Here is a 59,309-nt window from a genome sequence, read left to right as displayed (position 1 = left end):
CACACAACCGGCTACTCTCCCATAACACAGTTCACCAAGAACTATCAGAGGCTCATGGCCGAAGTGATCAGACCAGGCGACAGGCCAACTGATCCAAATGTTAAACTAATTCGACCTGTCCCAACATTATAGCAGGCGTCCGGCGGCATCCATCTGGATGAAATTCATCGCAGAGAGCAGCTCCCTTTTGGGTGGAACATTGTTCTATAAAATCATTACACGGCACCTATACGACTGTCTAACTAAGACAACCACGTAGCCGTTTCTTAGACAAGGATACCTCTCACTTAACCGACTAATCAGGTCAAACAAGTGTTTACAGTAACCATCCGTGTCAATTAACCGACTAAACTACTTGGGATAAGAACAGTCGGTACCTTATGAGTTAATTGCTAACTAACATTGGCGAATAAAGGGGAACAACCGGTACCCACCGTTTGAAACCTCTACTACTCAGTCACTCGGCGACTAAGTAACAACCATGTTTACTTGGTCACTCCTTAAAACTTGGTATGAAACTACAAAGGTGTTCAAATAACGGCTGTTCACGCTAAGTTAAATATAGCAGGGACTAGCCGACCTTGACCGCCTAGGGTCTCTAGCATAAAAACATGGCAGGTAGGAAATTACCTTCCTACTTGGTTAACTTTACAAATGACAGGACCGCCTGCCTAAAGGGGATCCAATCTTCAAAATGAGTCAGATGCCGATTGGATAAATGGCCGACTGATCGCCTAGCCTGGAAACAGACAACCAGTCGTCCAGGGGCGTAGGCAGCGTGACTACCTCTTACCTGTCTGCAACTATCGGCCATGCAAAACAGTCGGTATAGTATGCAATTGGATATCAGAGTTTCGATACTTAGCAAAATAAAAGCACAAATTTGAAACATTTTGGCAAAAAAGGCGACCTAAAATAATGGTCGCCTAAGTTATATTAACAACCGGCCATAAAGACCGGCATAAATATTCATAACCCCGGCCCCTTGGCCGGGTTAAAGATACAAAAGAAGCCGGCCATTAAGACCGGCAAAATATTCAGAGCCCCGGCCCCCTGGCCGGGTAAAGGAAAGCAAACGGCACGCAGGCCGAAGAAAAAAGAAGACAAAAAGCTTAAGAAGGGGGCAAATCTTCAATAATAGCAGCTGACGCCTGGTCAGCATTCTTTTTGCTAGACTCGGCCTCAGCTGCATCCTTTTTCGATGCATCCACCCCAATCGGCACTATGGACACTACCGGCTCCTCCTCCTCCAACGCCTCGTCCTCAGCAGCCGCCAGGATCTCTTGATTATATCTATCAAAACACTAGCGGTACGTTTTTTCCCATGAGGCAAAGTCGGCATTGGGGAAGAGGCGGCCCCAGGTTAGGCGCTGGATCTAAGCAGAGTCTTCCATCATCTCTCGGACCAGCTCCTTCTTTTCCTGCTCGGCCTTTGCCGAGAGCTCCTAAGTGAGGCTCTTCTCTTGATTCGCCAGGCGCTCCTTAACGCTCGCCAAGGATTTCTCCAAGGTGTCGTATGGGCTAATTTTTTGGCGAAGAGGTCTCAGTTCGGCCTTGAGGCTGTTAATGGTCGCCTCCAGATCATTGTTCTTCTTCTAGGCCGCCTCCAACAGAGTCCGAATAGCAGCAGTAGCATGCGCCTGATAATAAAGAATATCAGTTGTCAAAATCTCATTTTGGGCAATTTGAAACATTGCCTTATCACAGTCAGAGGCGGCCATAGCTTTAGCGACCTTTACCTCTTTGTTTTTTCTATCAAGAGGCTTGCGAAGGCCGTTCACTCGGAGCAGGGCCTGAGGAAAAGGAAACAGGCGTCAGTTTTCAAACAAAAAACAGGCGTCCAGGAGTCTAAAACGACAGCAGTATGCTAAGTATACCTCAGCAAGGACCCCTGCGATCCCGTCTAGGTCAAGGGTGCCGACACCCCTGACCGCCTCCCTCTCAGCCGGAGGGACGGCTTTGATCATAGACTTAGCCACCTCGACCAAGTCCGGTTCCTGAGGGCCGGCTGCATCAAGCATAAACAAGCGCGTTAGACCTAGTAAAAAAGGAAGCAAGTCTAAATGCACAAGGACAGTTCCATACTTCTAGGCGGCCTTATTGGAGTTTGAGAGGGGGTGGACGGCTGTTTCTCAGCCGCCGCATTTTTCCTGGCCGTGCCAGGAGAACTCGCAACAGTCTTCCTCCTGGTTTTGGAGTCCAGCTGTTGGGAAGAAGAGGTTCTTGGAGTGCCCGTCTAAAAAAAAAAAAAAAAAAAAAAAAAAAAAAAAAAAAACACACACAACAAAACACACGGTCAGTATCTGCATAAACTCAACTTCAAAAAGGAGTGTGAGAGGCTTGGAACTTACCAAGGGCGCCTCCTTGTTAGGGGAGTCGGCAGAGGACTGTTGCATGATGGAAGCACGCAACATAGCAGCCGCAGTTTTTGAGGCGGTAATTTTGCTCATGGCGTCCTCTGCAAGAACAAATACCAAGGTTAATAACAGTAATAACAGTAATGCATGGCAAAAGAGAGTATTCGACAGGCCGGCTACCTCTTGAACACCGACTGCTGAGGCCACAGGCGGCCAAAAAGTACTCGTCATAGAGCCATTTAAAGCTCGGGACGCAGTGTAGGGGTACTTGCTCTCGCACCCCCGTAGTAGAGTCGACCCTCGACTCTACTTTGAAGAGTCCTTTGTCCAGGATCTCTTTCTTAGCCTTTGGAGGAACAGGCGGCATGCTGCGGCCGCCTGCAAGAAGAGGCGGATCCCTGTTCCACCTGTTGAAGCGCTTGTTCAGCTCTGTGTCTGAACTTTCAATGATAAGGAAGGTGCTTCGCCAATCCTTCCACTTATTTTCTTTACCTCTTGTCATGAGGTAGCCTCTGTGGCTCGTCAATTGATACCAGCCGGTACCGCCTGCCTTAGGGGTCCGGCTGAGGTAGTTCATATGGGCGAAAGCCTCGAAGTTTGGCTCCACCCCATGCAGTTCGCACCCGGCCACATAGCCGAGAACGTTGAACCAGGAGTTTGGGGCTAACTGCCATAACCCCAACTCATACCCATCCAAGATCCGCTGAACAGCCGGATGTAGTGGGAAGCGCAGCCCAGCCCTGATGGCCGCCTCGTAGCAGCCAAAGCAGGCGCTATCATAACTAGTACCAGCCGGCCAGCGACCGTGTCTTCTGGATCCGGCACAAAAACTAAAAAGCCGGGGCCCATTGTGTGGTTCGCAATAAAGCTCCCCACTTTCTCTTGCATGGCCTTGATCCGGCCCTTTGGGACAGTGCAGTAGTAAGGGGTATTTTTCTCTCGGTAAGAGGCGGATGGCTCCGCCCAATTGTCCCCCTTCTCAACTGCGTGAGAAAGCCTCGCCTCTTGTAGGCGGTTGTTTTTCTCTTCTGTGTCTAGAGAAGCATGACCAGAAGAACTAGACTCGGACTCGTCCACTGACGAGTCCGAAGAGGACGACTCCTCCCCTCTCCCAGAGGGGCCCGCCTCCTCTCCTTCAATAGGAGTAGGAGAGAATGTAGACATGTCAACTGTAAAATGGGAAGGGACCACCTTGACCCCTCCCTCAGAGCTGTCGGCGGTCAAGCCGCCTTGGTTCACTTCAGCATCTGGCGCCTGGTCAGATGTTTCACTAATCGGCACCCGGTGGGAGCAGCCGTCTGAGTTCGAGATCCTAGCAGTTCTTTTTGTTCAGGCCATTATGTTCTGCATAGACACAGAGACAGTCAGACTTTGTATAAAGGGCAAAGTTTGGTTCGGAAAAGGGCAGGCGGCACTCCTAGTCCTAGATTCAGCCGTCCCCGGTGACCGGCTGATCACTAATCTAGGTCGTGTCGTGTGCTTCCGTGGTGCCATTTCAAAAAGAAAAAAATAAAGAAAAATTAAGAGTGAGAGAACCGACGGTTACCTGAACTAGTGAAGTTGACGAAGTTCTGAAAATTCTGAGTAGCCGGCTTGTCAGAGCAGGCGGTAGGCAGAAAGAGTCCGGAATGTCAGAGCAAGTTCAGGGGTCCGAATGTTCTCTTCAAAAGTTCTCAAGTGTGAAAATGACTGAAGTCAACACACCCTTATATAGGCAAAAATGAGAAGGCGAAGGGTCACCCTCAAATTCAAAATTTGGGCGGGAAAATCTCTCGGCCTTTCACCGGGTGACATTTGTAGCAGGCCGTCGCCTGTTACGGTGCGACACCTGTCACAGGTAACACGTGACCAGTCGCGTGCCACCTGTGAGGGGCAAATGATTAGGGGATTTTTTATCCACCAATCAGCATCTGACACGTGGACCAGCCAGGTTCTGCCACGTGCCCTTCGCGTAGGCCAATAGGAGTATGCCACGTGTCAACCAGAGATACGTCCTCCATGGACCAATTGCGACGCGACACGTGTCCATTCATGCCAAATGGGTAAATCAGCCAACAAGGCCCAATCTTTGTGGGAGGCCCAGTCAGTCTTAGGTTTAACCTAAACCTAGTATTGACACGCATCCCAAGGCATATAAATATGCCCATTAATCCTCATTAAGGGGGATTACGCACATTTAACACTCTCACCTAGAGAGACTAAATTACATTTATTTCCGCATTAATTACTCCTTAATCAAGTACTAACTTGACCGTTGGAGGCGGATCTCCAATCATCCGGAGCATCCGTTTGTTTTGCAGGTACAGGCGTCCGGTTCCAGTCTCGGAATTGTAACTCTCCCGCAGGACATCAAAAAACCCCGAAACACTAGGCAGGATCAACAACATGGCACCAGAACAATTTGATACTAAAAGCTGAAAAACAAGATGAAAGACCATCGATCCATCCAGACATTGTGATACTCCAGACGTGGAAGTACTAATGTGGCATTCAAAAATCCAGCAACAGCCACTGCATTGCATATCTGAATCAGAAACACAGAAGAATTATTTGATGAAGAAAATTTCAGAAACAAGTTAATTGAGATTTCAAATGAATAAGGATCAGAAATTCTATAAATATGAAATCAAGGGAAGAAAAAATGCCCAATTCATACTGTATATTAATGGAAGATAACCCTGACAGGATCAACATGGCACCAGAACAATGCAAGGAAGACAAGTTTATCCATTTAATTATATCAGGATTTGCAAACTAAAAGCTACTGAGTTATATCAGGATTTGCTACTCAATCATTTAAATTTGGCATTTGTTTCACTTGCAATAAAGGTCAATGCATCATAAAGTTTTAGTTTCTGTTTAGCTACTAAAGAATAACCATTGAGATGCATCTATGAGCAAATATGCTTACCATCATGGTGAACTGGACATAAACAAAAAATTATATAACTTAAGAGCCAATAAGAAAGCTAAGAAGAATTACCGTTAGGGAAATTCCTCATCCCAAAGAAGAAACTAGTATCTGCCTTTCTACACAGTTTATTAGCAAGTCACAATTGTGTTAGTAAACAACTTTAAACAAAGCAGGCAGATAATGTGTTCTTCCAGCCCATTGCTTTCATATACATTCAGTACAGTTAGGTGTACGAGTGTGTTAAACTCGAGTAGGCAGTTCCCAAGGTAGATGACGACCCAAGACCATGAAAATAGATTCCTCTAATTCATGCTTGAATCTGCTTATAATTCTAGCATGGGATGCCACAGAATTCTACTCCGTGACAATAAATAGGACGCCCAATAACCTGGTAACAACAAAATGATGTAAGCAGCCAGAATGTGCATCATATCATGCTATAAATTAAATTTCTGTTAACAAACCGCCACTACTATTGCTTAAAGGTTATCTAAGCTATTAAACTATAAGAGGAGATCAGCAGAAGGCAAAAACAAATCAAATAAAAACCAAAGCAATAATTTTGATCACCTTCTCCACTTCCTAGGCTAGGCAAGGTGTGTTTTCGATGAACCATTTTAAATATTATGATTTCTCACAAAGCTTGACATGTGAAAGCATATATAATTACACATCAATATTGGAGCGCACACAAGAGTCTCATACGTATTTTCAAGGAGGGAAAATAAAAACGTAATTATCATCCATGGCCCAAGCTACCCCGGTTTATGTTAAATGACCAATTTGTATATAATGATCCCTTTTAATACTGTATATGTGAAGCCCAAATTATTTTTAAATAGCATTAATAAACATGATGATTTAGTTGTTCCTACACATGCACCCACCTAGAAAATAGGCATGCACACATCACAGACCAGAAAATAGCCCGCATTCTACTCCTTTTCTTCACCCTCTTAAAAGGTGTGCTTGTGTTTCTGATGGGGGCATTTCAAGTACACAACGTTATTTCATCCACAATGCCATAAGAAAATTGCTAATTGTCTAGTTAAAGCTTAAATATGGTGTGACATTTATAATTGCAACTTAAGATAATAGCTTTAGGCAATGGTGTACAGATGTGCACACAAATATACTACAGTAAATGCCCTTAAAAATGATAATCAGTTACCAGCCACCGCCACCATGTCGGGAGAAAAAATCATTATCCCAGAGACTCGATCCCAGCTTCAAGTCTTCTATTATCTGAAAAATGAGGAGCATAAGCTTTGAAAGGAAGCTACTGGACAATAAAACATGACAATTTATACTAATAATCATCAACCCAGAGACTCGATCCTCAGTCTAATGATAAGCACAACAAAAGAGAAACAAGTTTATGACCTCACTGCTACAATGCTCATTACGGCTCTATATATGAGATACAAAAAAATAAAAATTGATAACAAAAGTGATTTCATAGCTTGAAATTCACACGATCCTTACCTGTAAGTTCGTTGAGGGAGGGTTTAAAAGATCAAGGATTTGTTCATTGTAGATCTCCAAGAATGAGCATTTACAAGTAAAACGGTACTTTTCTTCTCTCCGAGCCTCTTTTTCCTGTGATATACAATATTATTGTTAACGAGTTCATCACATTCCACCAAAAGTAAAGAAACAAGATCACAAATGAATTTGAAGTACTATATACTATAATCAGATTTCATGTTCTTGCTTATCTAGCAACTACATGGACTAATAGAGTAATGTCACTAATCTATATAAACTATAAAGAGTGAAGCAAGCATATATAGGCATATAGTTGTACACTTACCCTATGTCTGAGAAAGAATTAAACAACAATTTTTTAAAAATGCTGTAAGTAATCTATAATTTATAACAGATACATATAACTTTTGACTTGATCTAATTCAAAATCAGTGCTAAATAGTCATAGCCATTGCAACTCAAACAGACGAATCTATAATGGAAGAGATTTAAGTAATAAATATTCAAACCACAATTTTCTCACAATATCTTTTTCAGAAGAAAATACCTTTTGGATCCTGGAAACACTAGGCGAAAAAACGAATCCCCCACCGGTTCAAACCCCCCCTTTCCCACCGGTTTTGAACCGGGTTGTATTGTTACATCTGCCCCCTCCCAGCACTTTCCCCCACCCTGCACTTTTTCCCTGACCCTATAATTACCTCTTCATTCTCACCATTTTATTAAGGAAAAAAAAGCGTAGAAATATACAGAGTGAATTAAATTGCAAACATAAGAATCATGAATGTACTTACTTCTTCAATCTCACCAAACATAAGAATCATGTTGTTGAGAGTGTCCAGCCACTAGAAGGCCTTGGATTTTATGCTGAATTTGAAGATTTATTTGCAATAAATTATTATTAAAACATATCCCCAAATTTTTTGTCTTCCCCAATACTAATCTTCTATCTATTACAAACTACTTAACACTTTTATAAGGTTGACTATTTGGTAACGGAAAATCTACTTAATCACATGCAGAACTACTGTCTTATGGTAAAGACTGTTGGTTCATTAAAATCTACTTATTCTCGTGAAGGGGCTGGTCTCAGTTAATGTACCAAAAATTTCAGAAAATGTAAATAATCACAATACTAATCCAAAACAGAAAGTACAGAAGCATTCATGAAGTAAAACAACTCATAAACAACAGCTCCTCATTCTTCAATCAAGTGAGAGGCATAACTGTCAATATTATTGCCTAATTATATATTTGTCCTTAACCAATAACAAGGAAATTACATTGAGCGAAGTCGAGTCAAGTTTCCAATACTAGAAGATAGGGTCCCTGTCTCTGTCCGGATAAGTTTCCCTGTAATTGTCAGTAACAAAATTCAGAAATAATACTACCATGCAGAGAGAGAGGGCTCATCTCCTCAAAGACGGTAAGACACTGATTGAAATTCACACAAACATAATATTAAGAAATTGAACAAAGAAACCTTTGAGGTTCATATGTACAAATATTTACCCTTAACTAACCAGTGCCTAGTGAATATTTACCCTTAACTAACCAGCACTATCAAGCTTATGCCTTACTGGCCTAAAATTCTAAAAGAGTATTTCAAGCACAAATGTCCAAGAAAAAACTTGACCACAAGGCATAAGCCACTACAAATTCTTCTGTTTCCCTAAAGCAATACTAAACATGTTTTCATGGTCTCTAATCAGCACCCAACACATTTTGGCAATAATCAACAGGGCTGTTTATGTTGAAGCATGTCAAAAAGGATCATTTAAAAAACATTGAGCTAAAAAAGAAAAAAAAAAAAGAAATTAAAAACAGTAAAGCAAATTTGCGCTTCAACTTTTAAAAGTGCTTCTGGCTTTCATCTAGCAATATATATGGCTAAAAGGTAAAATTTTGAGAACCTCATTTCTCCATTGACACTGTTGAATATGTTCAAACACCCCAGATATGTAATAATATGAAGACTTACAATAAATGAGAAGCCACTAAGAGATACACACACACACACAAAACACAAAAAAAAAAAAAAAAAAAAAGAATCTGGAAGGGAAATAAACTAGCAGCACAAACAACAGCAGCAGGTAGCGACAACAACATTAACTAGCAGCACAAACAACAGCAGCACGCGCAGAAGTAGCAGGAACTAAATAGTTATATATCATGTCCATAAAACAACGGCTCCTTAAGAAACACATTTCAAGTCAAGAAACCATTGCAATAACATGGGGATTAGTAGTTATGGTAATGGTTTATTCAGTTGGACATATTTCTGGTGCCCATTTTAACCCTGCTGTTACCATTGCTTTTGCAACTTCTCGCAGATTTCCATGGAAACAGGTTTCATTTTCTCAACTGTTACTACCTACTTTTATTACTTGATTATGTTTATGTCATATCTTTTTCTGGGTTGATGTTGTGTGTAAATTTGTTTTTCGTTTTGTTGTTAGTTGGTAGGACATTTAAGCCTTCAATTTTTAAAGAACATAAAACCCTAAAACAATGAACTATATTGTTGAATATGCACAACTCGAAATTAAAGAACAAAAATTAAAGCAAACCACAAAGAACAGAAAACCCTAAATCAACGACTAACCCTAGATTGCGAAATTATTCAATAGATTATCCAGACCACGAAATAAATAATACCTCGAAGCTGCTACAATGCAGTTGGAAAGCTCAGAATGCGCTTCAATGGAGGTAAGAAAGCTCGACAGAATGCGCTTCAATGGAGGAGAGTTATGGAGAGAAAGAGAAGAGTTGCGCGGCAATGGAGGTGAGAAACCCAGAATGCGCTTCAATGGAGAACAACGAAGGAGAGCAATGGTGAGGGTAGTATGTAGGCGAGAACGAGAGAGGAAGAATAATTGATGAAGTTGCAGTTAGGGTCGTATAGGAGGCGAGAAGAACAACAATTGGGAAAGCAGGGGATTAGGGGAATGCGAAATAATTAAACGAACTGAAGGAAGAAGAAGATATAAAAGGCGGTTTTTTTTTTTAATTGGGCACCGGTTCGAACCGGTTCTAAAAAGGCTTTTCCCGCCGGTTTGTGTTGAACCGGTTTGAAAACTAAGCTTTTGGCACCGGTTTATAAGAAACCGGTGCAAAAAGTAATTATCCAAAATCAGGCCCATTATTTTTCCCACCGGTTTTAAAGAACCGGTGCGAAAAGGGGTGCCTTTTTCATTTTTTCTACTAGTGAATTAGAATCTAACAAATGATTTGAGAATTTAATGTTCTAGGATTGCAAAACTAAGAGAAATCTCTAAAAACCTTCCTAGCCCGTACAAATGAGCTCAAGGGGGGTATTTATCAGACCCCCAAATAAAAAGGACGGAGAAAACGAGGAAGGAGTTCGACTGCAGGTCTGCACGAGCGTGCCAGATTTGGCACAGACATGCAAGGCTCAGCACGGTCGTGCCAAGTTTGGCACGGACGTGCAGAAGGGCCAAAAAGGGTCTGCACGGGCGTGCAGATTTTGGCACGGACGTGCAGCTTTGCACGGTCGTGCCATCATCTTGCACGTCCGTGTAGAATGCCCTGCCTAGACAGATTAACTTTGGGAGGCTGTAACTTCTTCGTTTCTTGCCGGAAATGGACTTGTGACCAGTCGTTGAAAAGCTATTGAGATGAAATTTAATATCTAATTTGAATAGCTTCAAAAGGTTGAGTAGATCAAAAGTTATGGTCGGTTGAAGTTGACGCTTACGCAAACGACCTTTCAAGGTTCTCCAAAAGCTTTTCATTTCCCTTTAAGGCATTCCTCCTTCTTCCTCCATGGCTCTATCAACCAAGCTTGCCCTTATCCTTGCTCACTCATGCTTGATCACATCCATAGTGCTAAAAATAGCTACATTACATCAAAAATACAAACAACCCGTGAAGCATGGATGGTACAAAATTTGCATAAAAATAGGTTAAAAAATGAACTTTGATGTCGATTAATAACGAAAACAAGGTTCAAAAGTACCCTAAAATCATGCCAAATAACAAGTTATCAAATCCCCCCAAGCTAAGCTTTTTCTCGTCCTCGAGAAAAACAATAATGTCAAACCAAAGAAGGAGAATAACTTGTTAGAATCAAAACAAGGAGGGGCAACAAGGAAAATGCACATACACACTAATCCGCATGGTAGCAACCACAATCACTTTTAGCGCAAGTGAGAAGCAATTTAAACCTCTAAGTCGCCCTAGAGGACGAGTTTTTATCTCGAGAGGGTTTCCAATGAGCTTACCCACAACTCACACAAACCACAACAAAACTATCAAACCACACAAATTCCGATGTTATTATCACCCAAGTCAACTCATCGGGATATAAATCGCAAGCAAGACAAGTGAGCGACTTTCAAGAATTACCAATCATACAAATGTGGACATGAGTTGGGGGTAAAGAGGAGAACTAAGCAAGATTGCACTAGGATACTTCTTTAGACCTTTTACTAGTTTATTAGAGCACACCTAGATATTCTAAAGTTTCAACAAGCCCTTTTTCGGTTATAAAATCTCAAAATGCTAGTCCACCTCCCAAAATGCACACCCAAGGCCTCTTAACTACACTCTAACTTGGGAATTTCATAAGAAACAATGATGTAAACAAGGTGTGGGAGGCATCCACGAGTTGACCTCTAAAGAAGAAAATTTTGAGAATTTTCGGGAGAGTTTTTGTTCTCCCTTTTTATTCATTGTTCTATGCTCTTCTTTTCTTCTTTTTTGTTTTTTTTTCAACTTTCAATGCTCTCGCCTCTTTTAACTGTGAGCGGCTCTTTCTTTTATTAAGAACATGTGACTTATTATGCCACTTATTACACATGATACAAATAGAACCAATTCCCTAATAGAGTTTCATTTCGGGGAGGAAAGGGGGCACATCAAGGGCACAAGGGACCGCAAATTAATTCAAACATATCCTACTTAAGCAAATTAGACAATATCCTATACTAGGCGTGCAATTGAGCATTCATTGGCTTTCATTTCATATACTCTAATGCAATCAAGATTAATAGACCTGTAAATGACCCCAACTCTTGCATACACCCTTCTAAAAGAACTAGTACTCATCGCTCAAGAGTCAAGCAAGCAAAACATATAAGCATTGTCATTTGAGTCTCATCCTTAGGCAATTTTTTTTTTTCAATTTTTTCATCATTTTTTTTTATGAAGAGAAAACGAAAATATTCACATTACTAACTAGAAAGGGAACACTAATATTCACATGACAAGAGGTTTGGATTTTAAGGAAGCTAAATTGGATTAAGGGCCTTGGATATTAGGGAAATGAAACAACCAAAACAAACCAACATGTCAAGAAGGCATGCAAATGACTCCCCCCAAGCTATCATAAACATTGTCCTCAATGTTAAGCAATAAAAGCACACAGAAAAAGGGAAGAAAGAAGACTAACTAAAGGATCGGGTCTTCTTTGACGCTTGAACCTTCTTGGTACCTTTGTTCTTGTTGGTTGTTGTTGGAAGACATGCACTTCGTGTTGTTGTTGTTGTTGTTTTTTATTTATTTATTTATTTATTTATTTATTTTTTTTTTTTTAATTCACTACAAAAATACTCGGGTTGCCTCCCGGAAGCGCTTCTTTAACGTCACTAGCTTGACGACATTGCGCTATCCATAATTAGGGAGGGTCAAGGCACACCTTTTTCACCCATCTCATTGTTCCCACACAATTGTCATTTTCCTTAGGCAAAATAATCACATTGCTATCATCACTAGAAATGCAACCAAACAACTTGTCCATCAACTTGATCTTGTTTCTCTTTTTCTTCTTGGGCCTCTCTTGCTTTTTCACCTCCGAAGCATGAGTCAATTCATCTTGTGACTCCTCCATGTCTTCTTTCAAAATATTTACCAAAACATCAACCCGATGAACTTGTTTAACCATAGGGTCATTCAACGTTTCCGGAAACGAGAAAGAGATTCTTTCATCCCCAACATGTAAGGTAGGCCGCCCTTGTTTCATGTCAATATTAACACTCGCGGTTTTCAAAAAGGGCCTACCCTATATGTGAGGAATATTGGAATCCTCATCCATTTCCATGATTACAAAATCACATGGCACAAGAACTTTCCCCACTTGAATTGGGATGTCCCTTAAGACTCCCAATGGGACTCTAACCGAGCGGTCGGCTAGTTGGATTGACATTTTGGCGGGGCTTATCTCCCCGAGATTCAATCTTTTTGCCATAGAGAGAGGAATAAGGCTAAAACTAGCCCCAAGATCACTCAAAGCATTTGTTTATTCAATTAACCTTAACCGGTATAGCAAAACTACCGGGGTCACCAAACTTCTCGGGAAGCCCATTTTGAGGAATAGAACTTATCTCCGTTGGAAGGGAGATAGAATCAATCTCCTCAAGCCTACTCTTGTTAGGAAGAATATGTTTGAAAAGCTTTGCATATGTAGGCATTTGTGACAAAGCATGAAGAAGTGGAATGTTTGATTGAAGTCCTTTCATTTCATCAAGGAACTTGGAAAGTTTCTCATTTAGCTTCTTCACTATCATTTTATGAGGGAATGGAATACGAGGCTCATATGCTTTCAATGGAGCTTGGTTCTTCACTTCTCCCTCGTCTCTCTTTGAGGCACCCTCATCACTCAATTTTGACCTTCCTCTCGCCTCCTCACTCACTTCATTTTCAAACTCACTTTCATCTACCCAACTATATCCCTCATCTCCCTTTTTGGCAACATTTTCTCTCATAATTGGAGTTTCATACCCCCCTTCCATAATCAAGGTGATTGATTTCGCATGCTCTTTTGGATTCATTACCGTTGTGCTTGGAAATTGACCACCGGAGTTAGAGGTGCACCCAACTTGTTGCGCAATTTGAGATAATTGACTTTCAATCATCTTGTTGTGTGCTTGGAGTTGTTGAATTGAGCTACTAACTTCCCCATTGATCTTGATTTGTTGGGTCATGAAGGTTTCCAAAACGGATTCAATGTTGGATTTTTGAGGAGGAGGGGCTTGATTGTATTGGGGTCTTTGTTGGACATTGTCTCTTTGGTTGGGGTGGCGATAGGGAGCTTGTTGTTGTGGAGGGGGTTGATTGTAAGGAGGAGCTTGGTTGTAATTGTTTTGAGGAGGGGGAGCTTGATTGGGTTGTTTCCACCCAAGATTTGGATATTGTTTCCAACCTTGGTTATAAGTTTGAGAGTAAGAATCATTCCTCCCAAGTGAAGCCACATGCTCCATTGTAGTGTTGCAATAGGATGCCAAATGATCGTTTCCTCCACAAGTCTCACAAGACATGACTTGTGAAAAGGAGCTACCGGGCACATTGTTCACTTGATCTAGCTTTCGAGCTAACATATCAACCTTTGAAGCAATAAGATCTATTGCTTCAAGATCATGCTTACCGCCCTTCTTGGGTTGACTTTGCCTTTTATCACCCCCATAAGCATAATGCTTGGCAACTTCCTCAATCATTTTGTAGGCCTCGTCAACCGATAACTTTTTAAGGCTACCTCTGGCTCCCGAATCAAGGTTGGCCCTTGAGGTAGGAGTAAGACCATCATAGAAGCTTTGCACTATGATCCATGAGGTGAAACCATGGTGAGGGCATGCTCTAGTGTAATCTTTGAACCGCTCCCATGCTTCACTCAAAGTTTCATCAACCTCTTGGTTGAAGTTGGTGATCTTCCGTCTTAATTCGGCGGTTTTCTCGGGAGGGAAATACTTCCGAAGAAAAGCTCTAGTCACCTCATCCCAAGTACTCAACGATCCCTCTTCAACCGTTCTTAACCAATGCTTTGCTTTATCACGAAGGGAGAATTGAAACATGTGCATTCGAATAAACTCTTCTGAAACGTTGTTTTGCTTGATAGTTGTACACAATTCAAGAAAGTTGTCCAAATGAGCAAAAGGACACTCATAAGGACTACCCCCAAATTGGTCGCTTTGAATCATGCGGATGAGTTGAGGTGAAAGCTCAAAGTTATTTGCATTTGTGGTGGGGAGACGTATGCCACTCCGAAGTTTGAATGCGTTAGGGTGGTCATAGTCTCATAATAGAGGTTGTGGAGGATTCTCTCCCATGTTATCTTCTTCGTTAGTTCCAAAAACCTCTTCCGGATCGGAATCCGAATATACAATGGAGAACTCGGGTGTGCCGTGCAAAAGTCTCCTCACGTTTCTCAAAGTCCTATTTAGCTCTGGATCAACGGGAATAAGCGGTGATTGCTTACTCTTTCGTGTCATGCAAAGTCAAACAAAGCTAAGAAAAACGTTAGCAATGACTATCACAAGTTAAACAAACATAAACAAAAATTAAGGTAAGAAAACTATTATACATATACACACATTTAGTCTCATTCAACAATAATACATTCAATGTGACTTTGCCTCCCCGGCAACAGCGCTAAAATTTGATAGGCCGTCGTCTAGCCTACCAATATATAAATTCCTATCTTGGTCTCACTAACTAATAGTAAGGGTAAGAAAGGGTCGAACCCAAGAGAGGCGTTGAATTAACCACCGAGTACTACCGTTTAAATAAGCTAAATGAAGTCGAAATTGGGTTGGTATTGAGTAACTTCTACTAGTTCAATTCAACTAAAGCTAAGAGGAAATTAACAATGTTTAGAGGAATCTAGGGCTCGGGTTATACAACTCAACTTCATCACAAATCACAATTAGCATGCAACAATCAAGGTAAATTAATGGGATAAATTAGGGGAAGTCATCTAAGGCACCCAACTACTCTCTCAATCTAGAGGGATTACTTGAATCATGAATACAACCTACTCTCGTGGTTACAAAGCATAAAACAAGTGTTAAAGCATAATTACGATGACATAAACATTCCCTTGACCGGAAATTCCTATTCTCATGGCATTTCGGGTCAATCAAGCATAAGGGAGCTAAATCAAGTTCATCTCTCGATCCTTCGTTGAGAAAGCTTGGATAAATAGTTCTAGCAATGGTCATATACAAGAACTAAGCAATTAAACCATTTAAGCTCAACTAATTAACATCCCACAACAACCAAATTAGCACATACAACTAATTCTTTGTGACTACATTGAGGGTTTTACCCAAACCCTAGAAATTAGACTACTCACAATCCATGGAGGTTAAAGCAAATAGAGATTTCAAGCAATTCATGAACAAGTTCAAACTAAGGATTAAGCTAATTAACAATCTAGGCATGCAAGAATTAAGCAAGTAATTAACAACAAAGTAGAGAGTAATGGAAGAGAAGAGTAAGACACTACTACATTTTTAATCTAATACAACGGTACAAAATTAGCTAATACAACGGCTAATTTCATACCGTTGTATTAGACTGGTTTATACTAAAATAGGTCTAATACAACGGTTTATACTAACCGTTGTATTAGATAAATTCATCCGTTGTATTAGCTCAGCTAATACAACGGATTGAGGAGTCTAATACAACGGATTGAAGAAACCGTTGTATTAGACCCTTTTGGGCTTTTTTTCTTGGGCTTTTGAAAACTCAGCTCATTGTCTCCCTCATTCTATATATTTATCTCTTGAACCCTAGCTCTCTCGCCTCTCATTTTTAATCTCTCCTTAACTCTCTCATCTATCCTCTCTCTCTCCTTAACTCCCTCATTCTGGGTTTTTCTTAGATCGTTTTAGATCTTTTTTTGTTTTTTAATTGTTTTAACGTTTTTTTTTGTTTTTCAGATCTTGTTTCGTTTTCGTTTTTCGTTTTTTGTTAGATTTCTGGGTTTTTATTTGGGTTTGATTTCGTTTTTTTTGGGTTAGTTTTTTTTTTGTTTTGTTTTTTCGATTTCTGGGTTTGTTTTTTATGGGTTCAATTTCGATTTCGTTTTTTTTTCGATTTCGATTTCAACTTTTTCGATTTCGTTTTTTGGTTCGATTTTGTTTTTTCTGGGTTCGTTTTTTTTTGGTTTGATTTCGTTTTTTCTAAGTTCGTTTTTTGTTCGATTTCTGGGTTTTTTTCTAGGTTTGTTTCAGATCTGGGGTTTTTTTTAGATCGTTTTTCGTTTTTTTTAATCCTTTTAAGATAGTTTTTTTTTTTTTTTTTTTTTTTTCAGATCGTTTTTCAGATCTTGTTTTTGTTTTCGTTTTTCGTTTTTTGTTCTTGTTTTTTAGATCTTTTTTGTTCGATTTCTGGGTTTTTATTTGGGTTCGATTTCGTTTTTTTTGGGTTTTTTTTTTGTTTTTTCAATTTCTGGGTTTGTTTTTTATGTTTTTTTTTCGATTTCGTTTTTCTGGGTTCGTTTTTTTGTTCCTTCTTTTTGGGTTCGATTTTGTTTTTTTCTGAGTTCGTTTTTTTGTTCGATTTCTGGGTTTTTTCGGGGTTTTTTTTTTCAGATCTTGGTTCGATTTCTGTTTTTTTTCTTCTTATTTTCAATTTTTCAGATATTCGTTTTCAGATTTTTCAATTTTGCATTCTTCGTTTTTCGTTTTTCAATTTTTCATATCTTAGTTTTTCAAAATTTCAAATTCTAATCATCCAAAGATACAATACCAAAATTAAGATGCAAAGTTGAAAACTATGAAGACATTGATCAGTTGACATACACTTCTGAACAATCTGGACAGGACTTGGATGGACAATATAATAATAATAATAATAATAATAATAATAATAAAAAGAAAAAGAAAGACCTAATACAACGGAAGAAAGACCTAATATAACGGATTGGGGAGCAATCCGTTGTATTAGGTTTAGTTATTCCAAAAAAAGAAGAAAGGAACCTAATACAACGGATTGGGCAATCCGTTGGATTAGGTATATATACCTAATACAACGGATTAGGTTCCTTTTACCGTCTTATTAGACCTAATCCAACCCTAGCAAATGTGACGGTTGCTAGCCGTTGTATTAGGTCTAATACAACGGTTTTTAACACGTAATACAACGAAAATAGGGGTTGGATTAGCTCTCAAATGTAGTAGTGAGAAATAGTTACTATGAAGCTTCAAAGTGAGCAACAATGGTGGAACTTGTCTTCTACAATGGTTGAAATTAAATATTTCCAAGCTAATAATTAGAATCTAACTAATGATTTGAGAATTTAATGTTCTAGGATTGCAAAACTAAGAGAAAGCTCTAAAAACCTTCCTAGCCCGTACAAATGAGCTCAAGGGGGGTATTTTTAAGACCCCCAAATAAAAAGGACGGAGAAAACGAGGAAGGAGTTCGACTGCAGGTCTGCACGGGCGTGCCAGATTTGGCACAAACGTGCAAGGCTCAGCATGGTCGTGCCAAGTTTGGCACGGACGTGTAGAAGGACCAAAGGTCTGCACGGGCGTGCAGATTTTGGCACGGTCGTGCAGCTTTGCACGGTCGTGCCATCATCTTGCACGACCGTGCAAAATGCCCTGCCTAGACAGATTAACTTTGGGAGGCTGTAACTTCTTCGTTTCTTGCCTGAAATGGACTTGTGACCAGTCGTTGAAAAGCTATTGAGATGAAATTTAATATCCAATTTGAATCGCTTCAAAAGGTTGAGTAGATCAAAAGTTATGGTCGGTTGAAGTTGACGCTTACGCAAACGACCTTTCAAGGTTCTCCAAAAGCTTTTCATTTCCCTTTAAGGCATTCCTCCTTCTTCCTCCATGGCTCTATCAACCAAGCTTGACCTTATCCTTGCTCACTCATGCTTGATCACATCCATAGTGCTAAAAATAGCTACATTACATCAAAAATACAAACAACCCGTGAAGCATGGATGGTACAAAATTTGCATAAAAATAGGTTAAAAAAAGAACTTTGATGTCGATTAATAACGAAAACAAGGTTCAAAAGTACCCTAAAATCATGCCAAATAACAAGTTATCATCGGTCTACGCCATTATTGATTTCTAAAGCAGAATTGGCTTTGAAAAAGTTTCTAGTGAAGACAAAAGTGCAGAAAGATGTATTTTTTAGGGTTTTTTTTAGTAGTGGTATTAAGATAAGTGTTTTGCCCAACAACAGATGGGTTACATCTGGCTGGGGAATTGATGCATGCAACTACAGTTGGTGCTAAAGCGAACGAGTATTATTGGTGTGCATTTGCACATGAATGGTTGATGATATATGCTGAGAAGTTTCGCCTCAAGTTTGAAAAGTTTGGATACTTAATTACTTGGATGTGAAGGTTGTGTCTAGTTTTTTGTGGTAAGAATTTGCTTAGTAGCTTTGATGTTTGATAATGAAGGGTAATGTAATTCCCGACCTATGTGTTGTTTGTTGTGTTTTGTTATTTTTAGATATATTATGTTGATCATCTGAATGGGCCCCCCAAGAATGGAGCCAGTTTCCAAGGGTTTCTGCGTGAAGTCAAGCTGAAGTCAAAGTTGTGAGGAATTCCGATGAGAAACCTAGCGGAGATTATGACATAATGAAAGTAAGTAATGTGAATGTGTACGTAGAGTCTAATCTTGTCAACCTGATACAATGACGTGGCAGATGATTTTATATCCCCCCAGATGCCTTATCAGATGTTTGAACTAATAATTACATTAGCATAATGCACTTTAAACTAGATATAGCTCGTTTATATTCTCAATGCACTAATCTAAACTTTAACCTACCTCTTTACATAAATTCATGCTATGCCTTTCCTTGAAATTAAGTCGTATTTCAAAATTATTTTAAATGTCATATAAGTCTAACATCTTCCTTAATGGGATGTTCTAATTTTAAAATTATTGTAAATGTCGTATAAATCTCAAAGAAGCCAAGTTCAATAGGATATATGTTGGATCATCTTTAATTCATTGGCTGGAAAAACCAGAATTCACCGTGTCTTCACTGTTTGGTTGGTATACTAGACTACTAGTTTACCCTTACTCGATAACTAATATATTGTTCCACATTAGGGAAAAATTATTTTTAACCAGAAAATGTGGTGTTTGTTGATGGTTATGGCTAGTTTCACTTGTGTACATAATGATGCTGATTATGCTGTAATGATATAGACGCTTGACGTTTCTTATAGAGAAGGCCATCCCAAAGACCATAGGGATCGATCACAGTCATTGGATAAAGCAGTTGCATATAAGCTGAGGGCACTACTATCGTAATAGTACTAGCATGACAATCACGGTTTAGTGTGAATGTTAATAGCTGGATTATAATATCTATTTTGGTAGGTGTTGGAGAAAATGGAGTTCATGTTGGATTCATGGTTTCTTGATTAGTGTTAAAGGGGTTACTTCGTCAATGTTATAGGAATTACTCTTCAATGTTAAAGGGTTATTCGGTCAGTACTATAGTCGTTGCTTGGTCCATATTATAGGGATTACTTTTTTTTTTTTTATAAGTCACCAAATGATGTAGTCATCTATACACAAGACAGGCTAAAAAATAAATTTCAAACGGTTAACCAATTCCGAATTTGCACACCTCGTTCAAAGTGATTAAAAGCAGATCCTCAATATAAAAACAAAAAAAAACCCTCCTTGTCTCTTTCCTCCATTGAAGCGGCTACACTCTGAATTCTCCGTTGAAGCAACTTTCTCTCCTCCATTGAAGCGTAAGATAGTGTTTTTCTTTTTTCTTTTTTCTTTTTTTTTTTTAATAATCATCAAATATCAGTTTCCCAATCTAATGTTAATCGGTAATTTAATTCTAGTTAGGAATTGATTGTTGAACTATTGGTTATAATTTAATTACTGAAATGCTAAAATTTTGCTTTTCATATATTCAACCAATAACAATTTGATTGATAGTTGATTTAAAAATAATTGCTAATGCGTTGCAAAACCCTTGAATGTTAAGACGGAACTATGAAAACCCTTGCAAAACCCTGGCTTAGAGACAGGCATGTCATTTAGTGGAAGATTTTGCTTATTGTGATTATCGTTATCTGGTCGTGTACTTCGTATTAATAATTCTAACATATGGACAATGGTTCAACGAGTCGTGTTTTATTATTGTTAAAGATTAGTGAAATTGGATAGAGCTTAATGTGTGACATCCATGGTTTCAGGTCTAACATTTGGGATAGATAGAACTAATAATGCCTGACGTACAAGCTCTAGTCAATGACTTTGTTAACAAACTCAGAAAACGGTGAGGTGACTAAGCTAAGTTACGCGATTTGTTTACATTTTACAGAAAATTTTAGCTTTTTTTTTTTACGAAGAATGTTTTGTGTTGTTTGTATTTTAGTAAGATTGAGGGGTCACAAGCGACAGCAAAGCACACTGCGGAGTTTCTTCGCTCGGTTATATCCCAGCAGAGAATTCCCTATACAAACCAAGCTGGAGCTCTCATTGATGCTGTAAAGGCTGTTGGAGAGCAGCTAATTGCTGCCAACCCTGTGGGTAGGCCTCTATTATGTGTTATTTTAATCTGAAAATTGCAATTGACAACGTTGTTTGACATCAAACTACAAGTTATGCCTTTTTTTTAGCTGAGGTGTAAGATGTTGTTGCATTTAGCACATCTTGTCGAGGGAAAAAATAAAAATAAATTAGAAGTCTCTTAGAGGAATTGTGAATTGTGGTGAAATAAGGGTCTAGAGTTGTTCATGCTTCATATTTATAAGTATTGTCAATACCCTGGAAAATTATATTGCTCCTTGTTCATAGCAGTCATCCTTGATGAAATGTTATTTTGCAGTCGTGGAATCTTTCTTTTAGTTTACAATCCTATTTTGAAACTATTTTTAAGGATCAAAATAATTATTTAAGAGATATTGATAAAAGGATAAGATGAACTATAATGCAATAATGTTAAAGAGTATAATTATTTTAGAAATTAGAAAGTGTGAATTTCTCTACATGAAGCAAGCAATAATTAATGGACATCATTAACATACTTTATTGGATTTCTTAGTTCTATACTGGTATCACGTCACATCTGATGAAAATTCTAAAGAGTTATATGATTATCTTACATTTCTAAAGTTGATTTGTTTTTGTTGGATCGGCTATCATTTGGATCATCTATGCTATGTTTTCCAGTACTTTGTTGCTACGAGAGTAGTATCTTGTATTTTAGAATTTAAATTCTTGAAATCTTCTAGGCACATTGATTCACAGAGTTTGTAGAGTCTATTCATAAATTGGGAGGCAAAGGCAACCACATAAGAGCTCACTTCTTACTTGAACATATTAAAGAAATCTTTTAGAAATCCTAAGCAGTAGAGTTCCTGCTTATATTTCATGCCACTGAATCAGAAAAAGGTATTTAAAGGTTCATTCAATTTTTTGTGCTGCTGTACTTTGTTAAAATTGTGAAGTGTATTAATGCAATTCATAGACAAGACAAGTTTCTTGTTGTTAAAAATGCAAAGAACCTCTTGTTTTTCTACAAAATTACAAGGTAAGATCTTAAAAGACTTTTTTCTTGTTTTTGTACAAAATAACAAGGTAAGATCTTAAAAGAGTTTTTTTAAGTTAGGTACTCGAGTTCGTCTCTTGTCCTCCACCTTTTTAAGATTGTCTTCTTTTTTTTTTTTTTTTTTTTAATTTTTTTTAATTTTAATTTTTATTAATTTTTTAATATAATTTTCTTAAACAAATTATTATTGTCTGACTGAATGGAACAAACAGCTGGGAGACTCACTCGTCTTCTTGTATCTCAGTGTATGGAGGTGATGCCTTTAATGCACGTTGTCGGAGCTTTTAGTGACTTCCATCTGATTTGAACTGCAGAGCTTGCTGTTGGTAATATTGTCAGGAGGGTGCTACATATTATTAGAGAGGAGGATTTATCTCTTACTACCGCTGCTATTGGTGACCTAAATATATCAGTTGGAAGTGATGATGACGAAGATGACAGAGATGATCATCCTGTTCTGTCAGCAGCCGCAGTAGCTGCTGCAGCAAGGAGCACTTTGCGCCCACCATCACTACATACTCTTCTTGAAGATGTACCCAATGCTTCTGCTGCTCCCCTTTCTTCATCTGGGGGTGATTCTGAAGGAAAAAGCAAATGTAAGTTGTGCACTTGACCTGAACTTTACTGTAGCTCATTGTTTTCTTTATGTAAAAATGAGTCTGTTTTTTCACTGCTGTATAATGGATATTTCAATCCCTACCAGCACTTCAAGATGCGCTTGTCTAAAGTTTTATTTGTATTTTGTAAGCCCTTTTGCTGGACTTCACAGCCCACCTTATTTTGTCCAGCCTCCATGTACCTGCCTTCCATTAACTTCATTAGATTTGCTCTCTGCCTTGTTGTCTTTTAAGTCAAACATCATAATTTGCACTCTTTGCCCTTTGGCTGTCAACATTTCCTTTGTATAACAGCTTATTTAATTGTTTGAAGGCCACCAATGTGTGTGATTGACTGCTCAACTGCACATTTTGAATAAGAGATGTTATTATGTTTTTTCTTTACTCTAATTAGAGTTAACTAAATAAAATAACTCAGAATTTTAGGTTACTGGGATTACCAATAGAAGCTGATACAGTACCCTGATAAGGAGAGTGCTAGTCCTTGAAAGGGCTTGAATGAAGATAGGAAGAAGGGTGTTATAGTAAGATTATCTGGAGCTTACCATTTTTCCTTTTTCTACTGATTAAAATATGATTGCATTCTGCAGCTGCCGATAGGAGCTCAAGGATTCGAAAATTAAAGCATGATGTCATTGAATCTGTTAACGATCTCATTCAGGATATAGACACTTGCCATGAGCAGATTGCTGAGCAAGCAGTTGAGCACATTCATCAAAAGTATGTTATTGTTTTTACTTCTATAACATGGGTAATTTGTTGCCTATTTTGGACGGTTCCTTATGACGATTCATGTTAGCCGACCCCAAATCATTTTGGGACTAAGGCTTTGTTGTTGCTGTTGCTGTTGATGTTGTTGTATTGGCATAAAAAATGTGAAATTATTATTGAACAGTTTTGCTGCCATAGGAAGGTGTTGATTTTCCTTTTGATCTTTCTCCAATTTAACTGCCTTTCTACTTGTAGCATATGCTTTAACCTTATCTAAATGTTGGATACAAATGGGTGTTCTTTCTTAGTTTCACGAGCTCTGCTACTACCTATCAATATTTGCAGAAAGTAAGAGTTTAGAGAGAGAAAATTATAAATCAATTTGGGATATGTTTTTTGTTATCTCCACAGGACTCTCACAAACTATTTTCACAATGCCTCATTCCATTCTACTCTTCTGCTATTTATTACATCATACTAATTGGCTTGTTCACTACTTTACTGCCATAACCAATAAAAAAAAAAAAAAAATTAAAAATTACATAACAATCTCGTGATGCCTGTCTCTTCTTTCTCTTGTAAGTCATAGCCATTTCTTCTAGTCATTCTTAGTTGTCCTCATCTGACTTCTTTACCCTTCATCTTCCTCATTGCTTTGGATATGAGTGTGGGACCTTCTTGTGTTGGTTCCTAGCAGGTTCATATCTTGAAGGGATTTTTTTTGTCTATATGATCTTTTACCTGCTTAATTGAAAAGTTAATCAATTAAGATCAAGTACCTGTTCACATTCTGTCTGGCTGTGTGGCTGTCTGGCATATGGAATTTAGTTTGGTTGCACTGCTACGTCTGCCTAATTTTTCCACCTTTTTTTGAATTCATGTTTTCTGGCCTCATGATCTTGAGGATGTAGTGATTAATGCCCATTATACATGAAGTCATGAACAAGGAAAAAAATATGCTTTTTTTGTTGTAATGACTTGATATCTTCTGTTTGCTAAGATTTATTCTAGGCTTTCTTGAATGAGGCTGTCACTATGCATGCAACTATTTGTGCGTAGGCGCGTGTGTGTTTGTGTGATAATTTCCTTTTACCAAGGCTTGTTCTATCTGCTCATTAAACCATGACTATTGCAGTGAGGTAATTTTGACTTTAGGACGGTCAAGAACTGTGATGGAATTCCTCTGTGCTGCAAAGGAGAAGAAACGGTCATTCAAGGTCTTTGTTGCAGAAGGTGCTCCAAGGTACATACATTTTCCTTGCATTTTGTTAAGTTGAAGATTTTAAAATATGAAAGATGCAAAAGCCAGTAACTATATGATCTTCGCATAACATTTGTCTAGGATCTTCTTCAGAAGATGAGAGCTTAAGTAAAAAATGATGCACCTGTTAAACCTATATTTTGAATCTTCTTTCTGAGATAATCTATGAAAGTTTGCTTACATTAGGCCTTCTTTTTTATATTATTCTCCATCATAGTTGCTTCTGATTTTGTAAAATTGTGAGTTGATATCACTACATCTTCTTTCACTCTCTCAAGTGAATGGGATAGAATAATAGTTTTCTCCAGACTACAAGTATGCATGTTAGAGCTTTAGAGGATTATGATAAGTTTGGAACTCAATAAAATAGAGAAGGAAAAAAAAGTATTTAGTAAAAAGGTAGTGCTAAATGCTGACTGCTGAAGATTTGAAATTGCACAGTTGTATACATTTTTTGTGGGTTCTTTACTTTCGTATTGGAAAGTAGCAAAAGTCCGAATCATAGTTACCAGATTCGCACCTACCCCCCACGAACCGCGATTAGGTTCCAGAAGTCTGAAACTCCGAATGTATCTAAACCGACATCGTAGTATATGTTTTCATAAATCTTTTGTTGATATGTTGCTGTCACATTGGAACCAGGTACCAAGGGCATGTTCTTGCCAAAGAATTGGTGGCTAGAGGTTTGCAGACCACTGTGATTACTGACTCTGCTGTTTTTGCCATGATATCAAGAGTAAACATGGTACGCTTGTCCACTTCTGTTCGTGTGTCAATTTGTTATCCATTGAATTTAGTCATATTCATGTATTGAAAAACTGTTTGAAGGTCATAGTTGGAGCTCATGCTGTTATGGCTAATGGTGGACTGATAGCCCCTGTTGGCTTGAATATGGTAGCTCTTGCTGCTCAAAGACATGCTGTTCCTTTTGTTGTTGTTGCAGGCAGTCACAAGGTGATTGCTCCTGGCTTTTCCCCTTTTTTTGATGCTTGGTTTTTAAAAAAGAATCTTCATTCCACAGTAGGCCTATCCGCCTATGTGCCTTAATCTGCTTTTCCACTGAGCAATAAAATGCTGTAATTTCTTATTCGGGTTACAAAATGTAAAGATTACCTCATGTTTTTTCAAAATCTTCTTGTTCCTGTTTGAGTCATTCAACCACCTCATCGTTATGGTGAATACCTTGTTAATGTTACCTTAATGAATTTGATCACTAGCATGCAGAGAAGACCTGTTATCAATATGCTTAGTAATTATCTTAAAGTATCTTGGCTGAATGTCTGCTCAATAAAATGGGGAAAGTTGCTTATGCATTTTATGATGTAGGGAGCTGGAATTTTTTTGTTTGAACTGGAGTAGTTCAATAATCTGGGTGAAGAGGCCTTTGATAGATATGATTTCTTTTAAGGCCTGTATATGTGAATTCCATTATTTTTTTTTTTGGCCAAAATATGACAGTCTTCACAAAATTGCATATTATTTGTTTTATTTACCGGCCAACTATAGGATACTTCCTGATGGGGCTGAAATGCTGAATGGCGCTAGTATGAGTTTGATCTTGAATATCTTTGTGGATCAACATTAGGCTGCGGCAGAGAATGAGCATTTCACCAAAGGTTCAAGGACTTCATGGAAAAAGCTGACCTGTACCTGAGTGTTGAATTTTGAAGATGACTACCATTGTGTTTACCTGTGGATTTGTGGAAAGAAGGCTTTTATCCTATGGGAGACCTTAAAGAAAATTGAAATTATTTTACATGATTAATTCTGTTTGCTTTATACATGAGAACAAGGTGTATAGTAATAAGCAATAACTTTAAAGATGCTAGGTACACTTCTAAATATGAATTACATGACTAAATGCTGATAACGTTTTTGCTTTAAACTATCTATATCTAATATCTAAGTATAATATATGACTTGGTAACACGTAAGCTACTTTGAAGTTGCATCAACTTGAAATAGGTTTATTGATATATTCTCCACATGTATGTGTTTAGCTGCAGATTAGTTGGTTGGTATATATTTAAATAACTATACTTATGTTATTTAATTTGCTACCCTTCAGTGATGCTGTCTCTGTTTGTCACTGGTAATGTCTAATGTGAAGTATTACGCAATTCGACTGCAAGTTTTTGATCAATTACATCATGCTAGTAGCTGAGATTATTGTATAATATCTTTGAGCTTCCTGTATTTCTTATGATTTTTTAATGCAATCTATATAGCTTACAAGCTAATTGTGCTCAACGTCTGACCTATGGCAGTTATGCCCCTTGTATCCTCACAACCCCGAAGTCTTACTCAATGAGCTGAAGTCCCCATCCGATCTACTAGATTTTGGAGAATTTTCTGATTGTATGGATTTTGGAAGTGGCAGTGGCAAACCGCTGCTTCATATTGTCAACCCAACATTTGATTATGTGCCACCAAAGCTCGTTAGCCTCTTTATCACTGACACGTAAGCTGCTCTTTTTATATTTTGTTTTGGAAATTGATTATTGTAATCCCACGTTTATTTCTTCTGATAATGGTCCTACTTTTTTTCATTACCTGGGAATACTCCCAACCTTTAAGGTTTGTCTTCCTAAATTGATCCCTAGAGACCTCCAGATGTAGATTAACAACCATATTAACATCAATGCCTTAATCCCAATGACGGAGTTGGCTAAATGGATCAAGAATTCATCTCTGGTAATTGTCAACCAAGATCCTCTCCTTCCATGCCTTTCAATTATTATATGCTTTGTAAGCCTATTTCTTTATATCTTTCCTAACTACCTCCATACAAGTCTTCTACTAAAGATTCTCATGATCCCAACTCTCTATTTTCCTTACTGGTGCATCTTCGGTCGTCGTCTTACTTTCTCAAACCAACGCTAATGGATCCATTAGAACCAAATCATCTCTGAAGACAATGAAGCTTGCTAGCATTTCCGCTCTCTACGTCTTTTCCTGCACCTGAATTCTTGACAAGCATAGGACTTTTTTTTACCTTTATTTTTTTAATAAAAAATAGGAAAAATGGAAACTAATAATCCCACTTTTGTCATTTCTGCTCAAAACAATCCCACCTTTTCGAAATCTGGAAACAATCCCACCTTTTAATACCATCTTCTCAAAACAGACCTTTAACCGGATAATTAAGTTGGTAACCTGTTGGAGAAGGTTACTAGCCACGTGTCACCTTTTAATTGGTTTTTTTTTTTTTTTTTTTTTTTTTTATCTTTAAAAAATTAAAAAAAAAAAAAACAAACAATAACAATCCAGCCCCCTTCCCCGATCTCACACCAACCGGAGCAACCCTCCTTCCCACCAAACAACAATCCCCTTCCACGCCGTCAACCACTAGTTACTGTAATGTTCATATCTGAATTTGGTTTTCGTTTAAGGGTGAGGTTGGGTTTCGAATCTGGGGTGGGGGGTTTTTCGTTTGGGTGGGGGTTGGTTTTCAACTTTCAAATCAAGGGTGGGTCGTTTGGTTGGGGCATTTACGCATTCAATTTTACATATAGCGGTTTGAATTCTCATGTGTTTCATGCTGTACTAGTCCCTTGAGATCTGATGTCTGAGGAGGATTATTTTGTTTTGGTAATATGGTGATGGCAGTAATTGAATCACCAATATAAAAATCTCATTTGGGTGTTCTGTATAAGAGGATCAAGGGTGAGGTGTGAGGTGGTCGGATTTCGGTGTTTCAGGGTGGCTGCGAGGTCGGATTTAAGGGGTTTGTGGAAGTCTAGGGTGTCAGATGTAGGGGATTTCGTGGGTGGTGGGGGTGTCCGGTTTAGTTTGCACGGTGGTCAGGTGAGAGGGATACGGTTGGGAGTTCGGGGTGAGGTCTGGTGGGGGTGCGGATGTGGTTTCAAGTAGGGGCCTGGTGGTGGTTATGGAGGTCTGATGGTGTGGCTATGGTGGGTTACCATTGAAATGGGTTGGGGAGTAGGAGATATTTCAGAATAAAAAAAAATAAAAAAATTAACATGTTAAACAGGTTATAAGTGAAAAGGATCGTTTTGAGCAAATGAAGGGTAAAGGTGGGATTGTTTCCAGATTTCGAAAAGGTGGGATTGTTTTGAGCAGAATTGGTAAATGTGGGATTATTAGTTTCCCTTTTTCCTAAAAAAATATGACATTTTAGGAGAAGGGGGTTAATATATGCTTCAACCAAATGCATGTTATTTTAAAGGCCAGGTGGAAGAGAGGTAATTGGCTATTTAGTTTGTTCAACTGTCATGATTAAAATACTTGGATTCAACACATGGTTTGGAAGAATTTATTGGTGAATTATTTTGGTTCTGCATCCTGGGAACTTGCGTGACTTCAAAGGTGTAACATAGAAAATTTCCCTTCATGTAATTGAATAGAGCATCTCTCGAGGTTTTAAATATATTGGTGTCAATGGGTCATGCTTTTTTATTCTTTTGAGTTCTGTTCTGTAGCTACATTAATCTGTTTTTTAAGCTATGCCCCAAAAGTTATTGAATTTCTAAGCTGTACATATGCTTTTTTCAAAGTTATAAGTTGTGCCCTCCATTCACAATATTTTATCAACAATATCCTTTGACAGCCATATCCGTTAACGGACAAAGTGGCGTTATTAATTTGACACGTGTCTTGTTCTAATTGGTCTAACACTTTAAAAAAAAATTAAAAAATCAGAAAATAAAATAATTAAAACTTAATTAAGAATTAATTAGAAAAAAAAAACCACCCCTCCCACCACCACAACCAAACCCATCAGCCCACGTCGTCACCGCCGGCAACTGGCTGCCCACCCTCACTCTCCTTCCTTCCTTAACACTCCACGAACACAACCACGTGACGCAACCCAGCCCAAAAAACCGACCACCCTCATCCCTCCGTTAAACCACCACGAAACAGCCAACAATCCCTTTCCTCCACCTCAAAATGACCCTCCCTCGCCGTTTCGGGGTGTGGAAAAGGGAGTTGGGGGTTGTTTCAGGTGGGGGAAGGAAGGAGAGCTGTCGGGTGGTTGGGGTTTCGAGAAAGAAGGTGGATACGGCGGGGATTTGGGGAAAGGGAAGGGGTCGAGGGTGGGTCTGATGGGGAGGTAGAGTACCGGCCGGCCGGTTTAGGTGGTTAAGGTGGAGTGCCTGCCGGTTTTCCGGCGAGTTTAGAGCAGGGGTTAGGGTTTGGTGGTGGGGGGAAGGTGGCTGGGGAATTTTGGTTTTTTTTTTTTTTTTTTATAAATGTTTTTTTTTTTTTTTTTGTTATTGTTTTTTATTTGTTATTTTTTTGTTTTTATTTTTATGTTATTTTTTTTTTTAATTAAACGATTTTAGTAACGCCACTTAACATTCTCTAACGTCCGTTAACTATTGTGGCTGTCAAAGGTTATTATTGATAAAATAACGTGGGGGGGAGGGCACAACTTATAACTTTGAAAAAGCATGGGTACAGCTGAGAAATTCAATAACTTGAGGGCCTTAGCTTAGAAAAACCCAATTTTTTTTTTTTTTGGGTACCTTGCTCATGGACATATCATACATCAATTTTTCTTTGTCGCAGCGGAGGGCATAATCCATCATATATGTACCGGCTGATTGCAGATTATTATTCTGCTGATGATTTGGTTCTACAACAAAAGTCGACTGCTAATTCCAAATCTCTATCCGGTACGTTGAGTAAGATTGGTCTTATATCTGTTATGGCTGATTTGTGGAGATTGTTATGCATGTGTCTATGTAAATTTGATTTTTATTGTAGAAAAAAAAAAATATATTATTAAACTGCTCAAACCAAATTATAAGTACATCAAGAGGACAACGTGTCCTCGGAAAGAGACTGAAAATCAGAACTATAAGTTAGCCCAATTCCTTTGTAAGTCCCCAATGGAGTAATTTGGGAAAGCCCCAGACTGCCTTAGCCCATTAAGAAAGTAATACAGTTACCTTATCCTCAATTTAACGCATGAAACAGCAGCAACTTTAAAAATATAACCATTTCGCTCTGACCACTCACATCACAAAATAAAAATATAACCATTTCGCTCTGACCATTGAAAAGAAAGAGACAGTAGAGAGGTATACTAGAAAACAAAGATTGGATATCGAGGGTATTTTCTTACACCTATTTTCCACGCATCTAATATTTTTGAAATGTTGGAAATAAACAGTTTGCTGCTATTTGTAAAAAATTTAGTATGGTAGCCCAAGCTTTGGGGCCTTGGTCTAAGTATACATGCTATCTCCAAAAAATAATGAATACCTAAGGTAGCTGCTTTTGGAATCTTGAAATCCGATTTTAAATGAATGAATGATCAATTTTATATGGTTATGTCCCTATGAAACTCCCAATTGGCCCTGTTTACAAAAGAAATAAGTTCGTTAAATCCATCTTTCTACCTAAATTTTCTGATGATTTTCTTCATCTTCCACTCCTCATTTATCAGCATCCTCCTTCCATGCTACAATCAGCCGCTATCAATGCTCTCCTCTCCCTCCTTTCTCTCTCCTCCTACTGTTGCCATTATGCCCCATTACTAATTTCCACCTTGCTTGTCCATGTGCTGTTGTGGACCTTTCTTCATTATCATCATTGTCTTCTTTTTAAATTTTTATAATTATTTTATTAATATTTTCCCCACCCCTTTATAGCACCAAGCTACAATGCCACAGCCTACCTGGCCAGCCTCATCTAGCAGCTACTAGTCGACTGACCAAAACACCCCCCCCCCCTCTTCCCCCACACCACCAGCTAACACCCTTTCTTGCAATCACTCCCTCCTCTGCCCCTACAGCCCCATCCACAACACATAGCCACTGGATTCCCTACCTCAATTTTGTGCCTTGTGCCATGGCCTACCACCAACTGCCCAGCCACCACCCCAATCTCAGTTATCCGGAATCCTAAATGCTACTGCCTTTCCCGTTTCCTCACATAAAACTTCTAGCTCCTCACGTGCTGCCTCATCTCCCTTATCCCAAGCCAAGCCTTTGCCACACACGAACTCCACAACCATTTGCGCCCATTGCTCTTTGATTTGCCATTATTCACTGGGTTACCCCCTTGTCATTGGCACCCATTACAACTACAATTTCCCCCTCTTCCCTTCATATTAGGCGGTCTGGAGGAAGAGATATGTCTACTGGTAGCATGGGGAAGGGGTGGTGGTTACTGTTGGTGGCACAGGTAAGGTTACTGAGCTAGTAAAGCTGAGGTTTCAGATGTGACAGGGTGGAAATGAGCAGAAGAGATGATAATAAGGGAAGTAAATGAAATTAGGGAAAAAAAAAACTTGCTTTCTCTTTTCTTTTTAAACACTTACTGAACATTGTTACAGAAAAATTCTAAGGTCTTGGAAATTACTAAATAAAAGCACAAGGTTTGTTTGGTGCAATGCAAAAAAAATTGGTTCACCAAATGTAAAGTGCAAAAGTAGAGTATAACCAATATTACCACAATTTCTCGAAATGTTTTCTGAAGGTGCCATTCTTTGCTCTGACATTCTTTGGGTTAATTGGCAGGTCTTGTATGAATTTACGACCTTGAAAGACTGGCTGCAAATTGCAGCAAGAGATTTGTAGGTCAAACAGGTTGAAGTGGTTGGTGGTTAATGCCTATCATTCTCAGATGTGAGACCAAAGTTTTGCTAACACACCTTGTTCTATCCCGCCAATCCCAATCAGAAATAATGGGAAACCGTACGGGGAGACTAATTGATGGTTACTTTTGCTCATGTGGGTGAATATAAAACAGCTAAATCCTCTATGCTGTTATTGTAGATGTAAAGTTAAAAATCTCAAATTTCAGTGTTGCTGTTTATTGGTAGCATTCAACTGGTTATTGGTATTTAAATTGCACATGGTAGAGTAAATTGAGGTTTTTAAACTTGTGATGTTTTGGTACAGAGAATTTAAACAATCATTATAATCTAAGAACGAAGAAAATTACCTCAACACGTTTTGCCACCCACTTTAATTAGCTTTCACCTTTATTAAATTTTGATTTCACAACTTCCCAATCGAAAAGCAAAGGAACTACTAACTGATCGAAGCTAATATAATGTATCTAATAGAATTTCATTGAGTAATTTTCAATACACTTACATCATGTTCAAACCGTCTCAAATTATATTCGACGATTGGGATAAGTGCAAAATCCTAAACTCATAATATTACATGTTAATGATTTCATTTGGGGTATTGCCCAAGTCAAGAATTAATTGTCCTAAATTTGTAGTAATAAAATCAAGGATTTTTTTTGAGTTAAGTATAATAATAGGGTTTATATTTTTCATTTTTTGACCTTTTGGGATCTCCTAGTTTTTTTTTTCACCTTTTAGGACCACCAGTTAACAATTCGGTAAGTTAAACCATGTTTAACTCACTGGACTATAAACTCAGTCCCTTCATTAATATTTTGCAAAAAAAAAAAAAAAAAAAAAACTGAGTCCCTTTATTAATTTGCTGTCAAATCCAAAAAAACATAGGTTTTAATTTGATTTCACCCAAGGTAAGATTGCTTCTTATTTATTTCTTTACTACTTTCATAGTAAGTAGAAAATAAATCAGCCCCTTTCCCCTTCCAATAAATCAGCCCCTTTCCCCTCCAAGCCATTGAATCCGGCGGTGGCAACCCTTTCCGCTTGCTTTTCCGACCAACCCCCGACAATCAACTAAACCACCTCTAGCAACAACCATAAAAACCCACAACAACATAAAACAACAGCAACATCAATTTGGTATCCACCACCAATCAATACCGCACTACCGAATAGCGTAACAACCCACCTCAGCCACCATTTCACCACCTCACTGTTGCTCACCAATTAGCAGCACATAAAACCAATTGATGCCCACCTCATTGCTGCTCCTCTTCCAATTACCACATTTCTCCACCCGACGCAACCACCAACAATTGCACATAACAACCACCTCCATGGCAACCAACCCCAAAACTCAACAAAAAAAACCCACCCTACCTGAAAATCACCCCACTGAAAACACCCTAAGGGGACCTAAAGGTGGGCACGGGCCGGGTTGGCCCGCAGGCGGCACGGGCACGGCCCGGCACAAGCCCGCTGCAGGCACGACCCGGCACGGTGGCCCAGCCATGGGTCGTGGGCGTGTCGCGGACACCGTTTTGATTTTCTGGCACGAGCCCGCTTCTAGCCCGTCGTGCTGGCCCGTGGCACGGCCTGTCATGCCAACAGACAAAAACGGCTATAAACAGCCATTTTTGCTATTTTTTCCGTTGGAGCAACGGCCATAAACGGCTCTATTTCCCCTATTTCTTTCCCAAATTCCCTATAAATACCCAATTCCATTCACTTCCCAAATCACAAATTCACAATCTTCCTCTCTTAATCTATTATATTCTCTAATAATTCTCTTAAATTCTCTAAATATTTTTTCTTAGTATCGGAAAAAATTAAAAGTTCGTAATCGTAATTAGTGGAAAGCGTTGAAGCACGATTGTAAGATCTAAACTAATCTTCAATTTATTATTGTTGTTATCGTAATTAGTGGAAAGCGTTGAAGCACGGTTGTAAGATCTAAACTAATCTTCAAATTATTATTGTTGTTATTGTTATATTTGTTGTTATTAATTATTTTTATTGTTATTATTATTGTTAAAATTGTTGTTATTAATTATTATTGTTGTTATTTTTATTATTACAATTATTGTTATTAATTATTATTGTTGTTATTGTTATTGTTATAATTGTTGTTATTAATTATTATTATTGTTAAAATTGTTGTTATTAATTATTATTATTATTGTTAATTATTATTGTTAATTATGGCATCGAACAACCCATCATCTAGGGGGAAGGGGAAAGGCCGACTTACCCGTGGTAGTAGTTCTAGGGAATCACCTAATCCAACGAGCCCCCAAATTCCGAATCCGGCCATTCCAACCAATGACCCTGGTAACGGCCCCCTAGGCTTTGAACAATTTAGGCACGATGGTACTTCCGGTTTTCAACCCTACAATATGCCAGGATTTCCACAATTTCCACCACCAAACCAATTTCCACAATTCGGTCAATTCCCACCAAATTACTTTGACCAACAAAATTTTTATTCTAGCCAAGGTAGCCAACAAACCCTAAATGTCTCCGGTTCTACTACTAACCAACAAACCCCCGATTCTACAAACACCCAATTCCCAAACACACATGAGGAATGGTTAACCGAGAGTGAGATGGTACTTGTCAAAAGCCGCAAAAGTGAGGTATGGCGTTATTTCCTCCTAAGTAGAGACCACACAAGAGCAAAATGTAAACACATGTGGTCATTCATTCTCGACAAAATCCACATCGGGGACAGGACACTTAGGTAGACACGTGAAAAGTTGTGCAAAACCAGCTAGTGATCCAACACAGCCAAAAATTTTCCAATTCCATCCACACGGGTTTACCTACAACTATGAGAGGGATAGGGATAAACTAGGGAAAATGATAGTACACGCCAAACAATCTTTTCTTTTCTCCGAAAGTGACCCATTTAACACTTACATTAACAAAACATTACAACCCCAACATAAAAGAATCTCTAGAAAAATCGTTCGTTCTGCCGCCATGAAAAACTTCCTAGAGTACAAAATGCGGTTACAAGCCGAATTGAATAACCTTAACTGTAGAGTGTCTTTGACTGCCGATTCTTGGGATAGTGGTTATAAATATCACTATTTATGTGTAACTTGCCATTGGGTAGATGATCAATGGTTGTTACAAAAACGAATAATCCATTTCAAAATGCTGGAATACCCCCACACCGGTATTAACATTTCTCACCATTTAATGGAAGCAATAAATGAATACAACCTTCGAGATAAAATGATGTCTATGACATTTTACAATGCAACCGCAATGACATATACTGCTAATTATGTCAAACAAAACTTGACCGATGTAATATTAGATGGTGATGCACTTCATACTAGATGTGTTTGCCATGTTCTTAACTTGTTTGTACAAGATGGACTTAGAGCAATGGGTCCATACTATAACAAAATTAGAGAAGCTATTATGTCTATTAATAGCTCAAACATGAGATACCAAGAATGGAAGAGTTTTCTAAAACAACAAAAGATAAGGGCAATAAAAATCAAAACCGATTGCCCAACTAGGTGGAATTCCACCTATGACATGTTAACCAACGCAATTGAGTACAAGAATCCGTTGACAATTTAATTTTTTACAACCAAAAATTTTCAAACAATGCTCTATATGAGGATGATTGGGCTAAATGTGAACGATATATGCAATTTTTGCAGTTATTATATAACATGACGTATTGTTTTTCTTCTGTTCATAATCCTTGTGCTCAAAACTTTCTTTCAAATGCATGTTTACTCGCCCAACTTTTCGCTGATCATCGCAACCAAAGTGATTATGATCAGTATCTTCCAGCAATGGAAACAAAGTGGCGTAAATATTATAGTGAAATTCCTTTGATTTATATTTTTGCTTCCATATTAGATCCTAGGCAAAAGTATGAAAACACATTTATGTTAGTTGAAATTTACTTTCAATGCATGCTTCTTGACGATGATGTAGAAAACTATAAGACTAATGTGAAGGATCAGTTTTTTGCTTTATATAGAGTCTATGAAGCCAAATATGGCACCGTTCCTCGCTCAGGGCCTTCCCAACCATCCAAAAACGTAAGTAAGAAGGCCAAACATTTATTTTCACAAGCTACTAACTTGATTTCAAGGTTTTCAGGTGATTCATCAATAAGGAGAACGCAAAGCGATGTCTCGGAGTTGCAAATGTACCTGAGTTACGACTTCACCAAGGGCATGGACGACGATGAGATAAACAGCCTCGACCTCCTTGCATGGTGGAAACAACAAAGCACGAAGCATCCAACTTTGGCGGCAATGGCATGAGACATTCTTGGTATCCAAGTCTCCTCTATTGCCTCCGAACGAGCTTTCTGCGCATCCCGAAGGGTTTTAGACGATAGAAGAACAAGTCTAAAACCCGAAACACTTGAAATGTGCGTGTGTTTCAAAGATTGGTTGGATGCGGAAAATCAATCACAAGACCATTCTTACGACGACAACGACAACGATGAAGGAACCTCCGCTTCCGACCGTTCGTGTTCGGCTAGTTCCCAATTTATGCAACTAGCCGAAGACGAAGACGAAGACAAAGATGCACAAGAAGAAGAAGAATAGATAATTTTTGTATATTGTACGATTTTTATCATTATCAATATTATCATTTTACGATTTTTATCATTATCCAATTTTTGTTTAATATCCTTGTACGATTTTTATCATTATTATCATTGTACAATTTTTTCAAGTAATAATAATATGAAGTATGCATTATTCACATCCAAAGTCCAATTTGCCTTTTTTTCGTTAAGTTATAATTCGTAAATTAATATAACAAAAATAAAATTATAATAATTAATAATTAATAATACAAAAATAAATGCAATAAATTATAAACATTAAACTATAAAGTAATAGTATAAACTAAATATATAAATTTAAATATTAAATATAAAATATAATAAAACATAAATATTAAACATAATTTATTTTAGAAAAATAATAATATAAAATTATAAGTTATAAACTATTAATAAATAAATAAATTAAAAAAAAAGGGAGGAAGGCAGCAGGCCAGCCCACCAGGCCAGCCCGCCAGGCCAGCAGCGTGCCAGCCCACTAGGCCAGCCCACAGGCCAGCACGACACGAGCCCGAATGGCACGTGGGTCGTGCCGTGCCGTGGGCTGGCCTGTGACTTTGGGCGGCACGGCACGGCATGTCTTCTCAAGCACGGTGGCCCGCCGGACACGGCCTGCGGCGGCACGGTGCCCACCTTTAGCGTTTAGTTCGCGTAATATAGGTATGAGGTATGGGTTTAGAATGACTAAAACTCATACCATATGTTTGGTCGTCAAAAGTATGAATTTTAAACCCATACCTCATTTGTGGGGTTTAGAAACCTTGGGGGAGGTGGGTTTGTCCCATTCCATTCCTTTAGGTATCAAATAAAAGAAGGGAATTGTGAGAGATTACATTCCAGAATTGAACCAAACACATGGTATTAAGTATCAAGTTCTAACCTTATACCACCTTAACCCCATTCCTGATTCCAAACCCATACCACTCTGCGAACCAAACGCCCCCTAAAATCCACCCGCAAAAACCCACCCTCTCCGAAAACTGAAAGGAATGGTGTCCTTCAAACAAGTGTATTATTTCGATAGAGGGTTCGGAATTAATTAGGAAATCTAATTATTCAGTGAGGTCAAGTGATTGGAATGCCTAGATGGAGGCCGCTTCCGATCAGTAATATTAACGTACAATTAATATTACTGCTTGCTCTTGACTGAACCCTACGGGTCACACCCAATTGTGTAATCGAACCGAAGCAACAAATTAATCCGAAGGATTAAATAAGTCAATAGAGATTTTACGAACTAAGACGTCGGATTCCGAGCTTAGAGCGTCGAAAGTCGAGTCGTATGTAGGAATCGACGAGACGGAAAAATCAATCAAACAACAAGTCAACGCATGTAAAAATCCTAGCCTCGAATTGGCTTAGCCATTCGAGGGCTAGGTGGGCTAGCATGGCCAGCCAAAGCCTTTGCCGCAATGCAAGGCTTGGCCGCAAGCACAACATGCATGGCTAGGCGTACTGGCCGAGCAAGCCTTGCGGGCAAGGCAAAGCCAGCATGCGAGAGCTAGCAACAAGGCGCGCCAGTCACAAGCTACTAGCACCGAGCTTGGTGCGTAGCAGCAGCAGCGCCCAGTAATAAAGCAGCCCGCATTTGCGAGGCTTGCTATTGCAGGAAGGCCTAGCTGGCAGGCCCAGCCGAGGGACCGGGCGCCAGCATGGCTGCCTTGGTGCCCAAGGCGGGCTGCCATTTGGCGCCATCCCATTGCACCCAGTTTTGTGAGGGGGTGGCTTGGGAAGCAAGGGAGTGTGGTCCTCCCTTGTGGTCCTCACATACTCCCTTGCTCACCTTATGCCCCATGTTGTTTGATGATTGCCTTGCCATTTTAATTTTAATTTAGAATTAAATTAATTCTTTCTTTTGGCATTTTACCAACTATCCCACATTGAAAGATGATGGGAAATCTTGGGGACATTCTCTATAAATACCAATCATTGGGTATTGGGATTTTCACTTGAGTTAGTGAACTCTAAGGGATCTCCAAAAGCGAGAAAACCTTTGTTCGTAAACTCTAAGTTAATTTGGTCTAGCCCCATCTAAGCTACGGGGTAGAGGCCAGTTACAGTTCGGTAGCGAGGGTGTGAGCCGTCGGAGGTTTCGCACTTACAGAGCTTGAAGCTTTCAAGTCCGAGCTCGTCGGTTGAGCGAAGCACGCTTCGAGGGTGAGTATTCTTTTTCTCTCTTCTCTCTCTTCTCTTGTGTTTTGTTTATTTGCATTCTTTTGTTTTTGTTGTAATTATTATGCATGCGATCCGGTTATCGGGTTTTGTTTCCACGCGGTGTCGGACACCGCAAAACCCAACAGCGGTATAAGAGCCTCTTGCATTTAAGTTTTACAACTAAAAAAATTAATTAAGGTGATTTAAAATGGATTTAAATTTCTGGTTTAGCATCTTAATTAGATTGGGAGCTCGTTTTTAATTAGATTAAAATTGTATTACTGCTAATTTTGGATTACGAACTCCGATTTTGACTCAAAAATAATGAATTTTGGGTGGAATCGACGTTTTATATTACACTTTACCCACTTTGTATTAAAAATGGCCTTCCAGAAGCCAAAATCCACCCAGAAAGTGGTTTTTCGAAGGGTTTTTCGTTTTTGATGAAATTTTTTAAATCTTTATACCTTGATCAATTATGGCATGCAATTGTTGGATTATGAGTTTGATTATACCATTAATCTTTTGTAATTTTAACCCTTATTAAGCATGTTTATGAAGTCATAATTGGTGCTTTTAATTTGGTTAGCTCTTATTTTCTCATAAACTTGCAATTTCACATTTTTGCAAATTAATTGCTTGGAGTGTGAATGTTTATGGTGAATATGTATTTTTGAAGCCCCTAAAATGTTAAAGATTCAATCTTTAATTGTTTATTTGGTTGGATCTTAACTTGCTAAAATCCATAATGAACTAATTTTTGAATTTAATCATTTTTAAGTTGATTAAAATCTTAAATGTTCATATTTGTGCTTGAAATATTATTGTTCTTCATATTGGAAGATTACAATATTCAAATGTGCGTAAGTGTTGGATAAATTTTCATTAGATGATTATTTATATTTCCTACCGTTTTTTTGTCAAATCTCATTGTTAATTTATGTTAGTTAAATTAATTGTGAGAATAACCCTCAACTTAATTGCATCAAGTTGAGCCAAAAATAATTTAAAGAATGGTTCTTGAATTAATTTTGGTTTTTGCACTAAAATTGAATTTAATTAAGTTCGACTTATTTTATTTTCAATATACTCAATATTTGTTCTAAAATCAATTTAGAATTAATTTTTTTTATGTCACACAAAAAATTCGGAATGAAATCCGGAAGCACAACAAGCACAAAATCAAAGCCGAAGCTTCGAGTGCCTAGGCTCGACCAGCAGGGCTCCTTGCGGCAGCCCACGTGTTGCTGCCGAGCCAAACCATGTGCGAGTGTATGTGCGAGTGTGTGCGAGGGAGCGTGTAGTGGGACTGCTAGGTAGTGCCTAGCTCACACAGCAGCGCCTACGGGGCCAGCACAAGCATGCGCGCAAGCACGCTGCTAGCGCCAACGAGATGCAAGCATGCTGAGCATGCTACGACGCTGCCAGTGCTAGCACCGGTGCTAGCACGCCGTTGTGGCTGTGCGAGCAGCACCCACGCACGACAGCAAGGCTTGGGTTAACCGGCTTAATTAATTTTAATTGGATTAATTCTAATAAAATTGGATGTGGAATTTAGTGGGAGCATCTTTAATCGCTTGAGTTATTATGCGTTAATTCACATAATCAGATAACAACTTTGACTAGTTTTTGTTTGGCATGTTAATTGGATTAACCACCTAAGTTAGTTACTAGTTTGCGCTCGTTTGAATTGTTGCTTGATTTATTTTGTAAAATGCATGGGTCATTCACTTTAATGAATGGAATAGATATTCTAATGCAGGTTTTACAAAATGGCAACTAGTGGGGCCCGACTAGGATAGTAAATACGGACTGCGTTCCGTTTTGTATTTTTGTAAATCTAAATACGAACTGCGTGCCATTGAGTATTTTTGTACATTAATATTTATATAAAGTCCTAGTATTATTATTAGTAATTGCATAATTGGCGGAGATGTCTCGAAGACGGCGTTTCTAAGAAGGCGAAGCCAAGAAGATGCAATAAAGGCCCTTGAATATTTGAAGATTCAAGTTTCAAGGGTCATGCTAGTTGCCAAATGCATCAATATTTGTGCTTTATATATTTATGCTTGTGCTTATATATAATTGCGATGTTAGATGCATGTCTAGGATTTTGAATGTTGAATGATTGATTTAGTTCACTTAAATCAACCAACATAGAAAACCTAGGTCCCTATAAAATTGAGTTAAAATTTGCCATTCCAAAATAACACTTACCAAACTAATGAGAATAGTAATGGGCTATGCCAAAGCTAGGCATTACTACTTTCCTTGGAACGTAAGGTATACTAGGTATACAAGTTGATTTTGGTTAAACTCAACGATATCGGTAAGGAGTCCTTAAATGTCGTGGCAATGTAGATAAACGTCATGAAAGCATTAGATACGACGTTTTATCGAAGCAAGAGTAGCTTAGAGCTATTAGAAATTGGATTGTTTACCTTAAAATATTATAGACAAGCCAAAGCATGCTTAATCACTTTTTGATTTTTGGGGTCTTGGAATCGTTTTATTCTCACCTAAAAGGGTCGAATCTCAAATGTGTGGATAAAACGCTTAATAAGATTGGAAATTTGCGTGTTTGCTTTACATTTCTTTCTTATTGGTTTTATGAATGGTTTTTCATTGCAAATTCTTTCGTTTGTAGAAAAATGTCAGCAACTAACACCAACAACAACCAATTTTCGTTACGCTTAATTCTCGATAAGGAGAAATTGAGTGGGCCAAACTTCCTTGATTGGCAAAGGAACTTGCGTATGGTTCTCATGCAAGAGAAAAAGGAATACGTCCTTGATGAAGAAATGCCCGACGATCCTAATGAGGAGGTCACTCAGGCTGCCTTAAACCGATGGCACGCTGCCAATCGGGATGTCAAATGCATCATGTTGGCCACAATGTCTCCGAATCTCTAAAAGACTTTCTTTGAGGAGGAGACAGTTTTTGAGATCATATCTGAACTTCAGAATATGTTTCAAGAGCAGGCCCGAATTGAGAGGTTCGAGACCCATAGGAAAATCCTTGAGATCATCTTAAGAAAGGAGATCTTGTCAGCCCTCATGTGCTAAAAATGATTGGATTGTTTGAGAACATGGAGAGACTTGATGCGGGGTATTCGAACGAGATGGGAATTGACATTATTCTCCATTCGCTGCACAAAGGCTATGATCAGTTCAAGATGAACTATAATATGCACATCGTGGAGAAAACCCTCACCAAGCTTCATGGGATGTTGAAGTAGGCCGAGCAAACGCTCAAGGATGAGGGAAAGCATGATATGCTTATGGTCAAGAAGGGTAAGACATTCAAGCGCTCGGGCAAAAAGAGGGGCTACAAGGGGAAACGTAAGAAGACCTTTCTGCCTAAGTCAAAAGCTACCAAGAGCAACAAAGAAAAGAAGGTAGCGTCTTCTAAAACCGATTCCGAATGTTTCTACTGTAAGAAGAAGGGACATTGGAAACGGGATTGCCTCAAGTTTAAGGTGGATAAGAAGAACGACACTGTTACTTCTGAATCAGGTATATATGTTATAGACCTTAACTTTACTAGCAAAGCTTCATCGGTATTAGATACCGGATGTGGCTCACACCTTTGTTCCAATGCTCAGCAGGACTAAGGAAAAGTAGAAGGCTAGTGAAGGAAGAAGTGGAACTCCGGGTCGGCAATGGAGCAAGGATTGCGGCCGTATCCGTTGGGACACTTAGTTTGTCTTTGCCCTCTGGGCTTATTTTAGAACTTGAAGATTACTATCATGTTCCAAACATTACCAAAAACATTATTTCAATTTGTGTTGGATGCCAAGGGTTTTGAATTTCGGATAGAAGACAATAGATGTTCATTTTATCTTGATAATGTTTTATATGGTACAACACATTCAGAAAATGGTCTTTATGTGCTTTCGCTAGACAAACAAGTTTATAATGTTAATGATACCACCAAAAGAGCTAAAACCGTTGAGTCGAATCAAACCTACTTGTGGCATTGTCGTCTTGGCCACATTACCATCAAACGCATCAAGAAACTTCTTCATGATGGGATTCTTGATTCATTCGACTTAGAGTCGTTTGAAAACTGCGAAGGATGCTTACTTGGAAAGATGATAAAGCAGTCATTCTACAAGTTGGGAGATCTTGTGACTTATTGGGTCTTATACACACGAATGTATGCGGACCAATGAGCACAACCGCAAGAAATGGTTATCGCTATTTTATCACATTCACGGACGACTATAGTAGATATGGTTATGTCTACCTTATGTCGCACAAATCTGAATCCTTTGAGAAATTCAAAGAATTTCAGAGTGAAATGGAAAATCAGCTTAGTAAGAAAATCAAAGCCCTTCGATTGGATCGAGGTGGCGAGTATTTGAGCTACGAATTCGACGACCATCTGAAAGAACATGGTATTCTCTCAAAATTGACACCTTCCGGAACTCCACAATGGAATGGAGTGTCCGAGAGGAGAAATCGAACTCTGTTAGACATGGTTCGATCAATGATGGGTCTTAGTGATCTTCCTATCTCTTTCTGGGGACACGCACTTCTAACCGCGGCATTTACACTGAACAGCGCTCCGTCAAAAGCTGTCGAAAAGACTCCATATGAATTATGGACGAAGAAACCTCCACGGTTGTCTTTTCTTAAGATTTGGGGTTGCGAAGCATATGTCAAAAGACTCATGTCTGATAAGCTTGCACCAAAATCTGACAAATGTTTCTTAGTGGGATATCCAAAAGAAACATAGGGGTATTACTTCTACAACCAATCTGAGAAAAAAGTATTTGTTGCTCGAGATGGTGTCTTTTTGGAAAAAGAGCATCTTTCCAAAATGACAAGTAGGAGGAAAATCGAACTTGATGAAGTTCGAGAAGATGAGCAACAAAGTCAGCCTGAAAAAACTGACAAAACTGACAATCAAAGTGCTTTAGAAGCAACTGTTGACAATGGCCAGAGTCAAACCGACAATGTTCAAATTCAAAATGACAATGCAAATGCTCAATCTACTCCATGTTTGAAAATCAAGTATGGGACTTGGTTGTTTTGCCCGAAGGTTACACACCTATCGGTTGCAAATGGATTTTCAAGTTGAAAACCGGCAAAGATGGAGTTGTATATGTATACAAAGCTAGACTGGTAGAAAAAGGTTACAGGAAAATTCACGGGGTTGATTATGATGAAACTTTTTCGCCAGTCGCTATGCTTAAATCCGTCCGGATTATCCTAGCAATTGCCGCATATTATGATTATGAGATATGGAAAATGGATGTCAAAACCGCCTTCCTTAATGGGATTTCGGAAGAAACTGTGTACATGACACAGCCAAAAGCTTTTGTAGATCCCAACAATGCTGGGAAGGTATACAAGCTTAAGAAATCCATTTATGGATTAAAGCAGGCAAGTAGGAGTTGGAATCTGCGATTCGATGAAGCCATTAGCAAGTTTGGTTTTATCAAGAATCCAGATGAATCTTGTGTTTACAAGAAGGTCAGTGGGAGTGACATCGCATTCCTTGTCCTATATGTCAATGACATATTGCTCATTGGAAATAGCATTCCAATGTTAGAGTCTGTAAACACTTAGCTTGGAAAGTGTTTTTCAATGAAGAACTTGGGAGAGGCACAGTACAATTGGGCATCAAGATCTATAGGGATAGATCCAAGAGGATGATTGGACTGAGCCAAAGTACTTATATCGTTAAGGTACCGGCACGATTCAATATAGTGGAAGCCAAGAGAGGCCACCTACCCATGTCTCATGGCATAACTCTTAGCAAGAAACAATGTCCAAAGACACCTGATGAGCGAGAGAGAATGAGTCAGATTCCATATGCTTCGCTTATTGGATCAATCATGTACGCCATGATATGTACAAGGCCAGGTGTATCGTATGCCTTGAGTGCTACGAGCCGATACCAATCAAACCCAGGAGAGGCGCATTGGACTGCACCTAAGAATATCCTAAAGTACCTGAAAAGGAAAAAGGATAAATTTCTAGTCTATGGTGGGAGTAAGGATTTGGTTGTTGAAGGTTATACCGCAGGCAAGCTTCCAAACTAACAAAGACGACTTCAAGTCGCAATCAGGATACGTGGTCTGTCTTAATGGAGGAGCGTTCAGTTGAAAGAGTACTAAGCAAAGCACGACTGCAGATTCTACAACTAACGCCGAATACTTAGCAGCTTCTAAGGCAGATAAGGAGGCAGTTTGGATTCGTAAGTTCGTTGGTGAACTTGGTATTGTACCCTCAATAAAGGGACTAATAAACCTCTATTGTGATAATAGTGGGGCTATTGCTCGGCCATAGAGCCAAGGGAGCATCAGAAAGCTAAACATGTCATGAGGCGATTACACATGATAAGGGAATGGAGTCTGAGGGTGAAATCAGAATTTGCAAGATTGGAACGAACGACAATGTAGCCGATCCACTCACTAAACCTTTGCCCCAAGTGAAACACAACAAGCACGTTGAGGCAATGGGAATCAAGCATATGGGAGATTGGCTTTGATTTCCCTGTTTGTGTGTTTTAATTAAGTTGTGGAGATCTTAATGTAAAACACTAAGTTAAACCATTCATTTATGGAGTAATTTAATTTTTCTGTAAATTATTATTACATTTCTATTTAATTGTGGTTTAGAATTAAATAATGAGTCCATTCGATTTGAGAATATTCAAAATATGGTATCAAGACAATGTCTTGGATAAAGAAACACTTATTAAGTGAACGTTGAATATAATATCGAAATTATCCCTAATCGAGGTCATTTGAAAGTTGGACGACTAATGACCACGTGAGATTAGTGTGTAGTATGATTTATAGCATCCTTTCTTGTGCTACAAGGACAAGAATGTCATAAATCATTTGCACAGGTATTGGTTTGGAACTATACCGGATCGACCTATAAGATTACTTCAAGAGATTTAACAATCGTCATAAGTATATTACTCATTATGGCTATTGGAACCTCTTTCCTCAACCATGAGTATTGTAAGTTCTCTTGTTTGAGTACTAGTCCATTTTGGTGTTGTCAAACGTCTGCCGTACAAGGGGGTTATAAAGGCAACACTCGGGCGGCTAGGGCATCTTAGTAAGGGAAGCTAACAACACAAGACTGGGAATGTCCCCCTATTAAAAGTATGTAGGGAACATGTCTTTGTTGTTTACAAGGCCTCTCGAAGAGCGAGACTGTAAAAATGCATAGCCGTGCTCAGATGGATTTTAGAAATCATCTGTTTATTGACTATCGAACTCGGAAATCGAAAAACACTTTTGGACGTAATAAGGATGACGATGAATCTTACCTTATAGTTCATGAAGAGACATTAAGTGACACAGGAAACATGCTATACACAATCAGTACACTTGTCCGGCAGGACAAGTGGGAGATTGAAAGGAATGGTGTCCTTCGAACAAGTGTATTATTCCAATAGAGGGTTCAAAATTAATTTGGAAATGTAAGGAAAAGAAAGAGGAAAGGGAGAACCAAGCCACGAGAAGGTGGTTGACGCTGGTCGGCGACTACAGTGACGCCGGTGGACGGAGGGCGACTGCGAGCCGATGGTGGAAGCGATGGAGCAGCGGTAGCGGCAGTCCATGCATGGCTAGCTGCTGCTGTTTTACAGGAAGAAAAAAAAGAAGGAAAAGAAAATTTACCTCTTTGACTTTTGTGTGGCAAATTTTTGGAATTCAAGAGGTATTTATATGTAGGGTAAGTAAGATGATATTTGGGCTTCATGAGATAGTGATATGAGGGAGGAAATATCTAGCCCAATTATAAAAATAGAATAAATAGGCTTAGTATGAAAGTGGTTACATTGGAGTAAGATAATTATTGACCCAAAAATTAAAACTTGATTGCTTTATTTAAATCTGATAATTTTAGTAATTTGACCCGAAATATATTTTACAATTAATTAAATAATTTGTAAAATACATTAAAAATACGGGGTATTACATGGGCAGAACCTGGCAGCAGCGAGGACTAGACGCTACCAGTCTACCAGCATCCGTAGCTGAACCAGCGAGTAGATTAGGCACTGGCAACATGCTGGTGAGGTCTGATCCAGCTTACGCTAACTGCTGCTGGTCACCAAAGCCCGCTGTAACAGCCTCTTGTGAACACTCCTGAGCAGGCGTACCAACCAACTCCTCACATACATCATCAGTCAAAACAAATTCAGCAAAATTATCATGCACCTCTTCCCTTGTGTCATATACATTGGATGTAATATTCACATCCTTTGGAGATCCAAACGGAAAAATATTTTCAATAAATTTAACATCTCTAGACACAAATTCTTTCGCCTCAAGATCATATAACCTCCACCCCTTTTTCCCAAACGAATATCCCACAAACACACATTTACGACTTTTGCTAGCAAACTTATCTCCACGGGCCGAGTTTTTTTATTATGAGTGAATCACAAACAACCAAAAGTACGAATTGCATCGAATAAGGGAGGTTTATTGAAGAGTATTTCGAAAGGATTTTTATTTTGTAAAAGAGGGGTTGGGTACGGTTAATAAGATGGGCTGCAGCAAGAACACACTCCCCCCAAAAATAAATAGGCAATTTAGCTTGGAACCTCAAAGCTCTTCCGACATTAAGATCGAATATGCTTATGTTTAAGCTCAACCCTCCCATTTTGTTGCAGAGTTCCCACACAAGAAGTTTGAAACAAAATACCCATGGCTACAAAATAATCAAACAAACAATTGAATTTGGTATCGTTATCACTTTGAACAACTTTATAGTTTGATTAAGTTTTCTATCAACCATAGCAATGAAAGCCATAAACATTTGAAACACTTCCGTTTTATTAACTAACAAATAAATCCAAGCAGCTCGAGAATAGTCATCAACAATAGTAAATAAATAACGAGCCCCACACGATGAAACATGCCGATAAGGACCCCACAAATCACAATGAATTTTATCAAAAATTCTAGTACTTTTACGGTCACTCAAAGGAAACTTGTCTCTAGGATGCTTAGCACGAAAACACACTTCACAACCTTTATCTAGACTACTTTTATTACTACTAACATGAGGAAGCAATTTAACCACTTTCTCGGAAGGATGACCCATTCACCTGTGCCATAGCTCCAAACTTGTTGTAGCTTCAATTGCAGACACATGAGGCACCACTTTGTGTTTTCTAAAATAGTATAGTCCGTCTCGCCTAACGCTCCTCCTATTTTCCTCTCTCCTAGGGTTTTCTAATTTTTTTGGTCGTTTAGGCCGGAAATAGTCTAATTTATTCGGAAATTAGACTACTTCCGATCCTTTTCCCCTAATTTTTCTTTAGTTTTGCAATTTAGATATCAATAAATATACACGAGTAGTGTAGATGCTCTTCCATCTCCCTATGGTGGAGTGTCTCCCTGTGGTGGAGTCGTTAGTTTTTGTTAGTTTAGTTGTTTGTTTTTGTTTAGGGTTTTTTTCTTGTGTGTTAGGGTTTATTAAAAAGGTTATCATATTTGTGCCTTATTATCAGTTCGTTGGTAAAGAGTTGTCCGGGATCGCAACAGTTGTCAAATCTTCAAAGGCGTTCAAGTGAATCAGATGAAAATCATTCTTACGGCTAGAACAAATCGTTAGACCGTCTCTCCGAAAAGGCTGTATATTCCAGTGATGTGTGCGAGAGATGTACCACAGTGCAAGATCTATTCAACGATCGTAGCTTTGATGAAGGAAACCATTATTTGATTCAATTTTATATATTTGTTGATTTAGATTTCATTTGTAGATGTTGTATGGCTTTTGATTAATGAATTGATTTGTTTCAAAAAATCATTACCTATTATTTATTATATGACTAAAAAATGAAAAATATTTTGAGTTATGGGGGCATGACTTCGTACTTTTTGGCACAGGACCACTAAAAATTATAAGACGACCCTAGCCATTAGGCGTAATACTAGGGGTCCCTAAGGTTCCAGGTGCAACGAGGGCATTGCTATTCTCAAGTGGGGGTGTATGTAATGCCCCTCATGATTGTTTTAAAGGAATTTAATATACTACTCATACCAACAAGATGCATCTTTTGTTTAGGGAGCTCATATGTTAAGATACTTCTCAGTTAAGCGTGCTTGGTTAGGAGTAGTCTTAGGATGGGTGACCTCCTAGAAGTTTTCCCAAGGTGCGCATAATTGAGGACAAAAGAGTGCGCATAATTGAGGACAAAATGCGTCAAAAGGGGACTTGTGTTGGTCTATGAGGACAATGGTTGGCCCTTGATGCACATTTCGTGACAATAGGCCCCACCCTGATTTGGGGCCGGGGTGTTACAATGCATATACTTAGGATAGTAACATTGCATTATTAGGGTCGTTTATGAGATTTTAAGGGCCTAAGGGCAAGCTAACAATTAGGGGCCCCTATAAATTTGGGTGTTTGCGCAATATACTAATTAGACATGTAATTTCTTAACTATACTTAAAAATAGTATTGACTTAAAGTGCAAATAAGCTACCGTTTAAATTAAAAGTTAATCTATAAAATTCATTATAAAAAAAATCACTTGAAAAAAAAAAGCAAAAACTAAACAAGTCATATGGACGGGAGTATCATAAATGTACCTTGGATATATATACTCAAAATGAATAATTTTATTATACTATTTACAAGTATAACATCTATTGGAAATATCATACCCTTTCCATCTCATATTATACTGCATGTATTATATTTTTGGTGTTTTTAAATGTCGTGAATGTTCTAGTTTTAATTTATTTTACACACTTTTATAATATTTTCTTCGTTTATTTAAGTGCCTCAAATTGCTTTTGTACTATATAATGGGACGGGAGAGTATCAACTAAAAAAATTGAAAGTCAACTATAAAAACATTTGTGTATTAGAAATTAGAAAAGAAAAATGACGAAAAATTTAAAACAAATACAATAAGAAAATAAGTAAAATTAAGACAAATTCTATGTTCTTAAATTTCCCAAAAAAAAATAAAAAAAATAAAAAATAAAAAACTAATGGTTAAATTAGAAAGAATAGATTAAAAATAAAGAAATAAGAAGATGTTAAAAGAAACTTTACCAAGAGAAAATTTATAAGAAGTAAGTGAAGTAGAATGGATGAAAATTATTTCATTGCGTGCTTTTACTATGTGAATGGAGTCCCTATATATAGGAACAATATTACAATATAATATTGAACATTATTGCACTTTGTGCATATAATTGCCCTAAATGCTACATACATGCATGTGAACTTCATTTTTGTTTTTATCCTCAACACTCCCCCTTGAACGTTCACATGAAATGGAGTATGGGTTGTCTCGTGAAATTTGCTAGGTAAAACCTTATGGGATAAAACTATAGCTAAAAAGTATTATATGCTTTGATATACTGCCTCGTTAAAAACCTTGTCAGGAAAAACCCAGTGGGATAAAAACGTGATCGAAGGGAAAAAGAGTGCAGTGCATATAATATTCCCCATGATTTCAGCATAGTTCACGAAGATGTCGCATTCCAATTTTGTGAACTAATTGCTCAAATTTCTTGGAAAGAAGTGATTTGGTGAATAGGTCAGCAAGGTTGTCACAGGACTAAATTTGCTGGATATCTATTTCCTCATCCTTTTGCAGATCATGTGTGAAGAATAGTTTTGGGGATATATATTTTGTTTAATCTCCCTTAATGTATCCTTCAGTTACTTGAGAGATGCATGTTGTATTGTCTTCAAAGATGATGGTTGTATTTCCTGTTATTGCTTTCATTCCATACTCTTCTTGGATATTACTAATCATCGACCTCATCCATACATATTTTCGTCCTGCTTCATAAAGGGCTATCAACTCTGCATGATTTGAGGATGTCGCAGCCAATGTATGCTTTGTTGATTTCCATCCATGATATTGCAGTGCCGCCATAAGTGAACAGATATCCATTTTGTGACTTGGCATTTTGAGGATCTGATAAATATCCAGCGTTGGCATACCCAATGAGGGCAGCATCTTGTTTCGGTTGATAATATAAACCAAGGTCTTGTGTTCCTCCTAGGTATCGAAGTAAGTGTCGAACTCCCTTCCAATGCCTATATGATGGTGCATTGTTGTGCCTGGCTAACAAGTTCACAGAGAAAGCTATGTCGGGTCTAGTGTTGTTAGCTAAGTACATTAAGGCTCCAATTGCACTTAAGTATGGTACTTCTGGACCCAGAATTTTTTCATTTTCTTCTCGTGGTCTGAATGGATCGTTTTTCATACTCAAAGAACTAACGAACAACCATTGGGAAGTTGATTGGAGTTGCTTTGTCCATGAAGAATCTTTTCAAAACTCTTTCTGTATAGTTTGATTGATGGACAAAAATACCATGACTCAAGTGCTCGATTTGCAATCCAAGGCAAAATTTAGTTTTTCCAAGGTCTGTCATCTCAAATTCTTTCATCAAGTATTTAGCAGTTTTCTCATGTTCATTTGGGGTTCTGATGATATTCAAATCATCGACATAAACTGCAATAATAGCGAATCCTGATTGTGATCGCTTTATGAAAACACAGGGACTAATTTGGTTGTTCTTGAACCCTTCTTTCACAAGGTATTCACTGAGACGGTTATACCACATCCTTCCAGATTGTTTCAATCCATAAAGTGACCTTTTTAGTTTTATGAAAAGTAATTGTCTAGGCTTGTGGTTTTCTAGTAGTTTTCTTCCTTCAGGGACTTTCATGTAACAGTCTGTATCGAGTGACCCATACAAATACGCAGTCACTACATCCATTAATCGCATTTGCAATCCTTTTGTGACTGTCAAACTTACCAAAAATCTTAATGTAGTTGCATCAACTACTCGGGAATATGTTTCTTCATAATCAATCCCTGGGATTTGAGAAAATCCTTGGGCTACAAGCCTTGCCTTGTATCTAACTATCTCATTTTTCTCATTACGTTTTCTCACAAATACCCATTTGTATCCAACGGGTTTTACACCTACTGGTGTAAGAGTTCTTTTTCCAAAAATTCTCGTTTTTCAACTGACTTCAACTCAGCCAGCATTGCCTCCTTCCACTTTGGCCAATCAATCCTGTGTCGACATTCTTCCACTGTTCTTGGTTCAACATCATTTTCATCAGACACAATGTCGATTACGATGGAATTTGCAAATATTTCATCCACGATAACATATTTCCTATTCCACTGAGTCTTGGTAGAGACGTAATTCATTGAAATTTCATTGTTATCGATGTTTTGAACATCTTGTTCATTCCTCGTAGGGTTGTTTTCTTGTTCGTCCCATTTTGGATTATCATCATTTTCTTTACTTTCATCCACATTTTTGGTATTTCTTGACCTTCTGACGGGGGAACATCATTAGTCTCATTTTCTATTCCATCCAATCTTTTCAATTTCCTTGGTTTAGAATCTTTTGAACCAAGTGGTCTCCCAGGCTTTCGGTGTGCTTGAGATTCATTCTCAATGGCCTTATTATCAGTTTGGATTTCAATACGTGCAGGGGCATTTTCTGCTCATATATGTGATTTTGTCACCTTCTTTGTGTCAACAAATGCATCAGGCAATTGATTTGCAACACATTGTAAATGAACAATTTTCTTGACTTCTTGTTCACACATATTTGTTCGTGGGACTAACATCAACAGTTGTGTTACATTCCAAATAAGTTCTATTTCTTTCTTGCGTGGGTCCACTTTCTTTCCCCCTAAGGCTGGGAATACTACTTTATTAAAGTGACAGTCGACAAATCTAGCCATAAATAAGTCACCAGTCAATGGTTCAAGATATTTAATCATAGAGGGGGAATTCGATCAAACCCGACATAAATTCCCAGCCTTCTTTGTGGACCCATTTTTGTTCGTTGGGGTGGAGCAATGGGAACATATACAACACAACCAAAGATTTTTAGATGTGAGATACTTGGTTCTCGACCACAAACAAGTTGTAGTGGTGAGAATTTATTATAAGCTGTAGGTCTCAATCTAATTAGTGCTGTTGCATGTATTATAGCATGTCCCCAAGCAAATGATGGCAATTTTGACCTCATTAATAATGGTCTTGCAATCAATGGTAATCTCTTAATTAGTGATTCAGCTAGACCATTTTGTGTATGAACATGAGCTACTGGGTGTTCAACATCAATTCCAATTGACATACAATAATTATTAAATGTTTGGGATGTAAATTACCCAGCATTGTCGAGTCTTATTTTCTTTATTGTATGATCTGGGAATAGTTCTCTTAATTTGATAAACATTTCTACTTGAAAGCAAACTGACATGTGACCATCGTGTAGAGGCATCATTTAAAATCATGAAATATCGAAATGGTCCACATGCCGGATTAATTGGCCCACAAATATCTCCCTGAATTCTTTTCAAGAATTTTGGAGACTCAATAGCAATTTTGTTCATAGATGGTCTTATTATTAATTCGCCAAGTGAACATGTAGAGCATGTTAATTCATCCGATCGAGGAATTTTGACATTTCTTATTGAATGTCCAACTGAATTTGCTATTATTCTTTGCATCATCCCAATTGCTGGATGTCCCAAATGATCATGCCATAAAATAATCAAATGTTTGTCATCTAACTTCTGATTATATATCATATTGATTTCCACGGGTCGTATGTTTATACGATATAACCCCGAAGAATATGCTGGCAATTTCTCATAAATGTGTTTCTTGCCATATTTTTCTGCCGTAAGGCATAAATACTCCTTTTGACCTGTTGTCATTGTTTTTAAATGATAGCCATTTTGGCATACATCTTTAAAACTTATGAGATTTCTTCTAGATTTACTTGAATATAAAGCATTATTGATTATCAATTTTGTTCCATTTGGAAGCATTATACAAGCCTTTCCAGATCCTTCAATTAATTTTGCTGACCCAGAAATAGTGTTTACATCTGCCTAAAACAACTTTAGTTGTGAAAAATATTTTCTATCCTTCAAGATAGTGTGTGTTGTTCCACTGTCCAAAAGGCACTGATATTCGGAACCAACTTCAGGCATATCCATATCTTCATAAAATAAATATGAGATTAGTTTAGAATAATATCATACAAACTTTTATTGAGGATAGAAATTAAAAATTCATGACTAGACATTTAAAAATATACATAGTGACCTTTTTTAGGTTTATGGCTAACCTTTTTAGCTAAAATGGTTAAGCTTTTGATTTTTTTTAAAAAAATAAATTAATTTAAAAAATAAAATAAAATAAAAAAAGGCCAGCCACCATCAACTACCACCCTTCCTCCCTGCCACCACCAACCCCACACCCGCCGGCGCCCTGACCCACCCTCGCCGGCGTGCAGGCCTTCCCAGCCGTCACCAATCCCCCTAAACCACCACCCCATCCCCGAAACCCCCTCATTCTCTCACCGAAACTCCATTAAAAACCCTTCCCTCACCTCGAAAACCCCAATCGGCCCTTCGGCACAAATCCAGCTCTGGCTTTGTTCAGTGAATAAAACAGGGGTAGGGGTTGGGGAGGGAGGGGTTTTGGAAAAGTTGTTTCGGGGAGAAGGGGAGGAGCGACGGCCGACAATAGGGGTGGGGGAAGGAGGAGGTTGCAGTTGGTGCCGGATTTCGCTCTGTAGTGACAGTAGCCCAGCGTGGGTGAGCGTATATTCCGGCAGACGTGTTCAAGAGTTGAAACCCAGGTGGTCGGTGAAGTGACGACGGCTGGGAAGGCCTGCACGCCGGCGAGGGTGGGTCTGGGCGCCGGCGGGTGTGGGGTTGGTGGTGGCAGGGAAGAAGAGTGGTAGTTGATGGTGGCTGGCCTTTTTTTTTTAATTTATTTATTTAATTTTTTTAAATTAATTTATTTTTAAAAAATAATTCAAAAGGTTAACCATTTTAGCTAAAAAGGTTAGCCATAAACCTAAAAAAGGTCACTATGTATATTTTTCTAAACCTTGGTGCCACTGAAGAGAGTTGGAAAAAAGTTCGTCTTCCACGTAGAATTTTTAAAACCACGAGGCCACCAAATAGAATATCCCTAAAAGAAAATACATTAAAACATAGTATATATTACATTAGTAGATGGGTTATCTAAGTAGTGTTATTTTCTCCAAAGATGAAATCATTTCCAATTTGAGCATTGTCCATGAAAAAATCGGACACATCAAGGGTAGGACATGGAGCATTTTCTTTATTAACATAATTTGCTTCTGTATTTTTCTCTTTGCCTTTTACAGAAGCCTGGTAAAGGTCCACCAAATGTTTGGCCGTACGACAAGTACGTCCCCAATGCCCTGTCATGCCACATCTGTCACATGGTCTTTTCCTTTTGAAGGAGTTTGTTTGTGGCTTCCAGATGACTGTCCCTTCTGTTTTTCAGAATTTTTGAAATTACTGTTTCTTTGAAATTATGTCTACCACGTCCTCGGCCTCGTCCGCGATAATTTCCACGACCTCTTCCACAGCCATTGTAATATCCACGTCCACTTCTCCGTGTAGCATTTGCCTCAGGTGGATAAGAACTTGTTGCATTTGCCTCATGATGATTGGCCAAAGATCCAGTTGGTCTAAGATTATGATTTTTCAACAAAAGATCACTATTTTGTTCCGCAACAAGCAATACACTCATTAATTCATTAAACCTTTTGAAACTCTTTCACGATATTGTTCCTGCAACCATATGTTGCTTGCATGAAAGGTAGTGAGTGTTTTTTCAATCATCTGTTCATCAGTGACTGGATGATCACAGTATCTCAATATAGATACTATCTCATGTATGGTTGAATTGTAATCAATTACAGATTTGAAATCCTGGAACCGTAAATTTGTCCAATCAAATAATGCATTAGGAAGGAGCACCCTTTTGTGGTGTCCAAATCTTTCATTAAGGCAATCCCATAATTCCTTGGGATCTTCAACCATCATGTACTCAGTTTTAAGGCCTTCATGTAAATGATGTCTTAGTAACACTAAGGCTTTTGCCTTTTCTTGTTCAATTACAGGTTTTACAACCGTCATTGCAGAAGTGGTAGCATCAGTTGTTTGACCAGAAGGACTTTTATTATTTTTAACAGTGTGCTCCAACCCTTGAGCTTTTAAATTCATCATGGCATCCACTTTCCATTCCAAAAATTTCTTTCTAGATAAATTTAGGATGCTGAATTGTATTTTCATAAGATCTCCCATTTTAACTATAACAAATAACGTGATAATTAGTTTATAATAATAAATCATATGTACAACACATATGTTTAATTCTTCCATATTTATAGTTAATTGAAACACGTGATAATTAAATTTATTTAATAATAAACCATAAATAATGTAGTTCTTTTCTCCCCCTTGGTTTATTATTGTGAGTAATTATATTATTAGGCAAAAATAAATCATATTAGTCGCATAAACAGCAAAACGACAACAACAACATTAGTAATAATAATTATAATAATAACGGTAATATTATACAATGATGATAATAACAACAAAACAACATAATAAAACAAAAACATGCTTTTAATTTACTAAAACGACAAAATAAACAAACTTCACTTGTACATCATGAAAAAAATTAATATTGCTACTAACAGAACTACAAGCGCCATAATTAGAAGAAAATATTGTTTTATCTTCCTTAAATCTTCCTCAAAAGTGAAGGTGTGGGTGTTTTGGTTGCCGTCGTCGGGGAACATATTGGAGAAGAAGGGGTGAAATTTTATTTTATTTTATTTTTTGGGTGATATTTGGATTAAAAAAATGGGAAAGGATAAGGGATTTATGGTGAAATCAGGGAAAAAATCTGTCTTTTATAGAGGTAGGTTTATTCGTTATTATTCTGTACAACTGTAAAAATATCATATAATAGTCTAATGTACTGGCAAAAATTATGGTCCAAAAATAAATATTTATAATTGTAAAAGGTTATCACACAAGGAATGCAAGCCATAGTAGTCCGAGAGCCCTAATATCTATAAAAGATCATGGGTTCGAAAACGGAAGGAAACACAAAAAGTACATAAAAGAAAGAAAATAATAAGTATAAAAGGCTGCATCTTTTTGTCAATTTATTTAATAATATGCATGCAAAGTTACCACTAAAATCAAATTTTACGTAAAAGATGAGCATGTAATATCAACATGCATGGATCAAACAATAAACATCAACATGAATAAAACAAGGGAGAATAGTAATGAATTTATAAATAAGAGAATTTCTCCACCGTTGTTATAATCAGGTCGGGTCATTTTCAAGTCGGGTCATTCTCGGGTTCAAGTCGGGTTCGGTTCAAGTCAATTATTTGCGGGTTACAATCAGGTCGGGTCATGTTCGGGTTCAAGTCGGGTTTGGTTCAAGTCAAAAAATTGCAGGTTATAATCAGGTCGGATCATTTCCAAGTCAGGTCCTGTTCGGATTCGGGTCTCAAATATTGGGTTAATCTGGGTATCGGGTTGATTTCAGGTCGGGTCATATCAGGTTCGGGTACATTTTTTGGGTCGGTTTGTTAACAATTCATGTAATGACATTCACGTTTAATCATTATCAATTACTTCATTTTTGTAAGAGAAATAATTTCAGATAAGTTTAAATTCGAGGTAATAAGATCTACATAATAAGTTCACATTAATTCCAATAAGATAGGTTTAGTTTAGATTTTTAGAAGATAAGTTCAAACCCTATCATAATCTATTCACATTGATTCCACTCATTTTAGCGTTAACAATTTCAGACAAGTTCATATTCGAGATGACATGCTTAGATAAAATACAATAAGTTCATATAAATTCGGATAAAATAGGTTTAGTTTAGATAAGTTAAAATACAATAATTTTTTTTTCTAAACTTATTTTATTTGAAATTATTAAAAATTGTTTATTTTTTATAAGTTCATATTCGAGTTCACGTTTTTTTTAATGGCATTTTTTTCTAAACATTTAATGGCATTATTCAAAACATTTAAATAAGATTAAATAAGTAAATGAATAATAAAATTAGAAAAATAAAAGACCAATAAAAGCCTTTTAACAGCTCTAGTTCGGGTCATCACTTTCTCGAGTCCAAACAAGTCAAGTCATGATCGGGTACAGGTAAATTATTTGGGTCAGATCATCATCGGGTCATTGTCATATACTCATGCTCGCATTCAATAATTATCACGTTCAATTCAATCATTATCCGAAATTATTATTTTTTTCAACTTTTTTTTATCTGATTTTTTTTTTCTAAAATATATGATAAAACAAACAAGCCTAAGGTCAAATAGTATTTGTAAACCGTAATTGACTACATTAATGCACATGCACCTACAAAGTAGTAGTATTCGTAAACCATAATTGCTTAATTGAAATATAGAATGAACTTGCACCTAAAAAGTAGTAGTATTCGTAAATCGTAATTACTAAATTTAAATAAAGAATGAACATGCATCCAAAAAGTAGTGGTATTCATAAATTTTTATATTTTTTTTAAGACATATAAATTGTAATACATTTGATAATAGAGAATTTTATTGAAAATATTTGAATAAGCTTAAATAGGAAAATAACTCATAGAATTAGGGAAAAAAATAAAAAATAAAATAAAAAGATATGACGTAATCCTAGATTGCTAGTTAATTTCGGGTCAATAACAAGTCGGGTTGATTTCGGGTCGGGTTAGTGACAGATCGGGTTGAATTTCGGGTCGGGTTAGTAATAGGTCAGGTTAAATTCGGGTCGGGTTAGTAATAGGTCGAGTTAAATTCAGGTCGGGTTAGGAATAGGTAGGGTTAAATTCTGGTTGGGTTAAATTCGGGTTTTGACGGGTTAAAACGGGTTTGGGTCAATTTCGGTTCAGGTCAGGTTCGGTTCAAGTCAATATTTTACGGGTTATATTCGGGTCGGGTCATCTCCAGGTCGGTTCATGTTCGGGTTCGGGTCTCAAATACTCTGGTTAACTCGGGTCTAGGGTTGGTTTCAGGTCGGGTCATATCGGGTTCGGGTCATCATTTTTCCGAGTTTAGACGGGTCGGTTAATAATCGGGTTCGGGTCGGTATTTCGGGTCGGGTCAGCTTTTGACAGCTCTAAAGTAGAATGGATGAAAATTATTTCATTGCGTGTTTTTACTATGTGAATGGAGTCCCTATATATAGGAACAATATTACAATATAATATTGAACATTATTGTACTTTGTGCATATAATTGCCTAAATGCTACATACATGCATGTGAACTTCATTTTTGTTTTTATCCTCAACAAAAGAAAAGAACTAAAAATGAAACAAATACATGAATGACAAGCTTCGAACCCCAAAACACAAGGCTAATTAAAATACCACTGTAACAACCTGCTATAACCATTGAGCTAGTTTGTTAATTTGTCTAACATATATGAAGATTAATTTATATAGCTT

General features: G+C 38.0%; 3 protein-coding genes across 3 annotated transcripts; 1 reads left to right on the top strand and 2 right to left on the bottom strand.

The window, feature by feature from the left end:
* Nucleotides 1–13,022: 13,022 nt before the first annotated feature.
* On the bottom strand, nucleotides 13,023–14,693 carry LOC110684939. The gene has a single exon (XM_021861380.1). It carries the CDS (start codon nucleotides 14,691–14,693, stop codon nucleotides 13,023–13,025), a length of 1,671 nt encoding a protein of 556 aa, XP_021717072.1.
* A 5,173-nt stretch (nucleotides 14,694–19,866) lies between these two features.
* Nucleotides 19,867–32,573, top strand: LOC110684944 (translation initiation factor eIF-2B subunit beta-like). Its single transcript, XM_021861387.1, has 11 exons — nucleotides 19,867–20,248; nucleotides 20,705–20,787; nucleotides 20,887–21,041; nucleotides 22,377–22,658; nucleotides 23,270–23,399; nucleotides 24,526–24,633; nucleotides 25,294–25,396; nucleotides 25,480–25,605; nucleotides 26,919–27,112; nucleotides 30,184–30,290; nucleotides 32,142–32,573. Exons 2-11 carry the CDS (start codon nucleotides 20,735–20,737, stop codon nucleotides 32,150–32,152), a joined length of 1,269 nt encoding a protein of 422 aa, XP_021717079.1. The 5' UTR covers nucleotides 19,867–20,248; nucleotides 20,705–20,734; the 3' UTR covers nucleotides 32,153–32,573.
* A 22,977-nt stretch (nucleotides 32,574–55,550) lies between these two features.
* On the bottom strand, nucleotides 55,551–56,108 carry LOC110684937. Its single transcript, XM_021861379.1, has one exon. The coding sequence runs from the start codon at nucleotides 56,106–56,108 to the stop codon at nucleotides 55,551–55,553; it is 558 nt and encodes a 185-aa protein (XP_021717071.1).
* Between the last annotated feature and the right edge of the window lie 3,201 nt (nucleotides 56,109–59,309).

The sequence above is a fragment of the Chenopodium quinoa genome, unplaced genomic scaffold (genome assembly GCF_001683475.1).
Source record: "Chenopodium quinoa cultivar QQ74 unplaced genomic scaffold, ASM168347v1, whole genome shotgun sequence".
Taxonomy (NCBI): domain Eukaryota; kingdom Viridiplantae; phylum Streptophyta; class Magnoliopsida; order Caryophyllales; family Amaranthaceae; genus Chenopodium; species Chenopodium quinoa.
The sequence above is the reverse complement of the archived record's forward strand: the minus strand, read 5'-3'. Positions and strand labels throughout refer to the sequence as shown.

Coding starts and splice junctions, on each gene's coding strand:
- LOC110684939 (XM_021861380.1), bottom strand. CDS start 14,693: ATGATTCAAAGCGACCAATTTGGGGGTAGTCCTTATGAGTGTCCTTTT.
- LOC110684944 (XM_021861387.1), top strand. CDS start 20,735: ATGCCTGACGTACAAGCTCTAGTCAATGACTTTGTTAACAAACTCAGA. Junction 22,659..23,269: donor TTCTGAAGGAAAAAGCAAAT/GTAAGTTGTGCA, acceptor TGCATTCTGCAG/CTGCCGATAGGAGCTCAAGG. Junction 23,400..24,525: donor GTTGAGCACATTCATCAAAA/GTATGTTATTGT, acceptor TGACTATTGCAG/TGAGGTAATTTTGACTTTAG.
- LOC110684937 (XM_021861379.1), bottom strand. CDS start 56,108: ATGGGAGATCTTATGAAAATACAATTCAGCATCCTAAATTTATCTAGA.